This window comes from Papaver somniferum, chromosome 4 (assembly GCF_003573695.1).
Source record: "Papaver somniferum cultivar HN1 chromosome 4, ASM357369v1, whole genome shotgun sequence".
Classification (NCBI taxonomy): Eukaryota; Viridiplantae; Streptophyta; class Magnoliopsida; order Ranunculales; family Papaveraceae; genus Papaver; species Papaver somniferum.
In genome coordinates, this window is record NC_039361.1 from 55,492,091 (window position 1) to 55,564,179 (window position 72,089).

Sequence of the window (72,089 nt, forward strand, 5' to 3'; positions counted from 1 at the left end):
TCTCGTCTCCGAATAGGCGGCTACACCAGTAACAACAACAAAAGAGTAAAACTGTTGTTACGAAGGATTAGTTTGCTAGAAAGGAAAACTTAGAGTATTTATAGACAAGGAAGTTTGGACACCAAGGAATTTCCAAAACCGAAAATATTCTCAAGATTTTCATAAAAGCACAGATTCGGTTTTCATAATTCCTGGAAACGCTCTGTCCAAAAATAATGATCGAAAACTCTCGGAAAATCTAATTAGTAAATGCACATTACTAATTTTGTAATTTCCCTACAAAATGAAATTAATAACCTTAATTAAAAGATTCTTAACTTACTTATGTTTCGATCCTGGGATTCTCTTCCCTTAGCCGTTAAGGAATATCTTTGAACAATTAAAGAAATAAACATTCACATCACATGTTCAAATTTTATCGACATCTTAACTTTGTAAGTTCTCTTTCACACTTACAACCTTGAAACCGATTTGCCACTCTTCTAAACAAGTTTATAATTGGTTCATCTGACTTTCAAGAACTATGTGATTGATCAAACCACCATTCAATCACAATCATGGGTTTACGGTTCTACCAAAACAAGTTTCGGTTCTACCTCCATGTGAGTACTTTGCATAGTCACACTAGCTTTCCAAAAATTCTATTGACTAGGTACTAGGATCGGTTCCCCACATATATATGGTATCTAACATATATGCGTTGCACATGTCCATAGGATCGGTTCCCCTTTGCCTAAAAATGTGTTGCACATGTCCATAGGATCGGTTCCCCTTTCTGCTATAAACCTTGATGCACCCCATACAAGGATCAGTTCCATTTGATGTACTGCACCCCTTACAAGGATCGGTTCCCTTTTCCTTTTAATTGGTCAGACATACAAAATTCGATCATACCACAGGTGATTACTTAAGATCGGTTTTACTAATAAAAGTTATACAATTCATAAGTCAGGCCTTTGTGAATAGTTCTACCAAGAACACAACAAGTTGTGAGCGGTTATACTCTATCACACATATTGGTTGTTCATAAGATATGCAATGAATAACAAAACCAATAACACCTGGCAATTTCCTTTTCGGGTCCACAAACAAGTTTATGAACTTACTTTCTTAGAACACATTTAAACATTGTTCCCTAGGACGAAATCCTCACCTCATACCCATACATAATCACAATAGCATTCAAATGATTATGGTGATGTCTTATCTACAAAGTTTAATGGTTAAGCAATAAACCTCGTATTGTATTCCTTAATACTATGTCTATCTAGAGTTCAAATATGCTTCGCAGTTATGTTTTCAATATGCACGACTTGAAAGATACGTTAGGGAATGAAACAGTTCAAGTCAAATACCACTAACCTCAAGTGGAAGGATGATTGTTTTCGTTGTATCTCCTTGCTTCTTCACATCTTCAAGACTTCGCAATACTTGTAATGTCTCATATCCTAATACTTTCAATCTAACCTATACGAAGTTGAATCTAGTACATAATCAAGCGACTCTTAACATGAGTTTTTATTCACTAAAATATGACAACCAAACTTGACATACCAACGCTTGGTGGGTTCAACCGATCAATGCTCTAACAATCTCCCCCTTTGTCAATTTTAGTGACAAAACTCTTACATCATATGGATAAACAAATTACAAGAATTTATTACAATCCGCTTGATTCCCGATTCAACAGCATAATAAAACTGCTTACATTCGAACATTGAAAATGTCGTTGTTGACGTTATAATAACAAAGCTAATACTCCCCCTAAGGAAGATAGGTAGATATTCAATCCGCACGTCTTTGTTATACCAATTTATATGACATGTTACTTCCCCTTAGTCTGTACTTTCACTCTTTCGTTAGATAAAACATTCAAGCACCAATGTTCTTTTTCTTAGCAATGCCAATCAATAGAAAATCAATGCCATCATCACCTGTTTACTCCATATATTTCTCCCCCTTTTTGTCACAAAAATGACAAAGAAACGAAAAAAAAAAAAGGACAACACGAAAAGAATCTTACAAATCTAATAGACTTGCAAACCCATAGAGTTAGGCACGAGGGTTCCACACGTCACGTTCTGATAACCAATATCAAAACCGAAACTATAAGTAGTCTTATTTTGACGTTACCAAGGAAACAATTGTCCAAAACAATTTTTCCAATTTAGTTTAGTAAACCAAAAACAACTAAGCACATTAGTTCATTTCCTAAACCGATTGTTCAAAAACAACCGCTTAATTCGATAAGACCAAAATAATGATAAACTCAATTTTTCTCATTAGGTTCTAATTATCCATAAACTTAGACCTTTCAATTTTAAACAAGACAAGTACTAGGTTAGTTAACTAGCATTCCTTGTTTAGGTATTCGATTAGACTTGAATAACCGAAACCTCACTTTGATAAGACAAACTAAGATCAGAATTAACTTAGTTTCTTATCCGGAATCGAATTGGACTAAACAACTCATCCCATACACAAATTATTTCGTTAAGCCATAAATAATTCATACAAACCAAAATAAATCAACTTGCATAATTATTCACCTCAACTGGAAGCAATTGAAACAACATAGACATTAAAAGCACCGCAATTGCACCTTAATTTTGTAAGCCTAAACAATTGATACCATACAAAAGCAAGAAAACAATAGTTTTTCTTAACCGAAACCAATTGAATCACACACACATCAATTGTACCGAAATTTTGTAAGCCTAAACAATTGATACCATACAATAAAGCAAGATAACAATAGTTTTTCTTAACCGGAACCAATTGAAACACACATCCATACACACATCATAGAATAAATATCAATTGAACCGAAATTTTGTTAAGCAAAAGCAAAAAATATAGATAATATAAACTCAGGCTTTTCTTAAACAGGAAAACAATTAACTAACAAGATTGTTACCTCAAATTTCGTATCCACTTCTCCAATATAATAGCATCTTCGTCCAGGGAGAATTGATATCGAAATATAACCACGTTGTCATCCTTATGCATAAACAAAAGAATAACAACACACCTCAACCTTTACCAGAGAAAGGTTGAAAACCGGTTTTAACAATTACAAGCAAAAGTTGAAAACCGTCGAAACACATATGCTTTTATGTTAAACCAAAACTGATTCAACATATTGTGACTTTTTCACATGTTGTTCAATCAGAACCCCTCATGGTCCTTTGATAAAGCCTACCTACTAGGGATAGAACTTAATCCCGCTAAATCAAAAAGTCACCCAAACCATAAGGGTTCACAACATATGAGATCGAATATTAAGGTAGTAAAACCGAGATCAAACATCCCATAAATCAATTTGCAATACACCATAAATATTCAACATAAAATCAAGTATTGAAATTACCTCAATCTTTTAGGAAATTTAATTACGAAACCAACGCAAAAATAATGAGGTCATTCCGAGTTCGGACGAAGAAGTTATGCGCAAAACAGTTTTTTACACTTCTTCGTAAGGGGACCTCTCACTAGGATCGGTTCCCTCACCATGACATGGTACTAGGGTCGGTTCCCTCACTATCACAGGGTACTAGGATCGGTTCCCAAGATTTACTTGTGACAGATCACAACACTAAACTGTTTTCGACATAACTTTTGCATACGATATCCGAAATCAGTGATTTTTGGCTCGTTTTAACTGTAAAAACAAGAGCTACATTATATGACCAGTAGATATAAACATCATAAACTCACAATTACCATTTCTTTCAAAACCCAAATATAGATAGAAAAAGTATGAGTATAGAAGAAAAGAAATCTCCTAAAGATGTTAATTAGTCATATAATAATCGAGAGATCATGTGCTCAGTTTCATGTGCTTCCTCACCTTTCAAAATTGAGCACTAAGGTGAGTATGCACATTCTAACACAACTAGGTTGTGTTGAGTTGATCCTTGTCTTGTTCGTCATGAGTGACTAAAACGGAATCAGCATTCTTGACCTCTTGCTTGGTTTGTTTTCTCTTGTTCCATCTCTTGTTTTTCTTCTTTGAATTGTGATGTAGAGTGTCATTATCACAACCTTTACTAGTACAAGAGACTTCAGACATAATGTCTTTCTTTAGCCCTTCAAGAAGACTCTTGTAATTATTGTCACCAATAATTAACAGCTGAGAGTCATTCTTGTGACTAACTTTTGGTCCCTTCTTGGCTATAGAGGACTTCGGGACCCATTTAGAGTTGGGTTTCGCAGGAGCAGCCTTCTCCTTCATACCATTAGGATCATTGTCCTTTTGAATATTTTGCGAAACACTCTTTCTTCAATTTGGAACATCAGATCTTGTTTTTGCATTTAAAATGTCATCTCTCTTTCTATAATTGGGTATTTTATGAGATGACCTTGTCGAGTGATATGCAAAATTTGAACTATCATTATAATAATTATTTTGCCTAAACTTAAGACAATAACGATCTGAGTTCTTATGAGGAGAAAACTTAGCCAATTCGTTTGATACAAAAGAAAGTGCATCTTCCATCTTACGAACTTTGCATCCCCATTGCAAGTGTCCTTTATTACCACAATAATAACAATGCTTAGTATAAATATATGAAGTATGAGTGTTACTGTTACCTTTTGTGGATCCTCTTGCATTGGAGCTCGATGAGTTTTCTTCTTCTTCTTCTTCTTTTCTTTATTCAACGTTGTTGCATTCTTGACATTAGCAGAAATGCCTTCTTTGATTATTGCTGGTTGAACACAATTCTTAGACTTCACATACTTCTATCCTTTACAAGAAAAATGAGCATCTTTATCATCAGTGGAAGCCTCTGATTGAGAAGAATTTGTAGCTTTAACAAATTTTACCTCTTTGCTAATATTTGAAGCATCTGTTCCCTCATAGCCCAATCCTCGTGTATCACGAAGATTTATACTTGCTTCTAACATTGAGGTTAACTTGTTTGAGCTTTCATTGGATTTTTTCAGTTCCAAATTTTCTTCTTCCAGCATCTTGAATTTATCAAGAGCACCGGCTAGATCAGGCTCAAGGTGTTTTTCTCGTGAGATATATACACCTTCTTTCTCTTCAAAACTCTTTTGTTGAGAGTTAATCCTTGCATCAGATTTAACAAGTTTCTCTTCCAACAAGTGAATCTTTTTCAAGAGCAACATTACGCTCTTTCTCTAACAATTTTGTTTGAGAGAGACTAGCACTGGCTTTTTCTTCAAGACCCTGTACTTGTCGAGAATTAAACATTGCTTCCGATTCAACACGTTTCTTTTCCGACAAAAACGGTTCTCTTCGAAGATTTTCACATTCTAATTTCTTAGAATTTAGTTCGTTTGTACGATCTTTAAGAAGATAATCATGGTTTTGGAAACCAATATAATAACCTTGAAAAACCTTCTTCAGTTTCTTGTTCTCACGACAAAGAGGAGTCATAAAACCAAGAAAATACGAAGTTTTCAGCTTTTGATTTTTCAAAGGTTCCAGCAGTTTAGAGTATTCTGAGATATCCTCTTCTACTTCTTGTTCAAAATCTGAGTCATCATCATCGGAATTTTCATCTAGCCCTTCTTGTAGACGTATTTTCCAGTCGTCATCGGTTTCTACTTATTAACAAGATTAACTTGTCTCATAGAATATCTAGAGATGATTTCTTCAGATATTGAATCGTAGATGCCATCATCAAGTGTTAATTCACAACCCTTGATGTCTCGCTTTGCGTTAACTGAATCATTCATTAGATTCAATTCTTATATGTTGGATCACACCAAACACATATTGTTAGATATTTTTTTGTTTGCCCGCTCTGATACCAATTGAAAAGGCGAGGGTACCCAAATATACCTCAAGCTAAATCTTTTCCTACCTATAATTCCTTTCTCCGAAAGTGATTGATTATGTACTGAGTCGAGAAAATACAACTAATCGGTTCACACTTCGTGTGATCGTCTATGGATACGAGATCGAGACAATACAACAACGAAGTATGTTTAATTGATACAAAGGTTCGGACTTAACCAAACACGATAGGATTTCTTATCAAGTAAATAGGAATTAACGTTTGTGTAATTTACTTTAATTATAATAAAACAATTATAATGCGGAATATAAAAGTAAATGACACAGCAAGATTTTGTTAACGAGGAAACCGCAAATGCAGAAAAACCCCGAGACCTAGTCTAGAATTGAATACTCTCAGGATTAAGCAGCTACACAAAATTACATTAACTTCGTATAGTTGAGACCAAGTAACTAACCTTATAGTTCACCTAGTTCCTTCTGTATTCCCACGCCTCCAACTTATAAATAAGTCACGTACTTGGAACAATTCCTTTGGTTCGTATTCCAAATAGTAAAGGAACAACAAATTTGTTTGCTACTGCTGCTGCTACTTTGGCTGCAGATGAAGCAGCTTAAAAGTCTATTGCCACAATTGCAGAATAAAGTAAGAAGGCTGAAGGTAATGAAGGATGGGTAGTTAAAAATTTGAAAAGAGGTAGGATCAGGAATTTCAGTAAGGAGAATATTGCTAGTAATTCAGGTGGTGCTTCAAGTAGTGGGACAAAAAGTGTTATTGAAAATCCTTTATCAGTGAAGAATAAATTTCATCAGCTGGCTGGGGATGCAACAATTGATAATATGGAGGTGAGCTTGTCTTCTGGTAATAAGGATACTGGTAATATCTTTACTCCTAGTAACCTGGAAAATAATGTTGGGGTTATGGAAACCTCTAAAAGTTCAGAAGCCGAGGATGGTAATGGGGTCTCTCAAATGAATATTGAAGAAGGTTCTGGGTTTGTTCAAACTCAGGTTGAAAAATTGGATGTGACTCAAAAAGAGTGTGAGTTGGCAGGTGCTAGAGCTCATTTCTTACGTAAATCATCCATCCACGGGAAGAATGTGTTGAATGTGAACGCTACTGAAAAGAAGCCTGGGAAGATTAAGAAATCTAATCCTCCCCTTGGTTAATATGATTAAAATTGGAGGTTGGAATATAAGGGGATTGAATGACCCCTTAAAACAGGTGGAGGTTAGTAATTTTATTCAAGTTAATAAATTAGCTATGGTAGGTATTGTTGAGACTCATGTCCAGGAAGCAAATAAAAGTAGAATAAGAAATAATATTTGTCATTCTTGGAGTTTAGTTGATAACTATTCTCTTGATCCTTCTGGGAGAATATGGGTTGGACGGAATAAAGAAGTTATGACAGTCAATGTTCTTCATACTTGTTTTCAGGCTATCTTCCTTGAGGTAACTACCTTTCAAAATCAGAATTTCATAGTTACTTTTTTTTATGGTAGTAATGATATTATTCAAAGAAGATTTTTGTGGAGCACAATAAGAGCGTTTGATGGTGCCAATGCAAAGCCTTGGATCCTGTTAGGAGATTTTAATTATATGCTGGAAGGTTGTGATAGAATAACTAAAACTGATGTCACATCTGCTCAATACTCTGATTTTAGAGATTGTGTTCAGGATAGTCATATTTTTTATTTAAGATATAGTGGTTGTTTTTATACTTGGAGTAACAAGCAGGAGGGTGATACAAGAATTGCTTCAAAGATTGATAGATTCATGGTGAATATGGAATGGTTAGATATTTTTGCTGAATCTAGTGCTAAATTTCTAAATCTTGGCATTTCTGATCATAGCCCAGCCATTGTTAGTATTTTTGAAGGTAGATACCATGGTCATCCTCCTTATAAATTTTGCAGTTTTTGGGCTGAGGAACCTGATTTTCTGGAGGTTGTTAAAAACTCATGGAAGGATCCTGTTCATGGGAATCCTATGATGGTCCTTGTCAAAAAATTGAAGAGATTCAAGAAGGTGTTGATTGATTGGAAAAATGAAAGATTCAGAAAGTTTTCTGAACAAGTAGAGACTGCAAAGCATCAAATGTATGAGGTTCAACAACAACTTCAGTCAAACCCTTTTAATAGAGACATTGCTAAGCAAGAGAAGGTAGATGTTCAGTCTTATGTAAATCTCACTAGATATGAAGAATCTATTGTCAATGAGAAGTATAAAGTTAAATGGATGGCAGTGGGGGATTAAAATACTAGATTTTTTCATTCTTCCTCAAAGGAAAGGAGATCAAGAAATAATATCTTAGTCCTTAACTCAAGAGAGAATGTTAAATTGGAAGATGATAAAGATATATGAGCTGAGTGTGTTGATTTCTTTACTTCTTTATTTATTTTGGATACTACTTCAGTTGAGGCAGGTGATATCTTTGAATATATTAAATTTGAAAAGCTATTATCTTCTAATGATGCTATGGAGCTTGATAGACCTGTTTCCAGGGATGAGATTGTAGCTTCTCTCTCTTCTATTCATTCTTCAAAGGCACCTGGTCCTGATGGCTATAACAGTTACTTCTTCAAAAAAGCTTGGAGTGTAGTTGGGGATGATTTTGTAGCAGCCATAAGTAATTTTTTCAAGTCTGGTAAATTGTTGAAAGAGGTAAATAGCACTTTCATCACCTTAATTTCCAAATGTGATAATCCTTCTTATATTTCTGATTTCATACCAATTTCTTGTTGTAACGTCATTTATAAATGCATTACAAAGGTTATATCTTCTATAATGAAGTTTGTCTTGAAAGGGTTACTGAATTCAAATCAATCTGCATTTATTTCTGGGAGGTCTATTCAAGATAATATTCTTCTTGCTCATGAGATTGTTAGGAACTATCACAAAACCAAGGGTTCTCCAAGATGTGCTCTAAAAATAGATCTTCAAAAAGCCTATGATACTGTCAACTGGGAGGCTATTAAAACTGTTATGAAGAAGTTTGTTTTTCCTGAGAAGTTTATTAATTGGATTATGGTTTGCATTTATACTTCTAGATTCTCTATTATGGTGAATGGTTCACCTTATGGATTTTTTGGTGCTCAAAGAGGTACAAGACAAGGTTGTCATATGTCTCCTTGTATATTTGTTATGGTGATGGAGGTCTTCAGTGTACTTCTAAAGCAGTAGGTTGACTCTGGTTTGTTTGGTCTTCACCCAAAATCTAAGATCACTCATCTGACACATTTATGTTATGCTGATGATGTCTTAGTGTTTTTCAAAGGTAATGTGAAGTCAGCTCAGGTTCTTTCTAAAGTGTTATCTGATTTTAGTAAGCTCTCAGGGTTAGTTATTAATAATCAAAAGACTTCCATTTATTCTTCTGCAGTTGATGAGACTACTTTGAATGCTATAACTGATTGCTTAACCTGCTCTAAAGGGAATTTTCCTGTCAGATATTTAGGGGTTCCTTTGATTTCAATAAGACTCTCTTATGTGGATTGTTTCCCCCTCATTGATAAGGTTACTAAGAGGATTAAATCTTGGAAATCTAAGGATCTCACTTTTGCTGGTAGACTTTTGTTAATCAAACATGTTCAAAGTCGAATGGTGTACTTTTGGTTTTCTTGTTTTGTTCTCCCTAACAGAGTTATAAAGGAATTAAATACTCTCTTCAAAAGATTTTTATGGTTTGGTTCTGACTTGGGGAAAACACATAATCCTGTAAGTTGGAATCAAATTTGTTCTGAAGAGCAGTTTGGTGGTCTTGGTGTGAAGAACTTAGAGACAACAAATACTGCTGCAAATTTAAGACATATATAGGATATCACCTCAGGCAAGAAGACAATATGGACTCACTGGATTCAGGTAAATCTTATCAAAGGTAAAGATTTTTGGTCTATGCCTATTCCACAAGATTGCTCATGGAGCTGGAGGAGAATACTGGAATGCAGAAGTGTTGCTTATCAATTCATGGGAGTTTGTATTGGAAATGGAGAAGGTACTAGCTTTCTTTATGGATTTTGGCACCAAAAAGGGAGAATTTGTGATTGGATCCCTACTGAATGTGTGCATGATATGTGTCCAAATATTCATTTGACTCTTGTTGAACCTATGGAAGATGGTTCTTGGTCTTTTCCTTCTTGCACTCATAGTGAAAATTGTTCCAGTTCTTCTTAGTTACAGGGTGAAGATTTTGATGAGAGAGATGTAGACTTACCTATCTGGAAAGCTAGAATTAAAGGTGAATTTTCTATGCATCATACTTACAAAGCCTTGTGTGGTACTACTGATGAGGTAAATTGGCATAAGATAGTTTGTTTAAGAATAGAATTCCTAGGCACTCCTTTATCTCCTGGTTGGCTTTATTAAGAAGGCTCAAGACTAGAGCCAAATTACAGAGATGGGTTTTTTTTATTGTACTTACTCAAAATATATATGGACTGGTCTATTGATTAAAATGGGGTGTGCCAGAGTTCCTGGTGAGAATTGGGATTCTGAACTACAATGGTGCATTGATACTTTCAAAGGAGATGGAGCAGTGACTACTATGAGAAAACTATGTCTTACCAGTTATACTCCCTCCGTCCCACTATTAAGTAACCTATTTGATTTTAGATTTTGTCCCACTAATAAGTGACCTATATCACTAACAAGGATATATTTCTAAAATTATCCTTTTAGTTAATTATAAAAAATATAAGAAATATGCATAATTTGATATGCATGTTTATATTCGTTATGTAGGTGTTTTAATATGCTTTTCAATGGTATAAAGTTTGCGAACATCCGTGGAGTAGTTTGAGCGATAAATCATTTCTAAATTTCACTAGTTATTATCTATAAGGGTATAATTGTAAAAAATGCTTAAAAGTACTATTTTCTTTGCTTGCCTTAAAAATTATGCAAACTTAAACTAGGTCACTTAATACTGGGACGGAGGGAGTATTTACCATATCTGGAAAGAAAGAAATGGGAGAATTTTCTCTTTCCAAAATAACAGTGCTGATAGTGTGAGTTTTATGATAGTAAATGATGTCAGATTGAAGTGCATCTCTGCTAAATTTACTAAGCTGAATAAACCTCAAATTAGAGTGTTGTTAGATGGCCGGGTAATGACTGTGCTTATCATGTCAAGAAAATCATTCCTTGTTATTGGCTTTCTCCTAGTGAAGATGAAGTTATGCTAAATATTGATGGCTCAAGGAATGATGATTCTGGTGGTAGTGGAGCAATTATTAGGGATCATCAAGGTACAACCATTGCAGCTGCTTGTGGTGGTGGTGTTCCTGCTACTGTGATAGCTCATGAACTTCAAGGTGTAGAATTAGGTTTATAATTAGCAAATTTTAAAAGATGCAGAAGACCTCGTATCAGCATTGATTCTATGGTAGTTTACAATCTTCTAACTACTGTGAAGCCTGCCCCTGCTTGGAGTGTTCTTCGTATTTGGAGGAGGATTGTTCACTTGAAAAAACTCTTTGATTCTATTAGATATTTTCATGTGTTTAGGGAGACCAACAGGGCAGCTGATTATCTCGCTAGCTTTCATCCCAGTGATAGGTTTGTCGAAGTGGATCCAAGCAGTTTTGACAGTAAGTTGAGGACAATTATTGAAGAGGATGGTAGTCATAAACTCTACTATAGACAGTAGTTTTCGTTTTGTTTCTTTTATTTTCTTTGTTTTTTGGTTTTGTTTTCTTTGTTTTCTGGTTTTCTTTTGTTAGTTTGTAAGGTTCTGGGTTCTCCTTAAACCCTGTTGATCGTGTTAAAAAAAACAAAAAAAAAAGTGGGAGCTGAAGTATGAGGACAATGTAATGCGAGAGATACTAAAACCACATTATTATCTACATTACATGTAAAACTAAATTTACAAGAAAGAAAAGTCCAATCCTAAAAAGTTGCATTTGTTGGACATGTTAAGGAGCCAGAAAATTTTCACCGTGGGGATAAATTATAGGCTATAAGTCAGTAAACAAGAAGAAAACTAAGTTTAAGTTATATTGGAAAATTTTCAATTAACTTAAATATCTGTTTTAGCTACTCCGAGTATTTGCTTCGACCACCTGAACCTCTGCAGCTTCAATGGACAATCTTTCTTGGAATGACCAATTTGCCTACACCGGTAACAGAATACCTGACCCTCTACTTTCAATGGACAATCTCTCTTGTAATGACCAATTTGCTGACACTGGTAACAGTGTACCTGACCCTCTACTGCTAGAGCTGGCTGAGGCACACTGTAAGGCTGGTGATGTTGTTGGTGATTCTGCCAGCTGGGACTGAGATTGGTCTTTCCCATTTTTCTCTTCTTCTCACTTTCCCAAAAGTCCTCCATATTCACCTCCACATGTGCAACCTCGGGTTGTTGATATTTTTGTTGCCTTCTAAGTTGCCTTCTTTGTTGGCGTTCTCGTTGTAGCTGCAGTTTCCGATCATTTATTGGGTGCAGACTGAGTGGGCCCTGCAGTTGTTGTTGTTGCTGTTGTTGCTTCCACCTGAGTAAACGCTCCAGTCTTTTTTGAGATTTCTGCTCAGGATTTGTATGGGGAGTGGGAGAGTGGCTGTGACTGGAATTGGAATCATGAGTCGGACTCGGATTGGGGTCCGGGTTGGAGTTGGGGTTGGGATTGGGATTGGGATTGGGATTGAGAGTGGAACTGCAACTGGGATCGGCAGTGGAACCAGAAATGGAGAACTTGGTCTCGGGGTCTTGCATCTTTGATGGGCAATTCTTCACCAAATGACCACTCTCCTTACAAGCAAAACAAATCTTTTCTTCGGTAGTGACTATCGGCTCGCTATATAAATTAGCAAGCGGCCATTTCCTTTGTTTCTTCTGTTGTGGGTTCTGAACAGACTTGCCGGCTTTCCTTTTCTCAACTTTGTTCTCCACTCTATCCCAAAACTCCTTTCGAACAAGTCGCATGAGTTCAATCTTTTTCATGTTTCGCTCTGAAAAAGGATAATATCTTTCCAAGAAGGAATCCACAAATTCTCTCCATGTCATTCCTTCACTGACCACAGTGTATTTGTTTATATCCCACCAATGACTTGCCTCTCCCTTAAGCATATCAGTAGCAAGGGTTACTCGCTGCTCATCAGTAGCACTCATTAAAGCTAGTTTCTTCTCAATATCACTAAACCACTCTTCTGCTACAGCTATGTCCGAAGACCCCGTAAACTCTGGTGGATCAAGTAGTTGAAACTCCTTGACCAAAGAGTCATGCACTGTCATATGCATTCCCTCTTGGGAGCATCCCACTTCATTCAACTGTGATTCCTGAGGTTCCTGGACTTCATTTGCTACTGCAAGGCAATCTATATTGCATCCATCGCCAAAAGACATCTTGCAACCAAACTAAACTGATACATGACTAGAAACCATCTAATCATTCATTATCAAACAAACAAGCCACCAAATAGATCGAAATAAAACCAAGCAATGTGACCTATCAACAATTTGTTAAGAGTACGAACACTATCGATCACGTCACAGGAACAAGCAAAAACAAATAAAGAATTTTAACTTGTCAAAGCAGCAAAATACCAAAATACTGATTCACCGAGCAATTACGGCTACTAACACCCATAAAATTTTAAGTAGGGTGAGAGCATTAGCACCCCTTGTAAGTTCAACCTCAACCAAACTCACATCACAAATCCTAAAAGAACAATAAAAACAAACCCTTTAACCATACGATGGCACAAAACACATCCCCTACCAAAAGAATGAATCCTAAAAAGTTCAATTACAGCTACCATGTGTTAAATGAAAACGAACAAAAGAAAACAAGCATATATGTGTTAGTTTACGGGATCTTCCGTGCATTCCACAAAGCACAAGCACACTGCAGCGACTTATTAGTCATCAAGCAACCCAATACCCAATTTAATAGCTCGTGTCAGAACACATCCCCACCACTACTGGTTAGGGTTTGTTTCCGGAGAAGTTCGGAGTCTATTCAAAGGCATCAATCCATCCTTACTCTGACTTCCAAACAACACAATCTCTTTGACACGATACTATCAAAATTATAGCTAATTACCACATCAATATCATCGATTCTATCCATATGATACTGATATTCGGAAAATAAAAATCCCATCTTTTTTTTTCCACAAATTAACTCCAATCTCAAACCAAAAAATCGTTTCTTCCATTCAAAAGTTAATACTGATTATTGAAAAACGAGGAATAGAAACTAATTTCAGGAATCTGAAAGTGGAATAAGAAATGGAGAATCCAACAAGAATCAGACATCAAATACACAAAATCCTTGGACCAATTGACAATATAACTATACTTTGCATTCAAAAATTCTAAAAAATGAGTCGAACTTACTTACAATATTTGTATTGAGGGGTTTCTGATGCGTTATCTGATCATCAAAATTTCGGCAGATATATATGTTAAAATATTTCTTCTGGGAAAAGGGCCGTTAAACATCGAGTCGACGAGAGATTTTAAGGTCTGTGGAAAGTGGAAACAGTTACACGTAGAAAACCTAGTCAAATACGGGTCAGGACCGGTTTATTCGGTTCCGGTTTCAGATCCTTACTTAATAATATCCTTACCGTAGGCGTAGGACCATAAACCGAAGATTTTAGAATCATCAGACGTGTTTAATCAGTCTGTACTTTGCTGGTAGAATAAGAATTAAGGTTTTCCATCTACGAAATCACCTCTGTAGCTATAAAATGGTTACGATGATCTATTCAGGTTTGAATCATGTAAGTTCTCCAACTTCTTCTTCGTCATCTTAAACCCTTGACCAGTAATTTGCTGCTTTCAAATTGTTTGATTAAATACCTAATAGAAATGTTTATCTTATAGAATGCTGTAGAATCAGAAAATATCTGACCCATTGCCCAGATGAGTGGCTTTTGTAGGTTAAGAAAGTGTGTTCATTTCATGTAATTATTGGTTTACCACTTGAAGGTTCTCTTATATGATTTTTGTCATTTTGAAACCAAAACAATGGTGATGAATGTCTAATTTTTATTCTCTACAAATTAATGGAACGGGTGAATGATTTTTGGCAAGTCAGAAGTTTTGAGTTAGTTCTTTGGTCTTTTATCCCTGTTGCTGTTTGCCTCAGTTGGTTATTTACTGTCACTAGTTCACGGTCAGGTCGTTATAGTTTCTAAGCAAATTTTTGGGAGGAATCATTAGCCAATCCTTGCAGCTTTCCGTTACTTTTACTGAGACTGGTAATTGATTTTTAGTGTCAAATTAGATGTCTGGATATGATAATTGTGTTATTGCCCTTGCAGATATATTGACTCTCTCCGAGCCGACGCGACGAAGATCCAACTTACCAGCACCTTTCACTAATGTATGCTTAGTGTGAATGTGACAAAATCCGAAACACAACATCAAGCTAGTTGCAGCGAGCATGCAAAATCACTAGTAATACTAATACGTGGAAAGCAATAAAGTGCAAGTATAGATGGCTGAATCTGAACATCCTCTGCGGCTCATTCTTCATGATTTTCTTTCCCTGAATCTTTGCAAGGTCTTATTTTCTATCTGTCTCCCTCTCTCTCTCTCTCTCTAAATTTCTTAGTTGTGTCGTTTAACTATTTTATCTGAACATTTGATAGGAACTTGAGTTCATACACAAGAGCTGTTGTACCGTTGGTTACAGACCTAATGTTTTCTCCACCACTCTGTCTCATCTCATTGCAACCAATTGTGGTCATCTCCTCATTCCTTTTGTTTCCATCAGAGGTAGTCATTCTACTTCTGCCTTAATCATTTTAATTCATGAATAAAATCCTTACGCTGTTCCTTTACTTTGTTACAAATATCAGAGAGACTGAAAGACAAAGTTGAGGAGTTCTTTGGGTGCGAATATGAGCTCTTCATCGAATTCACTGGTTTGATCAGGTATCTATTATTTCATATTGAACTCCTTGGTATTATTTTAGTTATATTATAACAATAGCTTTATCAAATTTAAAACAAATTTCAACTCCAAAACAATGAATAACTTTCAACAAGTTACCATCTTTGGGTTCCACACTACAGCCATGCCCCCTCTTAAGTACAAAATACAATTCAACAAGTTGACTTAATAGGCCCATCACCCTTCTTGAAATCTAATTTTTGTGCTATTCATACAAAATACAATTCAAATCCCTAGTATATGTAATTATTATGTCTTCAGAGACAACTGTTTAAATCCAAGAAATTCCTTTGTCTAAGTGTATCAGGTCCTATACACAATTTTATTCTGCACTCAGGATTAAAGTCTAACCAAGTAGATTGTCCTAGATACTGGTTAGATTTAGCTGTGAAAGACTTTTTTGCCTTTCATGACGGTGATGAGTATAAGTTAACCGATATTGTCTAGTTATTCTAAGGGGTGAGTGGAGCTTATTTTTAGTGCTGTTGATGAAACAATTAAAGAATGTGTTCCATCAAATTATTTTAAGGGTGATGTCAAGCTTGGAGTTCGGTTTAGTTTGGGCACTAGCAGGAGTGCAATGCTTCTTGCATGATTAGCTTTGGCTAAAATATAATCCATAAAAGACATTGGAGAAGCAGGTGCATGTTTTAGGTTAGGTTTATTTTGGTTAACTGATTTATGCAATGGAATCCTCCACGCAGGTAACTTACTCAACAATCTCAAAACAAATACTTACTACTTACCTGTAGACGTCTGTAACTTACCTTTTAACTACAGTTTACGTAGGAATTATACTTCTCTCAGAATTAAGACTTAACAAACTGGGCCATATTAGATAGTTAGCATTAACAAAGTACGCCTTGTTTAAAGTCTCCCTTCTTAAAGTTGACTGGATGACCACAAAAGTTCCACATCAGTTCTTTGCGGGTGCAAAAATTTTGATGGAAGTCTTAAAGTTGACTACCTACTGAAGTATATGATGGAGAGCCTCATATAGATAATAAATTATTAAGAATAAAAAGAACTACGTTAAACTCATCTGTTAGGATGTGAGATTTTATTTTGACATGTTGGTTCTTGCTAATCCCTCAATACCCTCTGCCTGTAAATGCAGCTGGACAAAGGGAGCAAGTATTGGATGGCATAGTGATGATAACAGATCCTATCTGAAGCAACGAGATTTTGCGGTGCGTATACAACTTCATGGAAGTTTACCTGTTAGTAGTTGCAGATTTAGAATTTTTCATCTAAATTCATAAAGACATACAAATTCATAAATATCAATCCCTTTGCCCAATATTTTGGTTGGGCCGGCATGGAGATATATTTAAGGGTTGATTCTTGACGAGAATTCTCAGGTGGATCGTTCTCACAATATTACATCATATAACTTCTAAACCCCATCAATAGCTGGCTCACAATTAAAACTGGAATGAAGACCTTATATGGTCAACCACCTTATTGGCAGTTTAGGGAGTATGACCTTATAAATTCGTTAATATTACCTCTAACAGTGTTCTATATTATCTGCGTGTTAAGGCAGTCTGCTATCTGAATAATCATGGGAAGGATTTTAAAGGCGGGGTTTTCCACTTCCAGGAAGGGGAACCTACAAGTGTTGTGCCTGTGGCTGGAGTAAGTGCAAACTATTATAGCATAGACACAGAGTAGACATAGAGGTTATGGGTTACACTTACTCAAATAATGCTTTAGCTCAAAGTAAACTAGATTAAAAGGTTATTTATGAAATTGTAAATCTCTGGAGGTTAGAATTCTGAAATATTACTTGAGAAAGTCAATTATTTAGCTTAATCAATTTGTCGCTAGAAGTACTTAATTATCTGAATAACTGAACTCTTTGGTGCACTCTTTCAGGACTTGGTGATCTACACAGCTGACAGTTGTAATATCCATTCTGTAGATGAGGTAGGCATTTCTCATGTAGTCATGTGTTGCTTTACCACATTATATTAGTGCTATCTTTTTTGACTGGGTGTTTCTCATTGCATAACAGATCACTGAGGGTGAAAGGCTAACATTAACATTATGGTTCAGCGGTGATAGTTCCCACGATGAGGATATTAAACTCATTTTGCTATTGTCTCAAACTCTGTTGTCATCTAGTTTAGATAGACCATTTCCCTACCTTCCATTGCCAGCATCAAGTAACATGTACTGGTTTCCTCAAGACCAAGCTTCTCATGATCACCAAGAAGGATTTGACATTCGCTGGGCCAGAATACATGTTCTTCATTATACTTTTAATGTCAGTGATCATAAAATTAATAGTGCAACATCAGATTCATCATTTCATCTCTCGGAGCTACTGATGGAGCCATTAAGGTTAGGTAGGGAAAATGAGTTATTCAAGAATGAATTTGTCAACGGTTTGCACGCTCTTCAGGTATCATTTTCATCAAAAGCTTGACCTTGAACCTTCTCAGTGCACTTAGATGTCTTGCGATAGTTTCAAAGTGAACTTTATGTTATAGGGAAAGTGATAACCTGATTTTCTTTTCACAAGTGAGCCTGTTTCTGCTTTTTGGATAGGTAGTGCAATTTTACTGCTGGAAAGCCACTGAACTACCAGCAGTGAATCTCATCGACGAAGAGTTCAGAAAATTCACGGAATTATCCTGTTCATTGGAAGACTTCAAAAATGACAGCCTAAAAGTGATTTTTCTTGGTGATCAGCAACATGTACAATCAGTTTTTGGCTCTCAATCTTCTGACGAGAAGATACAATCTTCCTTTAATTGGACACACTTCTCTTCTGCAATTGCTGCTTGGGAAGATTACAGCCATCAGTTACATAGGGAATTGATTACGAGCTTACCGCACTGGAGAACGAATCAATCTATTTTCACTATCGTAACCTGATGATACCTTCAAAAAAGTGCATTGTATTACATAATCTCAAGTTCTTGAAAAATACTGACATGTTCCTATAAAACAGTATTAACCGTGTCCATTAACATGCCCTTAAATACAGAAAATTTTCTCAGTTGGCCATTTTTTGCTCTTAGATCAATCTGTAATCTTGCTTGTCTACTTATATGGGAACACTTACATTTTGCATTCTTGCTCTTGGATCAATTTGTAATCTTGCTTATCTATTTATATGGAATACTTACATTTTTCTTTTGTTGGATAGACTAATTAAGACATCTAAAGCAAAACTTTCTGCCATGAAGAAGAGGAGACCAGCAACACCTATGTTGGGACAGTTGACTCCAACTGTTATAGCGTGTCCATTATGTCTCTATTTTCTCTAAGCAAGCAAAATTTTACTTTGGAATTTACCAGGGTAAAATACCACCATGATGGTAGTAATTATGGTGGTAATGTTAAGTCCACAGACTTTCGCATACAAACACCCAATTTGGTTATCGACCAAAAAGCCATGTTGTCTGGAATGCAAGGGGTGCTCTGTATAGCTCCTCTACTGTATAACTGTTCCTTACAAAGATCATTCGGGGGAAGTTCCTAATCTTTTATATCAACCATCTTACAAATAACTTCTTAGTCAATGACATCACAAAATTAGATCTAGTAAATGACAGAAATCGGAATCAGATTTTTTGCTGTCAGAACATTGGTTTCCTAAGACTAAAATGAGAGAAGTTTACTGCAATATCCAATAATAGGCTCATACGATTCAAAAATATAAATATCATGTTAGGTGTAGTTGACCAAAAAAATTGAGTGATAGCTGAATTATGAGGTAAGAAGTAAGAACAAATTAGTTTAGGCAACAAGTATCTCACTTAAATTAAGATTCCCCTCGTATGGTGACCCAATAAAGCATTGTGGCTGCTCATTCAATAGACAGTAAATACCAATTTTGAGGGAAACTTTCCACCCCTCTACTAATTTGGACTTACTTCCCACGACCTCTACCGCGGTGCTTGTTGAGGCTGAGTGTATGGATGCCGATGACTATGTTGTTCCTCTGCTGTTTGGACTTGCTTTACATTTTTTTTTTGCCTTTTTCCTATTTCGCTCATTAGCCCAGAACTCCTCCATGTTAACTGCACAAGGTCAACCTCTGCATTATGATGTTTTCTTTTTTTGCCTTGCTTTCTTTCATTTTGGGGTGTTTGATGATCTTGTTTTTGTTGCTGTTGCTGTTGGTGTAGTTGCTGCTGCTGTTGTTTTTGTTGTTTGTGTAGATGCTGCTGCACCATCTGTTGCTGTGGCTCTTGTTGTTGTTGCTGCTGAAGCTGCAGCTGTTGTTGCTTCTGTGGTTGCTGCTGCTGTTGTTGTTGCTGATGCCGCTGCATATGTTGATGTAGCTCTTTTTGTTTTTGTATCAGCTGCTGCCAATGCTGCAGCTGTTGCTGATGCTCTGGCTGCAGCGGTTGATGTTGCTCTGGCAGCTGTAGCTGCTGGTGTTTTCTCCGAAGTAGTTGCTGAACCATCTGCAACAATACTCGGTGCATATAACGCTTCGTCTGTAGCTGCACCTCTTTTACTCGTTCCACTATATTACTTCCCACGTGCGCAACCTCTGGCTGTTGTTGTGTTCCTATCATATTGGCGCTCGCCTCCACAAGTGCAACCTCTGGCCGTTGTTGTATCTGCTGTCCCTTCTGTTCCTTTATACTAGACTCCACAAGTGCAAGTGGCTGCTGTTGTTTTTCTTGATGTAGTTGCTGCACCTGCTGTGACACAAGTTGGTGCACATATTGCTTCATATTTTCCTGCAACTGTTTTTGATGTTCCTCTAGATTAATCACTGTATGTGCAGCCTCAGACTGTTGTCTTGAGTCCTTCATATCACCAGTAACCTCCACAACTGCAACCTCTGGCTTTTGTTGTTTTCTCTGCTGTTGGAGACCGTTCAAGGAGTCAGTTTCAGAATTAAGATTGGAGGGCTTTATCCTGCCTTGCTCTCCATTCACCTTTGAATTCCGTACCTCAATGGCACCATCTTGCACCGCTTGTTGTTCTTGCACCTCCCTTAAGGGGCTGCACATTCTCACATCATCAATCTCTTCAGGCTCCAATTTCACCATTTCCACTGCATTACTAATATCCGAGGACTTCGATTTCCCTTTGTCTCTTTTCTTCTCTACACTATCCAGATACTCCATACGAGCAAGTCTCATAAGTTCAATCTTCTTCAAATTCCGATCGGAAAACGGATAATACCTTTCTAAGAATGAATCCTCAAATTGTCTCCAAGTCATACCTTCATCAACAATGGTGTATCTGTTGATATCCCACCAATGACTTGCCTCACCTTTAAGCATTGAAGTAGAAAGAATTATACGTTCTTCATCAGTAAGTCTCATTAAACCTAATTTCTTCTCAATCTCACGAAACCATTCTTCAGCAACAGATATATCTGAAGAACCTCTAAATACTGGTGGATCAAGTGATTGGAATTCCTTTATCAGAAATTCATGCTTATTATCCATTGCTGTAACTATTGCTGTATCTGTTCTCTCAAAGGGATAGAATCATACCATCAACGTACCTCGGATGTGGTTGTGGTTCCGGAGATCGGAGCCTATCTTCTTCTCCTTTGGATTGAACCCCTTTCTTCTTCTCCTTTAAATTGGACCCTTTCTTCTTCTTTCTCTCCTTTAGAGATTTGATGAAAGTCAGAATTCCCATTTAGGGTTTTCCGCCTGTAATTTGTTAGAACTGGAAAAGTAGAAGACTAGTGAATGCCCGGTTAAGGACAAATAACATAATCGACCCTTGAATCTTAGGGTACCCCCGAGATGCAATTTTGGTTCAAGGGGGAATGTTTGTTGCCCCGTCGGTTTTCAGTCTGCTAGTACATTAGTAGTTCCGGCTTTTTCGAGATGATGGGATTCGTCCCAAATAAGACCTCACCGACTACCTAAGCCAAATATCTATGAGCATGAAACCACTCATGGATGGCTACACCCTTAGCCAAAACATAAAATCATCATTAAGAAAGTAACACTGGTTATCCCTGTTCTCTAAAGGTTTTCATGTGTTCCAATAAGTCCCAGGTTCGAGTCCCCATGACGTAATAATGAGTCAAAAGATGATTATGTGAAAAATCGCCTGGTAACATCTTACATGATTTGCGTGAGACAGTCAGAATGTTTCGTATTGATCATTCGATCACTTGAAAATTACTTATAAGCTAATAGTTTGTGTGAGACAGCTATTATCATCTTCTGGATATAGCACAGTATGCATACTCGTATGCTAACTGTTGTAATATGATTCAGGTCCGGGAACCAAGTATGCATACCAGTATGTGAACGGTTTTAACTGTTAAAGTCTGGGAACTAAGTCTGTGTACCCGTTTGCAAACTGTTTCACCTGAGTTGTTCCGGAACGACAGTATGTGTACCCGTTTGCGAACTGCCGGACATGACCAAAGTCTGGAACTCAAGTTTGCGTACCCGTTGCCCGTCGGTTTTCAGTTTGCTAATACATTAGTAGTTCCGGCTTTTTTGAGATGATGGGATTCGTCCCAAACAAGACCGACTACCTAAGACAAGTTCTATAAGCATGAAATCACTCATGGATGGTTACACCCTAGCCAACACATAAAATCATCATTAAGAAAGTAACGGGTAGCTAGCTCAACTGGTTATCCGTGTTCTCTAAAGGCTTCATGCGCTCCAGGGGGTACCAGGTTCGAGTCCCGATGACGTAATATGTCATAATTTGACGTGGAAGCTAGAGTTAGCTTTTCCCCCTTGCGACATAATCAACCCCCTATCCGCTTCGGCTCTCTTGGATGGTTCCTCATAAGGCTCTCCGATAGGCTAGCACAGCAACCTGTTCAACTAATGTAATAGTACGTTGTTGGAGCTTAGTTTTCTTATGCTTCCAACTAGTTTCTTGTAATAATACTCTTTAAGAAAAATAAAACAATATTTAGTTTTCTTATAAATTGAGCCAAGGTCAATTGGGATCATTAATACAATGATGGTAAACACGTGAACCAATGATAGAAGACTCGAACAGGAAATGCAGTTGTGATAGATAACGACCCTGACAGCCATTATAGAAACAAATAATAACAGATGAGGTGTTATTAGAGTGTAAGACATAAAATAAAAGATATTCCTATGTTATATATATGTTACTACCCTCCCCTAAAACTGAAGAGGAGACAAAATCTTCAGTTTGTTTTTGAGAAATTCAAAACTTGGAGCAGCCAACCGTTTGGTGAAAATATCAACAACTTTCTCTAAAGTAGACAGATAAAGCACCTGCAAGGACTTAGACTGCACTAACTCTCTAACAAAGTGAAAATCCGGAGCAAGATGTTTCATGCTTCTATCAAAAACTAGATGTTTCTTGCTCTAAAGTAGACAGATAAAGCTCCTGCACAGACTTAGACTGTACTAACTCTCTAACAAAGTGAAAATCCAGAGCAAGATGTTTCATGCTGCTATGAAAAACTGGATTTGAAGCGAGAGAAATGGACCTTTTATTTTCACTGTTAGAGCATTGCTCGGTCGAACTCGCATGCGTTGCTATCTCAAGCATGTTTGTCAATGTTAGTAATCAAAACTATAAGTCTTGATTTCTAGTCTACTATAGCTAAGATCTCGGACTAGGATAGAAAGTGTAGTTCGCAATCATCATACAAGACGAAGGACTACTCAAAGAACTGGTGGATCTTCATCGACTAAAAGGTATGTGGAGACTTGAACTTATCTATCACTCAAAAGTTTATTTATCTCCTATCTTGAGACAAAAGTCGTTTTGCTATATACACTTAGGTTATACACATTTGGTATTTCGAGCCGAGATTATCTCGTCTATCTATTTATCGAAATATGTGTTGGTAAGATTTCGCTTTAGCCAAGTTCATCTTTACCTACTGACGAAAGTCATGTTATGTTTCAATCATTTTGAAATTTGCTCTGACGAAAAATGGTTTGTGAATAACAACTATATAACGTCCTCTGAGAATGTTTCAATGATTGAAATGACAGTTTAGATTATATAATCATTGGAGGATATAAGCATTGTTGTGGAAACACATATATGTATAAGTCCTTATTCCTTGAACCGAAGTTTGCGAACTTTGTTGATCAAGTGAACCGGAGTAGTGCGTGATCTAAGTCCGCGAACCTAGTCCGCGAACTGGCGAATTCTCAAACCCGGGAATTTCAGCTGGAGTTTGTAAACTCCACCCGGGAACTTAAGTCCGCGAACTTGAGTAGGTTATATCTAAAAATGATGTTTGTGAACTTATTCATATTAACTAAGGAATGCGATTGCAAACCTTGGATATATAGTTCATGAACCGATTCAAGTGAATCAAATCGTTTTTGCTTCAATTGTGTCTTGTGTAGTACATAAGATTTCCTTGCAATTGAACAACTCTCTAACTAGTTCAATTGAGTCATTTGAACTAGTTATGGTGAAGAAGAAGAATATGGTTGATATGAAAGTGATCATATTGCTAACCATTTGGTTAGCTATTGTTGAACCAACTAATGCACAAGTTTGGGTACGGTTACACAATCCTAGAAACGTGCATTTCATTTGTGTATAACAAGCTATGTTTTCGATCTAACGGTTGATAAATATTAGCTTGAATCTAATCAGGTTTTCATCTAATGGTGAATATTGAATGCTTTGTTACCAAGCTAACATTGATTGCGAACCCTGATTTGAAAGACTATATAAGGGAGAACTCTAGCAACTGGGAAACTTAATCCCCACACATTCTGTGTGATACTAGTTGTGCTAAGCTAGAGTCGATTCTCCTTTAACCTTTGGTTTCTTCTTCTAAACCAGGTTAACGACTTAAAGACTTCATTGGGATTGTGAAGCCAGACCGATACTACTTTATCATAGTTGTATGATATGTTCTTGTTGTTTCTATCGTACGAGTACAATTTTAATAATTAGCTTGAGATTTTTATCTCCGATAGGAAAGATAAAAAGTAATCACAAACATCTTCGACTCATCGTTTGTGATTCCACAAGATCTTTTTTCGCTACGTCGATTAAGACTATTGTGAGGTGATTGATAATACTAGGATGTTCTTCGGGAATATAAATACGGTTTATCAATTGGTTCCTATTCACCTTGATTTATCAAAAGACGGAACAAAACTCGTGGGTATATTCGTGGGAGACGGATTTATCTATTACCATAGACTTTTCTGTGTGTTACAGATTTGTTTATTAAAGTCTTCGACTTTGGGTCATAGCAACTCTTAGTTGTGGGTGAGATCATCTAAGGGAATCAAGTTCGTAGTATCCTGCTGGGATCAGAGACGTATGAGAATAATTGTACCTTGGATCAGTGTGAGATTGGTTGGGGTTCAACTACAGTCCAAACCGGAGTTAGTTTGGAGTAGGCTAGTGTCTGTAGCGGCTTAATACAGTGTATGTTCAATCTGGACTAGGTCCCAGGGTTTTTCTGCATTTGCGGTGTCCTCGTTAACAAAATTCTGGTGTCTGTGTTGTTTCTTTTTCGCATTATATTTTGTTATATAATTGAAATATCACAGGTTGTGCTTTGTTCAATCAATTAGAATATCCGACCTTTTGGTTGTTGATTTAAATTGATTGACACTTGGATATTGGTCTTTGGTACCATCCAAGTTATCTCTCTAGTATTTGATAAAGACTCGCATATTTCTATTTGTTTGAGTATATATCAAATCGAGAGATTGAGATATAAACTCTTTGATATACTTTTTATCTTGATTGAGTCTGACTGTATAGTTGATTCTCTAGAAAGTATATTGGAGTTTGTCCATACAGATTGCTAAGAGAAATATTGGGTGTGGTTGTTAGACCCCCGCTTTTTCAATTGCTATCAGAGCAGGCAAACACGTTTAAGACCTTACAAGTCTGTGTTTGTAGCGGTCTGACTCTATGGACAGAGGTGTTATCTCTATAAACGTACCACCAGCCTTCGATGGCTCAAACTACCCATTATGGAAAATTGTTATGTGTGCTTTCCTTCAAGCACGTGATTTTAGAACCTGGGTACGTGTTGTTAATGGCTATGATCCTCCGGTTAATACAGAAGGCGATGTATCTCTACCTAAGTATGTTGGTAGTGACAGTCCTGAAGAATCCCTTGCAGCGATGCAAAACTCTGACAGATTAAATGCTATCAGACAGGCCATTTCCCCAGACTTTCAGCACTATGTGTCTACTTGCACTAAGTCTAAAGATGCCTGGTATATCTTAGAAACTGTATTTGAAGAAAATAGATACATTTCTAAGGAGCACGTCATCGATGGAGGAAATAACCTCAACTCCCTCTCAAAAAATGCTCCTCTTGGGAAGGTAAAAGTTCTTGATCAAATTTCTAAAACCTTTGCATTCAATGATGTTTCCGACACAAGTGAAAGATCTAACTTGTCTTGGGCAAATGAGTGTTTCTCAAATGGTGATTGGTTTGATAAACCATTAATAACAGAAAGGATCAATGAATTTGTAAAAAGGAGCATTAGATGTGATAAATATCCACTGAGAGTTTTTGCTGCTAATGATTCTAAGAAAGAAAAGTCCTTATGTGTCAACGTTTTGAATACGTCTGATGGATATGATGAACCTTCAGCTTATGCAGCGGAAACATCCATATGCTCAAAATCTGATTCAGAAGTTGAGCCTGACACAGAGATTTTTGAATTCTTGAATAAAGAGGTTCTTCAAGAAAATCTTCAATTAAAAGCTTCATTGAATAGACTAGAATCATTAATCCAGGTGAAGGATCTTGAGATAGACTGTCTTAATGATAAACTCACCAGAACCATTGCTCTGAAGGAAAAAGAGATTACTACTCTCAAGGATGATCTACAAAGATTATCAGGAAGCCATGACAAAATCTCAGCAATGTTATTTGGTCAGAAATCCTTTGGAAATACAAATGGTTTAGGATTTAAAAGCAAGACTGCAGACATTGTCAACCCCGTTGTTTCTACTTGTCTTGGAAAAATAAAGGTTGGCAATTGTGATAAATAGAAGGCACTTCAACAAGACAGAGGATCCTTGATTTGTTCGTTTTGTGGAAATGAAAATCATGCTCAAAGCACGCGTTGGAGATTCAAGGGGAACAACAAAAGAATTTCCAAACTGCAAAGAAACATGCAAAAGATGAATCTGGAAAATCAACATGGGTCTCATAAAACCAATGCTTCCATAATCATAAGAGGTATGATGTCTGTTTATACTACAAACCTTGGTAAATCACCATGTGATAAACAAAGGGAGCGTTTGGCTCACAACGTCACTGTCTAGTTTCAGAGACGTTCGCATCCTCATTGTTTAGCTTGGGAAAAATGAGGTTTGCACTAAAAATGGGCCAAGTCATTTTTGTAAGTCTTTTTCTTATGTTTGTTAAGAAAATATTCTCCTAAAAAGATGGAAGGCGGATAACAAATCCTGAAAATATTAGCCAAGTTCATCTTTACCTAGTGACGAAAGTCGTGTTATGTTTCAATCACTTTGAAAATTGCCCTGACGAAAAATGGTTTGTGAATAACAACTATATAACGTCCTCTGAGAATGTTTCAACAATTGAAATGAGAGTTTAGATTATATAACCATTGGAGGATATAAGCATTGTTGTGGAAACACATATATGTATAAGTCTTTATTCCTTGAACCGAAGTTTGCGAACTTTGTTGATCAAGTGAACCGGAGTAGTGCGTGAGCTAAGTCCACGAACCCAGTCCATGAACTAGCGAAGTTCTCAAATCCGAGAATTTCTGCTGGAGTTTGTGAACTCCATCCGGGAACTTAAGTCCGCGAACTTGAGTAGGTTATATCTAAAAACGATGTTTGTGAACTTATTCATATTAACTAAGGAATGCGATTGCAAACCGTGGCTATATAGTTCGTGAACCGATTCAAGTGAATCAAATCGTTTTTGCTTCAATTTGTCTTGTGTAGTACATAAGATTTCCTTGCAATTAAACAACTCTCTAACTAGTTCATTTGAGTCATTTGAACTAGTTATGGTGAAGAAGAATATGGTTGATATGAAAGTGATCATATGGATAACCATTTAGTTAACTATTGTTGAACCAACTAATGTACAAGTTTGGGTACGGTTACACAAGCCTAGAAACGTGCATTTCATTTGTGTATAACAATCTGTGTTTTCGATCTAAAGGTTGATAAATATCAGCTTGAATCTAATCAGGTTTTCATCTAACGGTGAATATTGAATGCTTTGTTACCAAGTTAACATTGATTGCAAACCCTGATTTGAAAGACTATATAAGGGAGAACTCTAGCAACTGGGAAACCTAATCCCCACACATTCTGTGTGATACTAGTTGTGCTAATCTTGAGTCGATTATCCTTTAACCTTTGGTTTATTCTGCTAAACCAGGTTAACGACTTAAAGACTTCATTGGGATTGTGAAGACAGACCGATACTACTTTATTGTAGTTGTATGATCTGATCTTGATATTTCTATCGTACGAGTACAACTGTAGTAATTGGCTTGAGATTTCTATCTCCGATAGGCAAGATAAAAAGTAATCACAAACATCTTCATCTCATCGTTTGTGATTCCACAATATCTTTTTTCACCGCGTCGATTAAGATTACTGTGAGGTGATTGATAATACTAGGCTGTTTTTCGGGAATATAAGTCCGGTTTATCAATTGGTTCCTGTTCACCTTGATTTATCAAAAGACAGAACAAAACTGGTAGGTATATTCGTGGGAGACGGATTTATCTATTACCATAGATTTTATGTGTGATACATATTTGTTTATTAAAGTCTTCGACTTTGGGTCGTAGCAACTCTTAGTTGTGGGTGAAATCAGCTAAGGGAATCAAGTTCGTAGTATCCTGCTGGGATCAATGACGTGGGAGCATAACTGTACCTTGGATTAGTGTGAGATTGGTTGGGGTTCAACTACAGTCCAAACCGGAGTTAGTTTGGAGTAGGCTAGTGTCTGTAGCGGCTTAATACAGTGTATGTTCAATCTGGACTAGGTCCCAGGGTTTTTCTGCATTTGCGGTGTCCTCGTTAACAAAATTATGGTGTCTGTGTTGTTTCTTTTTCGCATTATATTTTGTTATATAATTGAAATATCACAGGTTGTGCGTTGTTCAATCAATTAGAATATCCAACCTTTTGGTTGTTGATTTAAATTGATTGACACTTGGATATTGGTCTTTGGTACCATCCAAGTTATCTCTCTAGTATTTGATAAAGACTCGCAGATTTCTATTTGCTTGAGTATATATCAAATCGAGAGATTGAGATATAAACTCTTTAATATACTTTTTTATCTTGATTGAGTCTGACTGTCTAGTTGCTTCTCTAGAAAATATATTGGAGTTTGTCCATACAGACTGCTAAGCGAAATATTGGGTGTGGTTGTTAGACCCCCGCTTTTTCAGTCATGGGATATAGTAGGAGAAAAAGAAAGGAAAGCACGCTAATCTTTGAGAGTTGATGTTAGAGCAATGCTCGGTCGAACTCGCAAGCGTTGTTATCTTAAGCTTGTTTGTCAAGTTTAGGTGATCAAAACTATAAGTCTTGATTCCTGGTCTACTTATAGCTATCTCTCAGGTTATGATAGAATGTCTAGTTGAGTTTTAGACTTCACAGCGTTCATCGATTGAAGACGAAGATCTACTGAGGAGATCTTGGAAGAACTTCATCAACAAAAGGTATATGGAGACTTAAACTCATATATCACTCAGAAGTCTATTCTATTCTATCTTCTAATGAGACTAAGTCGTATAGCTATATAGAATTTAATATTATACACATTTGATATTTCGATCTGAGTTTAACTCGCTTATATTTTTCTCGAAATATGTGTTGGAAAGATTTTTGCTTTAACTATGTTCATCATTATTCTTGAGGAGTTTAGTTGAAACAATTTATTTTTTAGGAACCTAAATAGTGAGTCAAAAGATGATCATGTGAAAATCGCCTTGTAACATCTTACATGATTTATGTGAGACAGTCATTTGATGTAAACTCAGAATGTTTCGTATTGATCATTCAATCACTTGAAAATTACTTATAAGCTAATAGTTTGTGTGAGACATCTATTGTCGTTTTCTAAGGATGTTTCAATGATTGAAATGGGAGTTTAGAACAAATAATCATTTGTCTGGATATAACATAGTATGCATACCCGTATGTAAACTCTTGTAATATGATCAGGTCCGGGAACCAAGTATGCATACCCGTGTGCAAACGGTTTTAACTGTTAATATCTGGGAGCTAAGTTTGCGTACCCGTTTTCAAACTGTTTCACCTGAGTTGGTACGGAACGACAGTATGAGTACGCGTTTGTAAACTGTCGGACATGTCCAAAGTCCGGAACTCAAATTTGCGTACCCTTTTGCAAACTGAGTTGGTTTAAGTTCTAAAATCGGTTAATTTATGAACAAATACATTTATATATTAATGAATGCAATCTTTGCAAACCGTAGCTAAATGCTCATGAATTGATTCTCTTGAATCAAATCCGATTTTGCTTCAATTGTGTCTTGTATACTTCTATGAGAATATAGACAATTGAACAACTCTATGAGTAACACAATTAGATTCATTTGATTATCATTTGATCTAGAAGTGTTAGATGAATATGGTTAATACAAAAGCGTTCATATGGCTAACTTTGGTTAACTATTATTGAGCCAAATCAATATACACGTTTAGGTACGGTTACCCATATCGAAATGAAGGTATATTTCATCTGTGTGTAACAAGCTAGGACCATCTAACGGTGGAGAGATATTTCTTTGGTTTTAAGCAAACTTAGCTTGAATCTTAAATCAGGATTTCATCTAACGATGAATATTGATTGCTTTGTTTCAAAGATATCAAACCCTGATTTGAAGATTATATAAGGGAAAACTCTAGCAACTGGAAAACCTAATCCCCACACCTCATTATAGGTTAACGACTTAAGGACTTCATTGGGATTCTGAAGCCAAACCCAACAATTTTCTCTGTAGTTGCGTGTTCTGATCTTACTTGTTCTATCATATTGAGTACTATCTTCTTTAAGATTTGATCGAGATTTATCTTCGATAGGTAAGATATAAAAAGTAATCACAAATCTCTTCGTCTCATTCTTTGGGATTCCACAATAACTTGTTATACTACCATATAGTTAAGTTATTGTGAGATGATTAATATTTCTAGGCTGTTCTTCGAGAATATAAGACCGAATTATCAATTGGTTCCTGTTCACCTTGATTTATCAAAAGACAGAACAAAAACTTAATAGGTATTTCTGTGGGGGACAGATTTATCTATCATAATAGACTTTCCTGTGGGAGACATATATGTTTATAAAATCTTCGGCTTTGAATCGTAGCAACTCTTAGTTGTGAGTGAGATCAGCTAAGGGAATCAAGTGCATAGAGTCCTGCGTCGGTGTAAGGAACGTGACTGTAACTTAATCGGTGTGAGACTTGGTTAGGGCTAAACTACATTCCAATCCGATGTTAACCTGTATTAGGTTAGTGACTGTATCGGCTTAATACAGTGTGTTGTTCAAAGCTGGACTAGGTATCAGGGTTTTTCTGCATTTGCGGTTTCCTCGTCAACAAAACTTCTGGTGTCCGTGTTATTTCTTTTCCGCATTATATTTGTTTATATAATTGAAGTATCACAGGTTGTCCGTAGTTCAATCAATTGGTAAATCCAACCTTTGGTTGTTGATTGAAATTGATTGACACTTGAACATAGGTCTTTGGTACCGTTCAAGTTGTTTCTCATAATAATCAGGCTCACGGATTCTATATGTTTGATTTGTTGATTATATTGAGAAACAAAGAGATAACCCTTGGATATATTTCCGTGATTGAGTCTGATTGTCTAGTTGATTCACTTGGAATTATATTGGAGTTAGTCCGTACAGATTCCCGAATGAAATATTGGGTGTGGTTGTTAGACTCCACTTTTTCAGTTGACACAACCAAATTACCTCAATTGTAGAAGTTCATGATTTGTGTTATTCCTCAATACGAAAGTTAAAGACTGTAGCTTGTTTCTTGGAAGACGCAACTAATATGGTTTGCACAAAAAAAAATACATCATAGACATTAGTAGATATCTTATCATTAGGATTTCCAGACCAATTTGCATCAGAATAGCCTTGTAATGCAGTGAAACCTTTAGTAAAAATAAATCCATGATCAGGAGTACCTTTCACATATCTTAACATTATTTTAAAAGCATTCAAATGAGACGTTGTAAGTGAACGTAGGAACTGCCGAATCTGATTGACTGCAAAACAAAGCTCAGGTCTTGTCCATGTTAAGTACTGAAGATAATCTACAATGGATTCGTACCTGGTGGGATTAGACAAAAGTTTACCAACACTTGCACTGAGCTTGAAAAAAGCAGGACAAGAAGTTGAACATGGTCTATTACCAACCAAATTAGTCTTCTTTAGATATCCCAAAACATACTTGGTATTAGATAGAAAAAGACTATCTTTATTTCTCTTAACCTCCAAACCTAAGAAGTAATGAAAATCAAATCTTTGACATAAAATTGGGTGCATAAGTGAGCAATAACAAAGTTACAATTAGCTGAACTATTACTAGTGATTATGATATCATCAACATAAATCAAAATTATGGTCAATTGAGATCCAATTTTTTGAACAAACAGACAAAAGTCTACAAGAGAAGGAACAAAGTCAATGTCAACAACAACATCCATCATTGTTTCATATCATGCTCTTGGTGCCTGCTTCAGGCCATACAAGGATTTGTTCAACTTGCAGACATAGTTAGGGTGTTCTTTATCTTGATATCCAGGAGGTGGTGACATATATATCTCACTCTTCTAATCTCCATGTAAGAAGACATTACTGATGTATAGTTGTTTTCATTGCCAATCAAAATTAGAAACAAGAGATAAGACTAACCTTATTGTGGCAGGCTTTACAACAAGAGATAAGACTATTATATGCAAGTGGTTATTAACTTCGACGTTAAGTTTGATTCTCATTTCTTCTCTGATTCCTTCTATAGAGTAAGAAAAAAGAATCTGTCAAAGGATGATGGTTTACAGTTTCCGTACCACTAAAAGAAACTACAATCACCAAAAATTGATGCCATCCTGAACTTCATTACCCTTTAGGTAACTGATCACATGCATGGTTTGTAAACTTAAGGCCAATTAAGTTTGTTATCTTTATTCATTGGATGAAGATCATGAAATATATATATGATTTCTACTTATTTACAAGAAACCATCCGTTAACCACAAAATGGATTTTCAATATGTGATGATTAAAACGAGTTATTTATGGTCGATTGATTTTAGTAAATTATCCAAACCATTGATATTGGTTTTTCTCCATCGTTTCTACAAGACCGGAGAAAATAAATTGGCATATCCTCTAATATCAATATGATGTGATTCATTGATCGTTTAAAATAAAGTAACCTTTCTCATTACATATGGTTTTTTCAATGGTTGGTCACATTTCTTATAAGAAACCATTGAAAACGAACCATCGGTTTCTATTCCTTACAAAAATCGATGAGATGAACTTTATAGATTTCTTGAAGAGTCCTTAAATACACTAAAATCCACGTTTAAGCAACATAAATTTTTATTTGTTGTATTGGTTTGCAGTTCCAAAATTATGCTTGTATAGAAGTTCTCTATTAAATAGACTACACATTTTATTTTGATGTTGTTTTTTTGTGATACTCATATAGTTGAGTTAGCAATACGTCAAAAGTTGTACTCATTTTTCTTCATTTTAGGTTTTACCCCTTATGGTTTTCTTGACAAGTTTTTAACGAGGAAATAACTCACTGGCATTGAATTTTCATTTAAAATGTTGATATTGTGTTTTTTTTTCCTTCGTCCAAATTTGTTCTATTGGTTTTTGTTGTCAAGGTTTTAGTGAGGTAATTTATTGAACCTGACAGTCATCAAATATTATATAAATTCGATTATTTAATAGATGTCCACATTTGATTAGACAAAATTAACATAAACATCTTTTTAGGAATTGGAACGTCCTTCTGAACTACTAAGGTCTAATCACAAATACGTTTTTTATTCACGTACGCAAATGTACTTGTAACTTGGATCTTTGTTGAAGAAACTACATCAACTACCTCAGCAAATCAGCTCCGAGAAGTTAGCAATTCATGGCATAGTTCCTCAATGTGTTTAAAGAAGTACGAAGGCATGAGAACACTATTATTCGAACACAATACCTCTTATGAAACACTAAAGAAGACTATAAGCACTATAAAAAAAAATCACGAAAGCATCACTATCTTTAGCATTCAAGAATTTTTTTCATCAAAATTGGAAAGTCTCAACTCAAAGATTTGTAAGTCAATATTTAATTGTAGTACTCATCAGGGGGGGGGGGGGGGCGCCATCATCAAAAGTGTACTCATTGGACTTATTGTGGTGTACTCTTTTTCCTTCATTAACGTTCTTCCCAATGGATTTTATGTGTCAAACGTTTTAACTAGACAACTAAGTTAAGTCTTTACATGCTTACGTAATTTAAGGTTTTTTCTCTTTTGAGTTTTCCCTGTATATCGTAATGACTTATAAACATTAATGATCATCAAGGAGATTGTTATAAACTTAATTTTATTAACTAAGATGTCTTTTTGTCTAAAATTAGAAATAACCCGTGTCGTAACGGCACGGCATGAGGTTAACAGAAAGGTCCAATAAATATCCAGAGATAGCTCATGCCGTAACGACACTGCTTTAATATGATATTTGACTGGTGTAATTTTTCTTTTTTCCGGACTTTAAATCGTGTTCCTTTGCAAGATAGTTTTCTATTTTGTTTTAAACGAAAATAATGTCTATAAGTACATTGTAAAATTATTCATATTCATTATCCAAAAACGAACACAAAATCATTTAAGTAATAGCGTGTATGCATATCTCACTTATGAGTTATGAGTAAAAATAACCAAATAAATCCCATTTCCCATTAGATTCATCATGCCAGTGTTTCTTTGAATATCTTGAGTTAAGAGGTGATGCAATGATTAAAGATTAATAAATATTGATTCATAATGAGAGGGGTTACAGAAACGATGACCGTCGGATGTCTTTCGCTAGAATGAGACTGGATGGTCGAATGGAACGTGTGTCTTTCAAAATGTTATCCGACCGTCCCAGCTCAAAAACCCATTCTGTTTTGTATTATAGATTAGGCTTTTCATATACTTGGGTACTAAGTCTTATATCCATAAATACGAGCTTAAAACTATATAATTACACACACATTAATAGAATTTTTCCTTCTTCTTTCTCTACTTTTGACTTTTCTTATTATATAACAAAATGAATAATGTTTACCAGTTACTTTACAGTTAGACAGGGATTGAACTTTTAATGTTCTACTTCTTAACAACATGAATTAATTGAATTGAAAAGACACACAAAATACTGCTCGAGTTAAGCATCTTCGGCACAAGTTCTCCCACATTCAATATAGGGATCTAAAATCTAGTGTTATCCAATATATTTGATAAAAATGAGCTCATAAACATTTTGTACTATATTTCTTGATTAATATAATTCTTTTTTGCATCAAAAAAGAAAGAAAATACACAAAATACTATGTAAGACATGCACTATATTTGCTCCTTATCTTGGGCTTAGTGGAGTTATTTAATGTTAGCCCACGATTATAACTAGGGGTGTGCAACGGACGGACGGTTGCGGATTAGGGGTCACCCGCAACCAAATCGTCAAAGTTGCGGATTTGGAAAATTGAACCGTGACAGGCCCAATTATCCGCGGATTTGACCTTTGCGGATCAGGATTGTACGGACCGGTTGCGGATTAACCGCGGATTATGGGTAAAAAAAAAAACCACTGCCAAAATGCCAAGTGCCAATACCTCACTGTCCACTGCTTGAGTCACTAATCAATAATCATGGCTATCACCGATGCAACAGCAGCTTCTTGGTCTACAGATCTATTCGAGGTCCAGAAGGAATAGCCCATGTTAAGGCTATACACGTTATAGGTCCACTGTGACTATTTGAGCCCTCCAAAGTCCAAATAGCTACATTCAAACAATGCTGGGCTTAGTGATCCAAATGCGGTGCGGTTGAATCCGCAACTTTGACGATTTGGTTTTCAATATTCAACCGCACCCAAACCGCTAAAACGTGCGGATTTGAGAATCCCATCCGTGTCCGTCCCATACGTCTTGCGGTTTGGGTGAAATCCGCAATTTTACGGACGAATACGGGTCAAATCCGCGGTTCCGGTTTTTATGCTCACCCCTAATTATAACCATTTAACAAATAATAGCCTTCAAGATAGTTTTTCTTTTTTGCTACCCTGGGCTGGATTCTGTAGTCGAGGTTGCCAGCTTCATATCCGGGCCTGGGGGTGGGGGTGGGGTTGGGTTCGTGGGGAGAGCTTCTGTAAAAACGGATTTTTGTTAGAAGGGAAGTCAAAATGGATATAAGGAGAGAGAAAACCGTCGTCGACCAGCTGATGACACAGACCGTACAAAAGTTACACCCATCTTTCCAGGTCCAAGTTCCAACAATTCCATCACTAGTAGCAACTTATCACTGAGTTCTTATACCATCATATACTTCCTCTTTGTTTCACTTGTTTGTATGCATACTTGAATACATGCTCGCTATGGAATATCTTCTCTCTTTTTTTTTTTTCTGTAAAGGAACAACACTTCTCTGATTATGAAACCGATCACGACCTAAAAAGTAAAATCAATCAATTTCTTTGTAAGCATATATTAAAAATACGGAATTCATCAAAAAAGTGTATACGTATACAAGATGAACAAGTTATTAAGTTAAACTAAATCATAATCCCCGAACGTAAACAAAATATAATCATCTCTCTTTTTCTAGAATTAGAGACGAAATTAAAGTATAAAAGAAATGATTAAGTCTTTTAACATTTACTTACAATATACACGATCTTCATAGTTCACAGTATTTAATTTAATATCAAAAAACCTGGTAGCAATTTTAGCTCCCCGTCACCTCAATTTTGTTGAAACAAGGATTTATTGCTGCTTCAAAATATCCCCAATTTCCCCCCATAAAATTTTCAACACATCGTTAACCAGAAGTTTTAATGGCCTGGTGGATGTATGGCTTATGTTAGGGCAATGAGCATATTTAGATAATTTGGTTCCGAAAAATATATCATCTCTTCTTCTTTCCCTATACTTAAAATATTTACCAGATTAGCTTGCAATTAGTCAAAGGATTGAATTTTTAATGTTACACTTCTTAACATGAATTAAATTAATTGAGTTGCAAAGAAAAACGCCATGTAAGACGTACACTATAGGCTCCTAATCTTGGCTTACAAATGTTGTTTATCCACAATACAAATTTTAGCCTTCAAGATGGTCATTCTTTTTTTCTTTTCCTACCTGCCAGGCCAACTAACCTCTAAGATGATTTCCTAATCTCATTTTTCACACAATCTTCCCTTTCTAGGGAACAGTTTCCCTTTTCATATGTCGGATAAAGAGTACTGTATGAAACGACCCGTGACAGAATTTCAAAACCATGTGTATGAGAATTAAATTGGTGCAACTGGTAAATCATTATTGTTATTCGGTTGAGGAATGGCTAAATCTCCAGCTGCAGCAACAGCGTGCCTTCGTTGTCTCTCACGTAGGTAAAGAACAGTTAATAGGCAGACAAAGAGAGTGAGGATTGTTGCATTGCCTTCATCCATTATCACTTTATCAACCCAAACCTCCACTTTCGGAAACAAACCAGGCAATGCATCAATCATATCAACCTGAAACAAGACAGCAAAATGTATCAGCAACATACAGGCCTTACAAATCAGCATAGAGACCTGTAAACAAGCTACTTATGAACTAAATATATAAACAAGCTACTTATGAACTAAATATATAAAAAAATGTCTACAGTTTTTTGTTTTTTTGTTTTTGTTCGCAGTTGCACAGTTCTTACAAACTAATCATATTTCCTATATTCCATGCACTTATGCACAGAAGAGTAATATTTGTAGCTTTTCTTCATCCGGTCAATTATTTGCAAAATTACATCTCTTGATTACGAAATTGCCTACGAAAAAAAAATTTAAGCATTACTTTTAAGAAAAAAGGTAGCAAGACAATCTATAACCAAACTTACCAGGATAGTGTTCGCATAGTTTTTCCTTACATACAAGCTCATAAGGGCCAGTGTGACTGGTAATTTTGCTGCAGGATCAATTTCTAGGGCCTGGTCATAATATCGTTTGGCGAGATGAAGATCAAGCGGACGCCCTTGGCCATGCTCATGCATGTACCCGAGGTTGAATATAGCTTGGGCATTCGATTGTGACTTGGCATGCAAGTAAGCCTCGGCAGCACGGTCATAGTCTCTCTCAGTGCCCTACAAATACAAATTGTTTATCGAGTAAAATAAGCCGATTGATGATGATAAGAAATTAGCTGTAGTAAACAAGCACAGTACCAACACAGAAATCACTTAATGGAATAGAATTCTAACACCCCAGCTACTAAAACATACCCTTCCGTAGTAATATGCATCACCAATAAGTAGGGCTGCATGTTCATTACCCTGCTCAGAAGCTTGCCACCACAAAGAATGTGCACGTTGGTGCCTTTCAGAATCTGTACAAAATCCAGATTCTCCCATACACATACTCCGCTCGCCAAATTTGTCAAGAATCCATGCAGCATTACTTTGTGCAATCTCATATCCTAGCTCTGCCAATCTTGAGTACAATAAGAATGCCTTCCCTATATCACCTTTCATGTATGACTCTAATGCCCATCTTGACAAGGAACTCCAAGGTCCCCTCTCAGCAACTAATTTGTATAACGTGGTAGCCTGTGAACAAAGGAGCACTCAGTTCAGAAAGGTGTAAGAAAAAAGATAACAATGAATGAATGAGGTAGAAGGAAAAAGAGATGAGTTCCAAGATATCTAATTTTGACCAAAACTGTGAAAATACTAACTGCTAGTGATGTAAAATATGATTTATATTCCTAAGCTTTTCATGCAACAGAAAATGAAAAATAACTTAGCTATAACGCCACATCTCTTATGATTTATCATTAGTCTTTCACCCGGACAACCATTAGACGGAATTTGGTGGCACTAACAACCAGAGAATACTAAACATCTACGAATTCGTAAATCCCAGTTTCTATCGGCAGCTATTGCTACTTGTTCTCTACAGAACCATCAGACAGCCTCTGAAACATATCCTTCAATTATGTCAGAAATCACTTCTAGCATCAGAGTGCTCGATGGTCGATGCAACGAGTTATCTAGTGCATAAATAGTCTATAAAACTGACACTTAAGACTCCATATTTTGTCTCTTTTTTGTCAAAATTAGTTACAGCTGAGTTTGATCGGTTATCTACTTCACCACCCTATTAAGAGGCATCTACATACCAGCTTTGTATCCAGTTCATAGTTCCTTAATTCCCCTACATGCTTGGACTAACATAACCTATCAAATAGCCAACTCTTATAAAATGTAAAATGTCATGTTCCAACGAGACTTAATATGTTTCACCAAAATGTCATGATTTATCTTTCACCCACACAATCATTAGATGGAATTTGGTGGCACTGACAACCAGAGAAAACTAAACATCAACGAATTCGTAAATTCCAGCTTCTAGGCAGCTATTGCTACTTGTTCCCTACAGAACCATCAGACAGCCTCCGAAACATAACCTTGCATTATGTCAAAAATCACTTCTAGCATCAGAGTGCTCGATGGTCGATGCAACGAGTTAACGGGTTATCTAGTGCACAAATAGTCTATAAAACTGACATTTAAAACTCCATATTATGTCATCCTACTCGACTCTTTTTTGTCAAAATTAGTAATAGCTGAGTTTGATCCCAGCTCATGGGTATCAAAACCAAACTACTTCACCACCCTATTAAGAGGCATCTAAATACTCGGACTAACATAACCTATCAAGTAGCCAACTCTTATAGAATGCAAAATGTCATGGTCCAAGGAGACTTAATATGTTTCACCATAAATTCCCCACATTCTTCTCCGAGTCCTTTGAAGCATCTCAATAATTTGGTGGAATGTCTGCTTGAAATTATCAACAACTTATGCTTCAGGACTTTTCTTGAAGAATACACTTGTCAGATGTTTTTAAAATGAGAAACATGCATATATATCATATTGGCCTTTTAGTGGCAAGTAGTAATCAGATTGAATAGGTTGCTTTAAGAGCATAGAAGAAAAGAAAAAAAAACAGGTAACTCACCATTGGGAGATTCTGCTTAAGCCCTTTCCCATACTGGAACATTCTTGCCAATTGGTAATATGCCTTCGGCTGACCCGCATTGGCTGCTGTAATGAAATACTTCAATGCTAGGTTTATATTTTCTTCTACACCTATCCCTTTAAGATACAGCACCCCAAGGTTATAATGACCACCAGCCTCATCATTGTCAGCAGCTTTTTCAAAATACTTTTTTGCCTGTAATGAAATGGTTTAGGTCCAATTAGATATCCAGAAAACGCAGCGATGGATATTTACAAAAATGAAACACTATATACGCATTCTCTGAGAAAACAAGAATAAATTAGAAGTAGCATAACAGCTAGACAAGCAAACGTAATCCTTTAATCATGAAGGCGACATGGATAAAGATATATTTAGCCGCTAAGGACATATTTTTCCAACTTTACTACTTAGCCATTCCGTTAGGCTGCCTTAAAGCAATGGGTATAAATTCCAAACTGGTTGAGTACAACAGGTAAGTACTTGACTGCCAGAAAAGCCTAGGATGTGCAGACTTGGTGAGCTACAATGTTTTCATTCATTCTATGATTGACAGCTGAAGAAATAATCTATTTTGTATTACCCCACATTTTTTGCCAACAGTTATCATTGTGTTGATCCAAGTGTGCCTATTGGAAGTATATCCTCTTAGGAGCGAAACTTCATCGAGCACGAGATTGGTTCATTAGAAAGGAAAAACTAATCTTTTTCTAGACTATTATAAAATATATGATACTAATCCAAATGTAAAGAGCAGAATATTACTTTTACCATGTCTAAATTCTTATTCAAGCATGTCGATAAACAGTATAAGGAATTAATGGACGAACTGGACGCAGTAAATATTCGTTTTATCGTGTGCATAAAGGATTGACCAAGGAACCAAATACCAAAGAAAAAATGAAGCAGATACGCAAATTAAAGAAATACAGGAAGAGAACCTAGAGCGACTTACTTTGGTGTAGTTCTTTTCCTCTACTCCAAAGCCTTTCACATACAGATAACCCATTCCATTATAAGCCGAAAAATGTTGTTGTTTAGATGCAAGAGTAAGCCATTCAAGTGCCTTTGTATAATTTCTCTCAACACCAGCACCTCTTGCATATATCTCCCCAAGTAATTCCATTGATCTTGGCTCTCCCTTTTCAACAGCCTTCAAAAACCAACTTAAAGCCTTGACATGATCACGCCTTACACCTCTTAATCCGAAATAATAATAAATCCCAATCTTATACATTGCTCCTGCACTCCCTTTTTGTGCCTGGTATTCACTAATCTGAAAATCTTCATCATCTTCTCCTCTTGATTTCCTCAATGCCTCTTTATTCTCCTCAGCTCCAGTATGAATTCTCACTGGTTCAATCACTGGATCCTTTGAAATCAAAAAACTCGATACCGCTGCTTCTGCTAGCTCTGCATATAGCTTCACTGCTTCTTTGTGCATCTGTAATCAATCAACCCAAACCAAATTTGAACAAAAAAGAAATACGCCAAAATTTGTCGAATAAACCCAAAGTTAGGTTTGAAATTACCTGTTGGCGATAGTAAGTATAAGCAAGAGCCATTTTAGACTGCATATTCCCAGCTTGAGAAGCAAATTGATGATATAAAAAAGCTTTAGCACCATTTTTCTCTCTCAATTGACCAGTACCATACAGAAACCCTACAGTAGATTGAGCATGAGGATACCCGTTAACAGCACTAGCTTCAATCTCTGCTGTAGCTTCTTCCATTAATCTATAATCACCATTACTAACAGCTTTAACCATTTTCTTAAGACCAGAGTAATAAAGAACATCATTCTCTGATTTAGATGGTATTGAAATAGAATCAGGTTCAAAGATCTGACGCCATGAACCTGGATCAAGTTCATCTTCTGATTTATTATCTGAATCATCAAATTCATCCCATTCAGCTGTTGACGATGACGAAGATTTATCACCACCGTCGATAAATGATGGCGGTGATGATGATTTATCACCAGCATCGACAAGATCGTCTTTACTGATTACTAGAAGGAATGGAGGAGATGCAGCATTTGCTGTGATGAAGAGAAGTGTGATTGTGAAGATTATTATGGAGAATTTGTATGCAGAATTATGAGTTTTTCGATTCATCTCTGTAAATTTTGGGTAGTTTAGAGAGAGGTGGGAGTTTTATTGGAGAGTTGAAAAGAGGAGGAAGACGATGAGTGCGTTTTGTTGATGGTGACCCGTCCGGGAACATCTAATATTGCCACGTCTATAAGTGATGAGAACTATTGACATCTGTCAGTTTCTGTCAGGTCAGACTGTTGAACCGGATTTGTGCGCTGAATCGGGACCCATCGACTCAATGTTGAAGCCAATATGCTAAAATGAAGATGGTGGGATGGACTGGTGGGATGAGAGACTAGGAGAATCTAAGCTTTTGGATGCTACGTTATTGAAATCGATGTTGGGGCTGCTGTAAAGTTGCAAGGTCGGGTTGTTTATGAGATTCATGGATTCTCTGTGAAGGAAAGTCGGATGAAGAATCTGTGAGGAAACAAAAATTAAGAAGTGAAACAGAGGTTGCAGAGCCGGAGGTGAGATAGATGATGATAGTGCAACATGTTTTGAACTGCGTCGAAATATTAACGTGGCTAGTGTTAACTCGGAATGCAAACTTAATCACTTGGTCATGCATAGATGAGTAGAGTAAGAAGTTGAGTAACTCTTCATGTGACAGATTACTTGCGAGTTCATACGTAGCAGAAAGACATGTTTAAAGGCTTTTCCATCTCTTTCAAGTGGCACGTAGGACTGCCTAACCAAGATGGTGTTTTCTCCTCTGAGTTTAGAGATCTGATGGCACAACGTACACAAAAGAATTTGGTTCCCTGTTGATAGGACATTTCTTAAACAGCATTAAATTTTCTTAACCCATTAGAGACCTGGATTGTGAAAGAAAAATCTTCCCCTTCTTGGGAGGGTTACTGAAACTCTAATAGAAGAAACAAGTTTGGTTTCAGACTTTCAGGTACTGCAAAAATCACAGAATCTCTAAATAACAAACACAACAAATATCTCAGTATAGGAAAAAGAACGCTAACATACTCTAAACATCTATCCGTCGTTCCAACAAAAATAAAATACTAAAATGAGAACTTCAAAATTCTTCAGAACATGACTGTAATTTATCGTTATCAAATTAAACTTGGGCAGCAACTACAATGCGTCCAGCAACTTGATCAAGATCCCTTCGGCCACTGGATGTGATAATCCTCCCTCTGCAGCAAAATTAAATTTCAAAATTATATAACCACCAACACATTGAAAGTTGACATGTTCATAACGCTTATTAGTTGTTATTTATACAGGTACCTTCCAGTATAGATGTGCAAATACAGTTCATTCATGAATAAGAACCATAAAATATGTGAGAACAGATAACTACAAACTCACCCTTTTGGGTCAACATCAACGATGTTCATGGCCTGTAGTTGTTGAAGAATATGACGAGCAATTGAACCACTGCTCTTGCAGAAATGGGGTGGACGATTTCCATTCCTCTTGCGCCCACCATAGATTTTCTTGAAACCACCAACTCCAAGTCCTTGCCTCAAGTAGATCTTCCTGGCCATAGAAGCTACAACAGGAAAAACTAATTACAACCCAAGCTTTGAATACAAAGAACAAAAGTCATGCTGTTTCCAAGACATTATAATACTGCTTACCAGCTCTGATGTAGTACCAGTCTGCATCATATGGAGCAAGCTCCTTGAATTTTGCAGTCTTGACAATGTCAGTCCAGTGGGGAAGCTCCATCTACTCAAATGGAAAGACATGTATGTGAAAATCAACACAAAAGATATAACATGAAACAAAAAAAATTATAAACAAACATTTTGTTCAAGTTATCACTAATCGCACCTATCTGCCATAAATATTTTGCTAAACATAGATTATCATCTTACGTTATGATAAAAACCCCTTATTACAGAATCAATTTGTATCCAATCAGTTTAAGTTTTGAAACCCTAATTGCCCCCTCAGATCAAGCAAATGAAACATACCTTCTACAAACAGTTTTAACATTTCATACATATAAATCAGTGATTAAAACAACACTTTTTCTAAAATAGGGCAAAATTGATGAATCTCTAAAGCTATTGAACGGGAAACATACACAGAGTTAACAAATATGAATCAATCAAACTGGAAAAACACCAAAATAACTAAAATACGATGTGAAGAGATGGAAATATACCTTTCCAGATCGCTTAAGATGAGCTGAATAATGCTTGACGAAGTCATGTGGGGAAACATCCTTGACAGTTCTAGCAGCCTCCATGGTTGGTACTTCTTTAGGGTTTACAGAGAGAAGACCTGCTTGGAAGTGTTTAAAGCGATATCACGTTTCCTTTTCTTCTAGGGTTTTTCTTCTACTGAAACAACTTGTAATATATACGTAAATACCCATCGCGTGAAAATGTTAGAAGTTATAGGCTTGGGCTTCTATAACAGGTTTTTCTAGGTCGGAAGAAAAGTATGGCTTGGTCCAATTAGGCAATTATGGCTGCAAGAAATAGAAATCCATACTCAAATGTCTTGGGAGCATACTAGATGGTATCAATCAACGGTATGCTTATAAGGGGTGTCCTAGCCGTGATGAAATTATTAGGTTAATCTTTAATTAGATTAAATTACTTAAATACCCTTTAATCTAAACTAAAATAAAAAATAAAAGTCAGTTTTAAATTTCTACATCTTCTATTCTTTTTCAGATTTAAAATAAAAAATCAAAGTCGACATCTTTTTCCATTGCCAAAATTAAACATTAATTCATGAAAATTTGATCGTCGATTAAACATAGCTATAAAATTCAACCGAGTGAGAAGATACTTTTTTACAAACCAGCTTCTTATTTAGTTATTTTTGACTGATATAATAGGTTTAATCATTAAAAAAAAAACTTAGTTTTTGCCGATTACAGAGTGAAATTCGGCTTATAATTTAGACTAATTATCAGCCGAACTTCACTTTGTTCGTCACCCTGAAGGTTCTTAAGAATAGTTCGGATGCTATGTTTATCTTAATTATCAGCCGAACTTAGTTTGATATATTCAGCGAACCACTACACCATTTTTCCCGATTAACAACTAAATTTTGCAACAGCTCTTACGAAGTTGCGAATTTTTGAGCCGTGTTGCAATTCGCAACGACTGACCGTATCACTTGTGCTGCCTGCTTGTGTGCAAAGTAACACCAGGATTGCACGTGTGTGACGAGTTTGAGTGGATGGAAACACTATTTTTGATGGTTTGGATTTTCTCTGAAAAATATAGATGGTTAGAGATCTAATGTATCCCCCAAACCTATCATTTATTCCCGAACGAGAGAGAACATATTATTCTCTCCGCCTTTATTACTTTTCTATCTTTCTGCTTCTCCCTCACCATTTTACTCTCTGCTTCACAAAGAAATTCCGTCTCACTTCTTCTATAACCAAAATACCACCACCATGAGCTAAGATTGAGAGAACAATATCAACACATACCATTTTCTCTTCCATCATTCGCTGAAAACCAGCTGCAATTTCAAAGTTAGGTTTGCAAAAAGCTTGCTTTTTGACCTAATTCGAGATTTGGGTTCTTAGATCGATGCAGTATGACACAACTGACATCAGTATATTCTTCCTTCTCTTATTCTTATGGTAGTTTTATTGGTGGTTTGGCGTTGGTTGGTTGTAGGAGAGAAGAAAGCGGTGGTGGTGGAGGAGGTGGATGTGGGAATTCAAGAGTCGAGGTTAGTAATATTCTTGATTGATCTGTTTATTGATTCCTCCGATGAAATCTTCCTTTGATTTATCAATTATTTTTTGAATTTTAGGATTTTTATTGCTCTTGGACTGTCTGGCAGGTGGTGGTGGAGGAGATCGGGGATGGGGTCTTGGTGGAGAAGGTCATTGAGGTGTTGTTAGCAGAAGGGATGGTGATTTTCTGCAGAATACTATGCTCGGCTGCTCTCAGGAACATATGGGGTTGTTTCATCTTCAGCCTTTACGGAGATCGGTTTACTCTATGGATAGCTAACTCCCTCTCTCTATTTTTGTAATGAACATATGGTGTTTGATGAAATGACTTGTACTGTATGTAGAACAGTAGAAGTATGATGTCTGGTATCAAATGGAAGCTATGACGCCATCATCAGCTTCACTTGATGAGGGTGCTTAGCGATTGAGTTTCATATACCTCCATTTTTTTCGCCAACCTAGTCTACCTGCTAAGGAAGCACCTATCTTTGCTAAAAAATAATTGTTTGATGATTTTTTAAGATACATTGAATGACTCTGTTACTGTTAAGCTACATATTTCATACCTTAGAATCCGTAATCAATAAATCCAGTGTTTGTTTCTCAACTTCTTAATTCCTCTCCCAAGTAAGTTTGTTTTATCTCTTTCTTGGAAACCCCAATTTTGAATTTTTAGACCGATTTGAATGGGTTGTGTTCTAATGAAGATTTTTGGAAAAAGGGAGAAAGGGTCAGTCACTTAGAACAAACGCTACTGAAGTAAGAGCAAAAAGCAGGTTGATATCTCACTTAGCCCGAGGGTCAGTTCTGTGATGCCTTCAAAAACTGTGACTATAACTGATCAAGCTGGTGTTCCTGTTATAAAATCAGCTGCTGGTGAATCTGATTTTGATACCCCAGCTGTTATTACCTACGTTGTTTATTCATTCTTGTTTGCTTGTGCAATTTTAGTATGAATTATTTTCTTGGCATTTTTTAGTGCAATCTTTAGACAGATATACAATTTGACATGGCTTTGAATATTTAGGCTGGGATAAAAGCTATTAGCGGAGAATGGCCTCACATATATTCCTGATCAGGTTGTTGTTAGTAATGGTGCCAAGTAGTGTATTTTGCAAGCTTTGGTTTTAGTTTGTTCGCCAGGCGATGAGGTGCTCCTTATAGACTGTTTTGTAGTCCTTCATTTAGTCTTAGATATATTTTTTAAAATTTGTAGTATGCTTTTTTACTCATTTCTCCTTAGCTTTGCAACCTTCATTTGTTAGAGTATTAGAGACCGTACTATTAGAATTGTGACTTTCCACTTGTTAAATTCCGTAGCTTATGTTTTTATTGACTTACTGTCATTACGTTTGCAGGTACGTACTTTTCTTTATGCTTATGCTTTCATGTTTACATGGTTGAATACTAACCTTCAGTATATTTTTTTGCGAGGTAATGATCACTACTGCTAGGTGACAATAAAGTCGATAGACATAAACTAATATGTTCTAATCAAGTTGTCATATGTTTACAAAGACTAGGATATGACCCGTGCCGTAACGCACGGGATTGGATTTGTTGTTGGAAACAGAGATTTATCATTCTCCTCATTGTACACGACCTAAGTTTACTTATTGACCTAACCTCTAATTTACGTCTATTGTTTTGCATCGTGATGCAGTTCTAAAATTGTTACTTTTTGTGTTCTTCGAATAACATTAACCCGCAACTTATTAGTAGATAAATTTCTTAGTGGATCAATGATGACTGTTATGTAATTTTAATTTGAAGATCCCATGTCTCCCAAGAGGGTTTAGTGAGTGACATCTTATCTTTATATAGTTCTTTGTGGTGGTCTGTCATGTATATAGAGAAAACAATTTTTGGCGAAAAAATCTGCTAATTAACTAATCTTCAAATGTTACAACAATATAAATTTTCTCTCCTTCCTTTGCTTGATTTTCCAGTAATTATGTGTATTTGTCCTTAAACTTATCATACTATACGGACCATAGCGTTATTTATATGCCATTTGGAACTTTTTTTTATTTTTCTTAGTTATCTTCTATAACGTGACATCACCATGCATACACTATCAAGGGCAAGGGTTTTAGCTTTTTCTTGTATATATTCGCCAAATGTCAACATGTTAACGTATTTCATGTATGTCTTAGTAAGTGTGAGCGAGGAGGAACCCAAAATAGGATCATTGGTTTGCAAAGTCTCTTCTTTTGGAAGTGTTTCAAATGGACAATCTCAAGACTGGCCTTAATTTGTTGCTCATTGGATCAGTAACTTCACTAATTCAGGACACTATAAACTTGGCCACCGGACTTATGCCAATCCACCGGATTAGTTTGTTCGTACTTGTAATTTTGGGTTTAGTGGATTAATTTCTCTATACATGCAATTTTTGGGTTTAGCCAAAATGATCTGGATTAATTTCTTTGTACCCGGAATTTTTTGCGTTTAGTTAAAGGAATCCTGTTGTTAGCAGCAAAATACTTCTACGACGTTATTAGATAGAAGCAGAGATTATAGTCCTTCATGAAATTATCCCTCCAAATATAGGGCCTAAACATACAGTGGCATTCGAGTGGCAGTAGCCACGAAACACTATGCCCGAACGTTGTAATTTTATCTACATCTTGATTGTAAACGGAATAATAATTTTTCATTTGGTGATGGGCTTTTCACAGTAATGTTAAATTTTCAAAATCCGATCTGGAAAATATGAATCCATGGCTTCACATGTCTGCCTAAAAAAAATTATAATTAAGGTTACATATGCAAGTGATGATGACAAACTTTTTCATAAGTTGCCTGTGGAAGGAGGGATTTTATGCCGGTAGTGCATGCGATTTCACTATAAGTTGCTGCAGATTGCCGGTTCTTAACAGAAATAATGTGTTAAGATGCCTGATATCTTCCCCTTAAGTTACATATGTTAAATATTGCAGGTTATACCCCTACCGCCACTAAATAATCTCATTGCTTCAGTTCCTCTGGCCACCACACCATCATCTAGTTCAGAAGATAATATATTAACAATGACAATAAATGGCTATCCGAAATAGTCAAGAGACCACCACTTCTTCCATATACCCAACTCAGCTCTATAAGAATCATCTCAAGTAGTTTGCGGGTATATATATGTATATATGGTGATCCAATGCATAACGGACGTGGTTTACGATGATTACCTGCTCCAAGGCCTCCTCCAGAGGAAACTCGATGTGGTTGGTTAATTCCTTCATCTTATCAACCTGTACATAAAACACATTTCCGATCCTTAGTTGAAAAGGTTAAAAACAGGAAGCTATAATTTTATGCATAGACGTCGCGTACACTACAATTTCCATACTTTAAATTTCATATAATCTTCTATATACAATGATACTTACACTCGGTCTTATTAATAACTGTAAATTAGAACAATATGTAAAGCGAATACCTATGTCGCTAATATAACCATGTACAATTGTATATAACTCACCCAATGAAAGACTTGCATAGGAACAAATGATATCAGTTGATATAGAAGACATATGGTTATATCATGAATCTTTACAATTACAATGACACAAACTAATCGACATCGTGCATATATAGGCCGAGGCCACTTTGTCAGAGTGTTCCATAACATAAGCTTGATGTAGTGGCGAAAAGACTCACCCAACAGAAAGTATCCCAAGTTAAAAAGAAAAGTGTATATGACATCAAACCAAATAGGTGGGCGATAGTATTCTAATAATTGAATTGTTTTTAATCAGCCATACATTTAGGAAGTCCACCCATGCATCTTTCACAATTACAGGAATCATCTTGGCAAAAAGAAACTTTATTTCAATTAAAACAAAAATAGCAATCAAACATGTAAACAATTACACAAATGAGTTTAACCTATAGACATTCAAGCATGCTATTTACTTAACAGTTGACACAAAAAGAAGTAATTCTTTCGCATCAAGCAGACTAATTTTTACTTTCATGGTTGGAAGGTCGATTTTAAAATTTCGTAGGGCTTATACGGTGGCCGTATATAGTGGGTTAGAACTTAGAAATGTACAATCAGTGGTGGAAACCCTTACGTCCAGTACTTGAATATGTATATCATCCTCGATCTGCTGTAAGATACGTGTTAAACAAAAACACAACTATATCAATGACAAAAAGCAGTATCTCTTGACTGATAGAAATACCAAATTCAAAAACCAAAATTATCACATATGGACTAATACACGAAAAGGTTACCTGACTTTCAACATGGGCTGCCACAAAATATGAACACAACTGTGTTTAACTTTGTACGACATAAAGCAATAGGCACACAATTTTTCAAATGCCGCAAAAGATAAATTTTGATTCAAAAAACGACTCAAATCCTTCAAATGTATAAACAATTCAAAATATGCAGAAAGGCCTCCCATACACCAAACATTATGCTTCTTTGTTTGAACAAAAACGTGTAGGGAAGTAACAAACTGCAGCATACAAACACTACTTTTGACATACATAATTTGGAAGATAAACTTTAGATGACATTCGTGCTGAAACTATTAAAGTAAATGTATCAATAGCTACATCTCGAATTTTCTTATAAGCAGTCATAGTATTTATTTTAGTAGTGATACTATGAAGGGAGTCTCCTCACTGTGAGTCCTTTTTTAGTGAGACACACCCATAGAACTAAAATGAAATTATTTTCTGTCGGGTATTTTGTCAAGCATGTGAAGTTCAACTGCAACATTGCAAAGCTTTGCCGTAACAAAAATTATTCATTAGAAGGCCAGAACCAAACAACAACGAAAACATCAAACACGCATCAAGAGATTTAATGTTGTACCCAGCATAAATGATAAAAAGTTACCGATTTGAAATTTCGAAGGAAGGTTTGATTTTTAACTTTGAACTGCAACCCCATTTTGGGGACGAAGACCAGATAAACTTAGACGGATTTTCGATTTACAGGAAAACACTTGGCTTAAAATCAACTTAGACGGAAGTTGCACCTTAATCTCTACTATCTACTTCGAAACTCTTAATTTTTAGCTGTAGAGAGTGATTTTGATGCTTTTACAGGACTCGCCAACAAATAATCGCTGCAAATTTGAGAAAAGCAACAAACCAATTAGCTATAACTCATTGGCATCAAAGAAGCATAAACCCTATTCGACTTCTTATGCTCATCTAAAGGAGAATCAAAAAGTTCAACTAAACAATAACGAAATGAGAAAAATAAAAATTATCGAAAGAAATAAGAAACCTAATCTGAGATAACCCAGATGAGAGAGGAAGTCATACATGAAATTGAAGAATTCTTTCATTTCTGTGTATCCTTTATAACTGAGATTCAATTCTATTGATCGTCAAAAAGAAGAAACGGTCTGTGAGGTGGTCAATTCCATTGATTTCCAAGAATAAGAAACGGCTGTGACATTGATTTGGTTCGTTTCTTGTGCTGGTGCGAATAAGAGAATACCCTCAATCACGACCGTCCTTTATATACCCAAACTGTAGATCTCCGTTGAACGTGTAAAACCTAAGAAGAGAGTATAAACACACATTGGCAGCACAATCGTGTACGTCCTTTATATATTCGAAATGTTGATGACCGTCCATATAGGAAAACACCATTGTCCCTTATAATATAGATCTTAAATTTTCTCTATTGTGTAGATGCTTAAGAGTTTCAGAAAACTAATTATGTTTGTCAACTTACTCATGACACAAGACATTAATATGAAAATTCTGAGATTACAATGTGCGGAACTTGTTTAAATAAACTTTGGTAGCCATACTTGGTTGGTATTCTTATAAATGATTTTGGTTTGTTTTTGTGTAGTCTAGGTTGGGAATTATGAACTTAAAGCCAGGGATTATGGAGAACAAGATGAAGAATGCTGCAAGGATAGCTTAGGAGATGATTTGTGCTTGGTGACTAGTGTTTGGGGATGGTACTCTCAATCGAAATTCATCCTCCGCGAAAGCATTCTTGTGCGGTAAGATCCCTTCTCGTACTTCCTTCTAGTAACTTCATACCTTTTCCCCTCTTGTCTTGCAAGATTAAATGGTATGCTTAATGCTGGCTAATTTAGTTTTTCAGGCAATGCATCAGGTTTATTATGTTGTCGTGCAGAAAAAGCGCATTGGGGTAAGTCTTTATTTACTGATCCTTAGTCGATCAGAATTGGACTAATGACACATATTATCTCTACTTTAACCCCTACATAGCAATTCAATGAAGTTTACATAACTCAAGTTCATTATTGTTTAGGTGGAGATAAGCTCCAATGCTGCTTCTCTAGGTACTTGGAGAGCTTAAAACTCTGTCAAGACTTTATGAAATCTTTGCTGGTAAGTTAGCAATATTGCGAAAAAAATTGAGCTTTTCTCCATGACTAACTCTGGGAAGTGAATAGATTGTTGTGTTATTGATCAATTGCAATTTTTCAATCTTTTCTGATGTAGCTTTGAGGAATTAGGAATTGGAGGTGTAAATTGAGAGTTTTCGGTGTTTGCAAGTATTTGTTTAGTTTTGCTTCATGTATTTCTATGTCTGTTCATTCTTTATCGAAAGCTTATGAGTCTTACTTGATTTTCTTTCGTCAGCAGCATCGTTCGAGAAACAATAGGTGCTTCGTATGCAACACTCCAACTCTTGGCATGTTCAAGGCTGCAAGCGATATATCGTTCTCCTCATCCTTCTCATCGAAGTAAGTAATCCAACCTTGACTAATGCACAAATACATAAAATGAACTATTTTAAGTCGCAATTGTAGTGGTGTGTAACTTCTTATGGTTCTTAACTCTGTTCACCGCGTGGGATTAGTATATCAGATTTGCTTTATATTACTATACGATGGTGCTTAAAATTGATTTAGTGGTTTAAAAATTTGAATCTCATGTATAAAAATAGATCTGTGAGGTTTAGCCATTCATTGAAAACCCATGAATATTACTCAATTTAATCGTTTCTTGATTTTTGAATTGATCTGTGTTTATTTGAATCTCACCTACGTTCTGAAATATTAGTCAATTTAATTTTATGTGTTTTTTATAACAAGGACCTCTCCTCTTCAAGATGATGTGATCCCATGGTGTCTGTTATGAAGGTGTAGAAGGCACCGCTAGAATCATATGCAGACATTGGTAGACTAGATGCTCAAATTCAAGAAATTAAAGAGGCAGTTGAACGTCCACTAACTCATCCTTGTGCTGGTAACCGGTGAGGCAATTAGAGCTTGCTTTAGTAAGTTATATCCTTTGACATATATTTCCTAGGTCTACCAGGTAGAAGTTAATAATAATTTTTTTTGGTACAACTACTCGGGGAAGAATGTTCAAATACCTGCGTTGTGTTGCTGAGTCAATAATTTTAGTGTTTTTTCGTACTAACCTCCACTGAACTTATTCGAAGCCGTGTGATTTGAATTTCAGACATTTAGGTTGTTTTATTTCAATGAACGACTCTCTTAGCTACTTATGTTTATACGTTTTGTCCTGGATTTGGCCTGAAAATGTTACATGGAACTCTTGACTAGGTCAACGATAAGTTGACTTGACTCTTTTTTTCATGTTGCAAAAATTTAGCAACGGCCATAAACAGTTGCTAAATTTAGAACCAGAATAATAAATTCCGGTCCGGCTAAGTTTAGTTGTTCTAAGTTTTTTTGGTTCTAAATTTCGCAACTGCTTCAAGCTGTTGCGACAATAATGTAGCAACAGCAGCCAGCAGTTGCTAAACCTTTTCGCAACAGCCAAAACCGTTGCAAAACCAGGAAAAAAAACACTTGGATGAACCGAAAACCGTTGCGAATTTTTTTTTGCAACGGCTTGTTGCTGTTGCAAGTCCCTTTTTCAACTGCACGCAGCTGTTGCTATTCCGGAAAAATGGTGTAGTGAACTGCAAGTTTGGCTAATTAGATATTATGAAGATAGAGCCGAACAAGTATTTTCTTTGATAAACAAAGTTTGGTTCGGCTAATAACTCGATTTTTGAATCAACAAAACCATGCAATAAGGTAAAAGCTATATTTTTTCCATGTTCGGCTGATTCGATAATTGATTTATTAGCCAAACCTTATGACTAATTTTACAGGACGTCTGTGTATGTCAGGTTCGGCTGATTATATACTTAGTTTATGAGATGAATTTGTTATTTAAAATGGTTGTCTGATTCGTTATTTAGTTTATATGTCGAACCTTTAACTTGAGTTTTTCTCAAAATAAAAGTTCGGCAAACAAGTATTATATTTCAAATGAGCCGAACTGTTCATCTTTGTATCATACCAGTTAGGTTCGGCTAGTAACTAATAACCAAATTGTTCATCACAAGTAGGTTCGACTGATAATTATAAGCCAAACATCTCTCTGTTTCGCCGAACTTGCATGTTAAAATTCATTTTTTTTTAGGAATTCAACCTATAAAAACGGCATTAAACACTATTTAGAAGTATAACTGTGCATTATATTTTGTTTACAAGATAAAGATTCTCCTTCGTCATTTGAATCACCTACCTTAAATTACAATGTATAATCTCAAAATCTAGGTTTTTTCTCAGTTATTCTTCCTCTCAAAAACCCCAACTCTCTCACGAAAATCTGATTTTTCAACTAATATAAAAACTAACAACTTAACTTAATAAATCACTAATATTAATCATTATCATTAAATATAATCATAATCGTTAATACTAATTATGTAAGAGTAGTTGTGTAACTATTAGAATAGGGTGGACAATGGGTGATGGGTTTTTTTTTACCTAGTGACCATATTTTGACACCATTACGTATGCGTCAAAACATTTGGGTATGCTTCAAAACAGGATTCAAGAAATAAGAATCGCGAGATTATGGCGAGCAACGGATGAAAACTAGAGGATTTTGTTTCACCCACAGTTGAGCCTATGAATGAACAGTCCATATCTGCTATCCTTACCAAAAATTTATGGTATCATCCGAAGTTATTAAAACGGATACCGAATATAGATTTCTTATTGGACAATAGTCTTTTAATGGAATGGATACAGAATAACATGTATCTAAACGAATAATAATATATTCCTATAAGGCAAGGGTAATTTTACAATTTCACTTATGTTATGATAAAGTAATCCTAAAATTTACTAACAAATAGCTTATAATAATAATAATTATCAAATTAGATGACAAATTTATTTGATTTTTTGCTCTAGTTTTCAAGAGTTTTTCATAATTTATCAAGCTAGATTTTTCGCTTTAATTTGTTTTTCCTCTAATAGTTAGTGAACCTGCTAACATTTCAAATACAGTAGCAACTAGCAAGCATATTATACTTGTCGTGAACATAAAAAAATGAGATGATGACCAACTTGAAATTTTTTATTCGATTTTTTGTTGGTCATGTAAACTATAGAATAATGGAAGGGATAATTGAAATTTGATATTTTTGGAAAGATAGAGTTTTCTCTGTTTCAAGTGTTTATCACTTATGTTCTACAGATTCGGAACAACATCTTGCGGATTGAATACTTTCTTTTACAATCAATGGCATTTTATGGATTCAAGACTCAATTCCATGTGGATTCAAGATTTATTGTTATTGCTGATTTTAGTTCCTTGCGCCTATTCCGTGTCCTTGCGCCTATTCTGTGTCCTTGCTGATTTTCATGAAAGTTAAGCTGGTCAGTTGCATATTTTGGAGAACTCAGAGGTCATGGCACATCAATATGCATCTGCAACAAGCTATGATAACCAAGGATCTCCTCATCCAGGTAGTATACTTTATGTTGTGGTTGTCAAGTCGCCAAAACCAATTTCCAAGCATTGCAACAACATTATTTGACGCCCTTAAGACGCAACCATCGTGTGCTAGTCTAATTTGTGTACCTAGTTTTCATTCTTTTAATATCTAAATTGTTACTCGAAGATTTTGTTGATATTTTGTTTTGTTTACCGGTTATTAAAGATCCATTCACCCGTTAACACTATGAAACAATGTACTTTTTACTTGTAGCGCTAGTTATGAATATTTTGTATTATTTTTCCAATGTGGTGTTGTCTTCTCTAATGGTTGTGATTGACAACTACCTTGTAAGGTGTTGGATCAAGTCATAGGATACGCTATCAGTATGAACTGTACAGACAAATTTAAAGCTGCAAACTGCTATATCTAGGGTTATTTTAACTGCGAGTCATCGTTAATTGTACCATACTAGTTTTGTATTTTGGGTCTCCAGAATGTCCATTCCAGCAAAAGTGTCATACCCAGCGGAGCTTAGAGGACGAAAAAATGGATATAAAGAATTGGATATTGTTCAGGTCCTGGAGTTTTTGACGTCGTTCCATTACTTAGCTGGACGCATATATATACAACTAACCCTAGTCGAGATTCAAAAAAAGCCAAATACCGCGGATGGCTGTCTCGGTCACGAGATGTGTCTATAATTAACCCAACCCTTTGGACACAAATAAATCAAAGTGGGTTAATCATATTCCTTTCCATCACGAGTTAATAGGCGTGTCTAAAGTCAACCCATAAAATCGACACATACATAATTGCTTAATGCGGCCATATTCTCACCTATGGTTACAGGTGATGGGTTTTGGCTTAAACCCAAGACTAAAAGGTGCATATGGCTACAGTTAATGGGTTTAGGTTTAAACCCATGACCAAATGGTACACTATGGATGCAAGGTAACACAAAACGTGGACATAGTTACACATATGACCAATAGCCACGCAAATAACCCGAAACATGGATAGGCTGTAAACCAAAAAACGTGGCATATGTGAAGGTTTGTACGAGTGAAAACATTTTTAATAATACGTATTTTTCAATAGAATTGAACTATACTTTTCATGTCTCTCATTCCTAAAGAAAATGAACGAACTTTAATTCACCCGTTGTCCATGAGTAGTACTGGTTACAAGATGATTTCAAAATTTCTTGTAAATAGAATGAAGTCTTTTCCTATTATAGTAAGCTTATTTCATATTTTTCAAGCAAGTATTTATGTATCAAATATGCAGATTTCTGATAATGTTATAACTGTACATCAAATAATGTATACCATATAAGGAGGATAAAGGATAAAACTGTTGTCATGGGCCTTAAACTTGATATGTCTAAGGCCTTTGCATGAAATATATTCCATGTATAGAAGCATATAATCCATTATGAAAATGTTAATCTAATTCATGGAGCTAGAGTTACTAAGAATGCACCTAGCATATCTCATCTATTTTTTGTAGCTGATTGTTTGTTGTTTATCAAAACCTCTAACCATTAAACTAAAAATCTGAGGTTCATTGCAAAAGATTTTATCTTTGCTTCTGGTCAATTTACCAATTTTGAGAAATCAGGTTGTCTTTTTAGTAAAAGTGTGTATCCAGATAAATGTGTGTCTTTTATTAGATCCCTTAATGGCAAAAAGATGATATTGGTTGATAAGTATCTACAAATTCTTTTTTCATTAATAGGAACAAAAGTGAGTCTTTTGGTCATTTATCTGGTCAATTTGATTAAAAACAAATGCTAAGTAGGGTAAAGTAAACAACTCACTCAGTCTAGAAGGTTTGTAATGGTGTAACATGTTCTCAAAACCTCACCTATATATCAAATGAATATTTTCTTAATCCCAGAGGGTATCATTTAGAGTTGCAAGAAATCTTGATTTATGGTGAGATAAGGATGGTCACAAAATAGCAGTAGAGTAAATCTACTCTCACAAACATCTTGGTAGTTAGAGCTTCAGATACTTGAAAAAGTTCAACTCAGCCCTAAAGTTCGACTTACCCCAATGATTTGTTGGTTACTATTCTCGGTGCAAACATAAAAAGAATATATTGCATGTGAAGATTTCTTTTGGAAAGTTAGAATATTAGTGCATTCACTGGAAAGTAGATCCCCGAATCTTCTAGTCCTATGTGTCCGCAATATTCCAGTCCTAACCTTAAGTTGGTTATTTTATAGACCATTACATTAAAAAATGGAAATTTGAACTTGTTAGAGCTTATTTAAGTGTTATTTACAGATAATACCCGTCAAATGGCCAACACCTTAATTAATTTGGTACCCAATATTTTAAATATTAATGGATGGTAGATGCACTAAAGGTTGATTGTTTGATTCTTCCTTTTAACCAATATATATTTTTTATTTTCTCTACTTCTCATTAATGAAACTATCCGATTTACAAACTTTCATACCTCAACCCTTAATAAAACTCGTTTTTTGTTTTTACCTTTTTTCCTTGCTTCCTTCTTGTTATGTTTTATTTATTTATTTATTTAATTTTTAAAAAGCAATTAAAAGAAGAAATAATCAATTTTTAATCAGGGAATTGAGGTGTAAAGAAGAAGACAGGGTTTTTTATTCAAGGTAAGTTTTTAAAATTAAATAATTTTGTTAACGAATTACAGAGAAAATAAAAGATATATTGGTCAAACGATGACTCCGCTAGGCGATAGTTAACCGTTAATTCGGGTACCACCCATTAATATTTAAAATGGCTTTTTCCAATGGTTATTAACATTGAAAATTTTAACTGAGTACTAAATTAAGGTGTCGATAATTTGACGTGTAACATCCATTAAATATCCATCTAATATCTGAAACGGAACGAAAGTATCATTTTTTCTAAAACAGGGGAAAAGTATCACGTTTTCTGAAACGGAGTGAAAGTATCATTTTTCTTGAAACGGGGTGAAAGTATCACTTTTTCTGAAACAAGACGAAAGTATCACTTTTTCTAAAATGGGACAAAAGTAGTCGCAGACAAACCCCATCTTCAGATTCTCTTTCGGTCAGCCCTCCCATCGTGGCAACGGTTGTACTAGTATAAATATAAGGCTAAAGTTTAATGGTGTTAATTAAACAGAAGTTGGAAATCTTTCTACATTATTAATTTTATATTATTATTTGTTTAAATAACTCTTGTTCCTTGAAAAAACAAATATTATAGTTGACCGATTTTAAGGAATTAACTTTTAATTTACTGGTAATTGAACTGAATATATTCAAAATTACATACCCAGTCCTATTTGATGTCTAGAAAAATATAATGACTTTGTATATTTTTCATTGGTATACATGACGATGTTTCGAGAATTTTTTTTGATTTAGTTTATTTTTTTTTTTACTATTAATTAAATTTGTGTCACCGAAATATAACATTAACAAACTACAGTAGAACTTCGATAAATTAATTACTTCGCTAAAATAATAAAATTTTCTGGTCCCAACTAGGCTTGTACAGGCTAAATTTTAACTCGATATATTAATAACTTTGCTAACATAATAATTTTCTTCAGTCCTAAGGCTATTAATTTATCGAAGTTTTACTGCATGTAAAATAGTTCCCGTCATTAACAAAACAAAACCGATAAATCTGGTCGGTTTTCGGCTGCCTAGTCAGATTTAGGTACCAACCTTGTATACAATGATTAATTCCCCCTCTAAAAAAAAAACATTTTAAATCATTTGAAGAAAAAAAATGTGATAAAGATAGTGAAACTACACTGCAATGCATAATTTTTTTTAATGGAGGCGAAAAATTCCTAGGCACGTTCATGTCACATGTGAAGGAGAAATGGTTCAATTTTCAAATTGGGGGTCAGATCGGTGCTCAACGACTCGGGGATTATATCGTTCCTAACTCGTTCTTCAAATTTCTTCAATTATGTCCTCATGTTAATCTAATCTCCAAATCTTTTCTCGATTTTCTCATCCTGGTGTTGGTGGTGGTGCTGCTACTTTCCTCATCTTCATGATCATCTCCAAGGTTGTGATCTCCATAAATATTATCGGCTATGCCGACCTTTTTTGGGAGCTTTTATGCTTTGGGCTGCTTGGCTCTTCGAACTGAATTTGTAAAACAAACAAAACCCCAATTAGTATAATTTTACATGATATAAAAAAGTAGATCTACAAGAATTATCAGTGAGTAGTTTCTTAGAATTTGGGTTTCTATGTGTGCTAGGTATCACAGACCTACCATATCCACTGCTATCAAATGTTATATTCCTAATAGTTTGATTCTCTGAAGATATTTTGATTTTTGAAGGGAGAGTTGGGTTTGGAGCAGAGTGGGTGTGTGCTTCTTTCAGGGGAGAGATAGGAGGTGAACAATTAGAGTTTAGTATTTATAGGGGAAAAAGAACTAGGGTTTTTGTACGGAAATGATAGGAAAACTAGTGCTTTGTTTTCAACCGTTGGATAGTTATTTTCAGTCGTTAATTCACGTTGGATTGTAATTATGGTTGTCTATTGTGAAGGAGGTGTTGGTGCTCACTAATGTCTTTCATAGAGATCATTTAAAGACGTAATTTTTAATTTTCAAACGTTGTGGTTGTGGACGGAGTTCATGTTTAAATTTCCTTTGATGTGGTTGTGGATCTAATCATTCTTGGTCTATGATCTGTCGTGTATTTTTCTTTCTCAAGTTACTTCAAAAATTAGGTTGTTTGAATTTTGTGTATATACTGCTTAGAATACAATAATTCTTTTAGGTGTCCTCTGTATATTTTGAAACAAATATGGAAACAAAAAATATAAACAAGATATTGGGAAGATCTTTTCTAAACTCGGTGATTATTTCCATTAATTTATGAGCCTTTATATAGGCATTACATAAGAATTAACTGCTGATCCCACTAACATAAAATACCAAAATTGTTGTCATTAATTGACAAGCCTTTTATATAGGCATTACATAAGAATTAACTACTGATTTCACTAACATAAAATACCTAAATTGTAGGATTGAACTCCCCACTTTTTAAAACAGTCAAGCAATTCCTAAACTATAGGATTACATCCCACGTTTCCTAATACAAAAATAAACATACACCCTAACAGAAACTATGCTAACGTTAAAAGAATATGTTGACACATTCAAACTCCAACGCGCTCCCTGAATGTGTTAACCATCAAAAAAAAAATCATCATCACATCATTCATCATACTACCATTATCATCATCATCATTGTTAGAGCACTGCTCAGTCGAACTCGCAAGCGTTGCTATCTCAAGCTTGTTTGTCAAGTTTAGTTGCCAAAACCATAAGTCTTGATTTCTAATCTACTTATAGCTAAGTCTCGGACTAGGTTAGAAAGTGTAGTTGAGTTCTAGACTCCACGACGTTCATCATACAAAAACGAAGAACTACTCAAGGAACTTGTGGAACTTCATCGACTAAAAGGTATGTGGAGACTTGAACTTATCTATCACTAAAAAGTCTATCTACTCTATCTCCTATCTTGAGACAAAAGTCGTATTGCTATATAGACTTCGATTATACACATTTCCTATTTCGATCTGAGTTTATCTCGCTTATCTAATTCTCAAAATATGTGTTTAAGCTTTCGCTTTGGCCAAGTTCATCTTTACAAGTGACGAAAGTCGTGTTGATTGTTTCAATCTTTTGAAAATCGCTTTGATGAAAAATGGAGTGTGAATAACCTCTATATAACATCCTCTAATAATGTTTCAATGATTGAGATGAGAGTTTAGAATATGTAATCATCCTTGGATATAAGCATATAGTGTGTTCGCACATTAGTGTATAAGTCCAAAACCGGGAACCAAAAATGTATGCATACTTGTGTGTATACTAAATGGTTGATGGAGAGTGGGTAAGTATGCGTACCCATACGCATACTGGCGGAAGTTCACGACCGTGAATTTCTGCTGAGTTTGGAAATCAAAATCAACTCAATCTGTTTACCTAAGTATGCGTACCCGTACGCATACTAGTGGAAAGTTCACGTCCGTGAATTTTTGCTGAGTTTGAAAACCAAAACAAACTCAAATCCGATTACTTAAGTATGCATACCCGTAGGCATACTTAAGTGTGTTACTTTCTAAAATTGGTTTTTTCATGAACTAAAACATTTATATAATAAGGAATGCAATTTGCAAACCGTGGCTATAATTTTCATGAATCGATTCAAGTGAATCAAAACTGATTTTGCTTCGATTGTGTCTTGTATACTTCTATAAGATCTAAGCAATTGGACAAATCTCTAACTAGTTCTTTTGAGTCATTTGAACTAGTTATGGTGAAGATGAATATGGTTGATATGAAAGTGCTCATATGGCTAACTACTGTTGAACCAACTAGGTGTACACGTTTATGTACGGTTACACAAACCTAAATGAACGTGCATTTCATTTGTGTATAACAAGCTAAGATTCGATCTAACGGTTGTGAGATATTAGCTTGAATCTAATCAGGTTTTCATCCAACGGTGAATATTGAATGCTTTGTTACCAAGGTAGCATTGATTGCAAACCCTGATTTGAAGACTATATAAAGGAGAACTCTAACAACTGGGAAACCTAATCCCCACACCTCCTGTGTGATACTAGTTGTATAATCTAAAGTCGATTCTCCTTTAACTTAGGTTTCTATCGAGACCCTGTAGGTTAACGACTTGAAGACTTCATTGGGATTGTAAAGCCATACCTAACTATTTTCTCCGTAGTTGCGTGATCTGATCTTGTTGTTTCTATCGTATTGAGTATAATTGTAAAACTGACTCGAGATTAATTTCTCCGATAGGCAAGATAGAAAAGTAGTCACAAACATCTTCGTCTCATCGTTTCTAATTCCGCAATATCTTGTTTCTCTAGTCGATTAATATTATTGTGAGGTGATTGATAATTTTATGGTTTTTGGGAATATAAGTCCGGGTTATCGATTGGTTCTTGTTCACCTTGATTTATAAAAAGACGGAAGAAAACTTGTAGGTATTTCTGTGGGAGACAGATTTATCTATTCTTGTATACTTTTCTGTGTGATACAGATTTGTTTATTAAAGTTTTAGACTTTGGGTCGTAGCAACTCTTAGTTGTGGGTGAGATCAGCTAAGGAAAACAAGTGCATAATATCTTGCTGGTATCAGAGACGTAAGGAGCGCAACTGTACCTTGTATCAGTGTGAGATTGATTAGGGTTCAACTACAGTCCAGACCGAAGTTAGTTTGTAGTAGGATAGTGTCTGTAGCAGCTTAATACAATGTGTGTTCAATCTGGACTAGGTCCCAGGGTTTTTCTGCATTTGTGGTTTCCTCGTTAACAAAACTTCTGGTGTATGTGTTATTTCTTTTACGCATTATATTTTGTTATATAATTGAAATATCACAGGTTGTGCGTTGAATCGATTAATTGGTAAATCCAACCTTTGGTTGTTGATTGAAACTGATTGATACTTGAACATTGGTCTTTGGTAGCGTTCAAGTTAATTTCTCTTGTATTCAATTAGACTCGCGGATTTCTATTTTCTTGAGTAAGTATTGAATCGAGAAATTGAGATATAACCCCCTTGATATACTTTTATTAAGATTGAGTCTGACTGTCTAGTTGATTCTCTTAAAATTATATTGGAGTTAGTCCATACAGATTGCTAAGAGAATTATAGGGTGAGGTTATTAGACCCCCACTTTTTCAATCATCAGCATCATCATACCATCATCGTCATGTTTTGTTTCCACAACAAAACTAACTCATCATTATCATCATTGTTAACCGATCAGCATTCCGCATAACTTGGACTAACCCAAATTATTTGTGAACAAAATTTTAGACTTCCTCTACATGTTTTGAACAAAAATAATTTTACACCAAAAATGTTTTCATTACAATTTCTCACATCAAAAAAAACCGTAATAAAAAAAAAAAATTATCCGGAAAAAAAAATAATCTCAATTTTTTTCAATGGAAACCCTGTTTTCCAAAGACCTAATTAGTAAGGTTTTTTTCTTCATCACATTTTTTCATCTCATAGGTAGAATCCCATGTTTTCTAACCTAAAAAAGATATTTTGTTTTTCAATGGAAACTCTTGTTTTCCAAAACACAAAAATCTATTTTTTTTTTCTTCCTCAAAAACAATTTTTCCAACATCAATTTTCTCACCAAATAAATCAATACTATTTGAAAACAAAATTTTCAAAACAATTTTTTAAACCGTCTCTCAATATTTTTAAAAGTTCTTTTAAAACTTTGAACTTTTTTTTTTAACTCTTCTAAAACATTTTTTTTCTATATATAACCCTCTCTCAACTCAACTCTCAACCCCAGCTCTGATACCAAATGTAGATTTTAAAACAGATATGAAAACAAAAGATATAAAGAAGATATTAGGAAGATCTTTTCTAAACTCGGTGAAATTTTCATTAATTGATAAGTCTTTTATATAGGCATTACATAAGAATTAACTATTGATTCCACTAACATAAAATACCTAAATTATAGGATCGAACTCCCCACTTTTTAAAACAGTCAAGCAATTCCTAAACTATAGGATTACATCCCACGTTTCCTAATACAAAATCAAACATAAACCCTAACAGAAAATATGCTAACATTAAAAGAACGTGTTGACACATTCAAACTCCAACATCTTCTTGTTTTATTGCCTCTGTCAATTTATTTACAAGGACGTTTCTAAAACTTAGAAGAAGGAACCATTATCTTCTGTTTACTCTCAATCGCTCCACAAATGATATTGGATATTCAATATATGTTATGCAATTGAATGTAAAAGGGAGTTAGTATCTATAGATTTTAATCCCAAGATTTGATATAACTTTCATACTTTTATTGTTGTTTGTGTTTAATCTATTGAAGTTATAAATTTATGATTTGTTTTCATTTTTTCTTGTGTGCTCTTATCCAAGGTTTTAGACTCATCTGCATCTTATTATTGCATGGAAAATGGCATAATGTGTCTTAAAATCTAATTCGACTACAAAATTCCAACTTATGCTGCTATTGTTCAACCACTTCTAGTGAGACAGAGAGAGTATGCGCTTTGGTTTCATTCACTGAATGAATGTACACGTTATTCCATGGTTTGGTATCAAGTCGGGTCTGGTGAAAAGCTATTATTTATCTGGGGTATATGTGTGGCTTAGTAATAATTGGTAAGTATGTTCTATGTTTTTAAAGTACGGTTTGGCTCTGGATAGGTATAAAAAAAGTGGATCTACAAGAAGACACATCTAAAAGAAAAATGAAAAATGGCCCTTTTATGGGTAAATTAGTAAACTAATAACATTTGACTTTCCAAATAAGGAAACAAGCTTATTTTTTTGAAACATTCAAATAAGGAAACAAACCTATTTTTTAGAAAGAGAGGGAGTAGTAATTAAAAGTCTGAACATGATAGCTGATGAGTGCTAAAAAGTGCATATATTTATCCCTTTTTGTTGGCATTTTAACTCATCTTTTGTGCATTAATTCTACATTTTATCCCATATTCTGTATTTTCATTGTTTTCAAGAATAAATATTTTTATTAATTAATTTTGAATTTTTAGGTAATAAATAAAGTTCGGATGAGTCGCGGAGCGAAAAGAGCAGAAAAGTAGTGAAAAGCCGGGAGAAATTACGCAAGGAAACCGCGAAGAATGGTGCGCACAACCTCATTTTCTACACACAAAAGCGCCTCCGTTCTCAGCCATCAGATCAGTTCTCAGAAACATCCGACGGTCGCTCCTTCATAGAGCATCAAAATCGGAAGTCTCTGCCAAGCACCACAGCGCTGAAATTCCAAGCCTTCAGATTAGATGGTAGTTGAATCCAGCGGTCACCTCATCACTGTGCATCAAATCCCGATGATTCCGCCCAACACTACAGCACCTAACCTAATCTAGCACCGTTGACTTCGTTGTGTTCCACATCCAACGGTCGCTACAAACTGCTTCTCTCTTAGCCGTCCGATCTACCTACCATCTTCCCATCCATCGCTCCTTGTCGCAGATCATCGAACCTCGCTGAACCCGCCTAACACCTAAGTATCGAACACCCTATACCCCTAGCCAAACGCCCCCTAACCCAAAATCACTCGACCTCTTCTCCTCCATACCCTGTTGCAGAGAGCTGCTCTGCAACTCCATCACCTCCACCATGTCCTGCCACCACCAGAACACCACCTCTGCCACTGCCGCTTCATCACCAAACACCATAGCCACCCTACATCAAAGACATCGAAACCCATCCATCCTATTAGCCTATTTCGCTAGTTTCACAAACCCTCTCAAATTTAGGGTTTTGAAATTAGGGAAATAGAGTTATAGGCATGACAGAGATGTAAGAAGAAGCAATAGAAGCATGGGAAGAGCAGGAGGAACAAGAAGAGAGCATGGGTCGTCGACGTGGGTGAAGAATTTTAGGTAAACCCTAACCCTAGTTTTCTCGGTTTTGGGAATTAGGGTTCGTCATTCCTTTTTTGTATAAATTGAGGGCTGGGTATTACTGTTGAGGGGTTCTTGGGTCATCCGAGATACCCCCTAATTGGGTTAATTTCACTGTTTAATTTTAAATCCAATTTCAATTTAGGGTTAGTATCATGTTCTAATTTAGTTTCCGAGGCAGAGATGAAACCCCTGATGAATGAAATTCCCTTGTGTGTTACTTCTCCTCAATGAAAGTTTAATGATAAGCATGCCTTAATTTCTGAATTTTGCCAATTTGCTTTCACCTTGTATGTCAAGCATCCTAGGTAGTTTGGTTAACTCTTTGTCAAAATTCAAAGCTCTGTGTAAACTGTTATAGCTCAATCTGTGATTACTTGTGCCTTAGACAGACAAGTAATGCTAGGGAATTGACATGTTAGCTGAAATTGAGTCATCACAGTGGTTAGTGATTGTTTCACACATTCAAAGTGTTTTGAGGCTAGAACCTCTATAGCCATTTGATGAAAAAGAGGATAAGTTTATCAAACTAGGGAATTAGATGCATCTAGGTGGTGGAATTGAAGCCTTAGTTTCTGTCACTCATCCACAACTGTCCATTGTTTCTTTTGTTGTATTGTTTTTGTTTACTATCTTTGCTTCTTTACTTCTTTACTGTTTTCATGATCAATTCACTCCATTTTGTTGTTTCCTTAACTTATGTTGCTCCTTCACTCACTGTTTAGTAGTGCTCAAAACACACAAACAACTCTCACAGCCCACTGTTCACTTTCACAACCTCAGTCCATAACCCACAAATCATCTCATCCATTGTCCAAGATCCCACAGCTCATTATTTTTGTGTTCATTAAGACCACTGCTACTTACAAACCCAACAAAGCCCAGTTATATAGCAAGATTAAGAAGAAAAAAAATAGCAAATTTGCCCACCTTGTCCCTGCGGATCGACCCGTATTTGCACCACACTACTTTCCGACACCGTGCACTTGCGGTTATTTCCGTGACTCTTTTAGAGAGCCACCAAGTTTTTGGCGCCGCTGCCGGGGACTCGGTTGCGGCGCAATTGCTCTTCTTTCTTTGGGTTGTTACTGAACTCTGCTTGCTGTAACTCCTATGCTTGCTTGCTGATTTTGCTTGCTGTAACTCCTGTTGAGTTGTTGCTAAGTCTGCCACTGAAGCTGCTGTGAAGCTGCTGCTGTGAAGCTGCAGTTGCTACTGGTGCTGCTGCTGTTGCTGATGCTCTTGTGCTGCTGTGGTGCTCCTGCTGGTGCCAGGCCAAGAACCCTGTGAGCTGTTGCACCTGTTGCTGAACCAAAGCTGCTCCTCCTGGTGCCAGGCCAACTGACCCTGTGCACTTGCAGCTTTGCTGATCCAAAGCCCAACTGGGCTGTAAACTGCAGAGGTGAACCAAAGCCCAACTGGGCCTCAGAAAAGCCAAAGCTTAGGATGATCCAAAGCCCAACTGGGCTTTTGCAACCAAACTGAGCAGCTGGGCTGTGCTTAAGCAAGTAAGCCTAAACCCATTAAGAGAACCCAACCTGTGGGCTTCCATTTTTAATTTGTGGGCTTGTAATAATTTTTTCCATTTTTTCTGTTGGGCTTGTAATCTTAATTACTTGTGGGCTTGTTTGTTTAATTGCTTGTGGGCTTGTGATGTTAGACTGATTTGGGCCTGTAGTTTTAAATTAGAAAAACTGAACTTTTGAAAGCCCAACTGGGCCTCCGACCAAACAAGCAACAGTTAGGCTATTTCAAAAGCTACATTGGGCTTCAGTTTGCATACACATTGTAGGCTTAGTTCACCTTCCCTTGACAAAGCAATTTCTCCCACCACAGTGGGCTTATCCCCATAAAAACCAAATGTTTCCCAAAAAACCAAATGTTTTTCATTCCCATAAAAACCAAATTTTTCCCAAAAATCCAAACCCATTAAAAACCAAATTTTGGGCTTTGTAACATAGTTACTTAGCTTTTGAGCCCAATCATGTATAGATCTTTTTCTACAGTTGGGGAATACAACAAATCCCTTAGAGAACTTGCGTGTGGACAAACTTCACGTTATGAACCTCCCACAGACCATGATGTCAATAGTTATAGGAATTATTATGGACATTTTCAAAGTCCCGAGCCTCAATACATGAATCCTAATGACTATTCACACATGCATCATTCGCCACAACGTGAAAATGAACATTTTGCTAGTGCCTCACTCACACAATCATCTCTTGTGGATCAATTAGAAGCTCGAATCGCAGCTTTAGAAATGCAATCACATGAGGAATCTGTCACATCTAATTTTCTTAGGCAACCTAAAATCTATGCATGTCCTGCATGTGGTAGTTTAGACCACCCTGTTGAGAATTGTCATATTTTGCATAATTTTAGGCAATCTAGAGAAAATCCAAGGTATGAAATGCCCATAAATTGTGAGAATGGTAGTCATTGGGACCGTAATCAATCCTTTGAGGGTTGCGATCAATCATTTATAGACCCTAATGACCATGCATACATGTACCATTCACCACAATTTGAACATGAAGAATTTTGTACTCCCATGAATTTAGACTCCACCACAGAAGCTTTAAGACTTAGTGAGCAAAACTTCGATAGATCTACATCACGAATTCAGGCATATTTAGATCAGATTTTGCTTCACCTACAAAAGGAGGAAATTCATGAGGAAATGTATGTTGTCCCTAATGAAGTGTCTAGTCCCATTCATGTAAATGATGTTGAATATGAACCTAATTTAGAGGAACATGAATCGACTAACGACACCACCACTTTTAATGAGGACCAATATGCATGCTACCATGATGATGATTATGATGATTATAATGATGTGTTAGAAGAACATGAAAATATTGTGGAACCTGTTGGTTCAATAACATATGGCTTCTCGCCCTCGACCTTCATGAATGTTGTTTTTTCTAATACTCATTGTAATTCATATGATTTTGATATTGACATGGGATTCGTACAATTATTCTGTGAAGATGAGCATGACATAGGAATAGTTGAATCTTCTGTAGACACTAATATGCATGAAAATATATTTGATGTGTCTGATTCTCTACCTAGGTCACATTGTGATATTTCTCCTGATTTGCCAATGCATAAGAATAAATTTGTTGATGATGTTGATGATTCTGAGTGTGAACTTGCTAATTCGATTGATGATTGTGAGCATGATGTGACATGTGTAGATGATTTAGGAGATTTTGATTTGATTAATAATGATGTGCCTATCGTCCTACATAAGTCACAATCTGATGGCCTTCCACCCAACCTAGATTTGGTTTGTACCCATATTGACAAACCGACTTTTCTGAGAGTCCCCAACCTAGGTTTGGAACTGTGTGCTTCCCAAGTCCTCTTGGACTATTTTGCTTCTAAGTATAATACATCTGAGGAACCACAGTTGGAAATTGCATGTTTGCCCGTCCATAGCACAGTTCACTTTGAGTTAGATCTTGTGCATGATGAACCCCCAAAACTGCGCGATTTTGTTTTCAAAATTGTATCTTCTGTAAAATCCAGGTTTGGGGGTAGCTCATTTGGTTTCACAGCTTCACGTGCTTTTCTTTCATGTGTGAAGTTGTTGAAACCGCTACACTTTGTCTTTTGGGTTGATCCTCAACTCTTTAGACTTTTGGTGTATGGTGAATTTTTTGTATATAATCCAGTAGATAAATTTTAAAACTTTTTGGTTTCTTTTGTATATATTTTTGCTAATCCAATATAATCTAAGTTGAAAATGTTGGATTCTAGCCGGTGAATAATGGAGTTCGGTTCGTGTTTTCGACGAATCGGGTATTCTCTCTCCTTTTACTCTACTTAGCATGTTCCTCTTCATATGTTGCATTATAATTTTGTTATCTTTTGAAACATTGAGGACAATGTTTAGTTTAGGTTTGGGGGTATGGAATGGATACCATGATAATATGCTATAATTGAAAACGAACTCCTTCTTCTTTTGAAAAAATCGAAAAAAATTCAAAAAAAAAAAAAAAAAAAAAAAAAAAAAAATCATAAAAATGGAGCTCATTTACCTTGAAATGTTGACTCTTGTGCAAATATGTATTTTTATTAGGAGTCTTAGTCTAGATATTTAGGCACCCTGATTCTAGCACAATTCACATAGTGATAAGAAATTTGCACGCGCACGATCTACCAATACATGTATGGCCTCGATCTTCAAGGTGTTTGATAGGAAGTTACGATTGCCAATCACTTTAGAATACTGAACGAAACTTGACTAGCTTGTTCTTTGGTTGGTTGGGATAGAAGGTGGAGGTTACATTAAGAAAGACAACCATCGAATTTAACTGGGTGCATCAAAAAGGGCTACCTCTTGCAAAGTGTCATGTAATTTTTGTTTCTTTTTGTTCTGTATCAAAAGTGTTTCCTTGTTCTAAAAAAAAAAAAAAAAAAAAAAAAAAAAAAAAAAAAAAAAAAAAAAAAAAAAAGAAAAAAATATCAAAAAAAAAAAAAAAAAAAAAGAAAAAAAGAAAAAAATATTCAGAAAAAAAAAAAAAAAAAAAAAAATATATCAAGTATTTATCAATTCCATCATCTCTTGTTCCAAAAATAAAAAGAGAATTGTCAATGTAAATAAGAGTCATGTAAATAGTCATCTTTTGTTGTTTCGTTGTAATAAGCAAGGAGGGTGTATGCCATTGATGTACAACGCGAGTAATTGTGAAATACCTCCAACTCATTCACAATTCTCGTAAAGTCCGGACAGCTAGCTAGATTTCGACCTCAGTTCTTAGCCTGAGAAACTATCTCTTGGTGATTAGTAGTCATAACTTCAGATCTTTCTTTACACATGTGTAGATACACTTTACACTCTTATCACATGTATTTTTTTGTTATCAGTGCTAGGATTGTGCCTTCGATAGCTAGATTGACATCTCCATTTTGCTGTGAGCTTAACTGTTTTGCACATGTCACATTTGATGGAATCTGAGCTTATATTTTGACCTAGGTTTTGTAGGTACACCTCTGGTAAACCTTCACGAGACTTCAACTCGTCCACTAGGGACACTTAGTGGTTTAAAAGGCTTAGTGCATACGCTAAATGCATTCGAGAGACCAGCGACAGTGGTATAGTTAGGATTTCCTTAGTTTTGTTTTACTTGAGGACAAGTAAAATTCAGGTTTGGGGGTATTTGATGAGTGCCAAATATTGTATATATTTATTCCTTTTTGTTGGCATTTTAACTCATCTTTTATGCATTAATTCTACATTTTATCCCATATTCTGTATTTTCATTGTTTTCAAGAATAAATATTTTTATTAATTAATTTTGCATTTTTAGGTAATAAATAAAGTTCGGATGAGTCGCGGAGCGAAAAGAGCAGAAAAGTAGTGAAAAGCCGGGAGAAATTACGCAAGGAAACCGCGAAGAATGGTGCGCACAACCTCATTTTCTACACACAAAAGCGCCTCCGTTCTCAGCCATCAGATCAGTTCTCAGAAACATCCGACGGTCGCTCCTTCATAGAGCATCAAAATCGGAAGTCTCTGCCAAGCACCACAGCGCTGAAATTCCAAGCCTTCAGATTAGATGGTAGTTGAATCCAGCGGTCACCTCATCACTGTGCATCAAATCCCGATGATTCCGCCCAACACTACAGCACCTAACCTAATCTAGCACCGTTGACTTCGTTGTGTTCCACATCCAACGGTCGCTACAAACTGCTTCTCTCTTAGCCGTCCGATCTACCTACCATCTTCCCATCCATCGCTCCTTGTCGCAGATCATCGAACCTCGCTGAACCCGCCTAACACCTAAGTATCGAACACCCTATACCCCTAGCCAAACGCCCCCTAACCCAAAATCACTCGACCTCTTCTCCTCCATACCCTGTTGCAGAGAGCTGCTCTGCAACTCCATCACCTCCACCATGTCCTGCCACCACCAGAACACCACCTCTGCCACTGCCGCTTCATCACCAAACACCATAGCCACCCTACATCAAAGACATCGAAACCCATCCATCCTATTAGCCTATTTCGCTAGTTTCACAAACCCTCTCAAATGTAGGGTTTTGAAATTAGGGAAATAGAGTTATAGGCATGACAGAGATGGAAGAAGAAGCAATAGAAGCATGGGAAGAGCAGGAGGAACAAGAAGAGAGCATGGGTCGTCGACGTGGGTGAAGAATTTTAGGTAAACCCTAACCCTAGTTTTCTCGGTTTTGGGAATTAGGGTTCGTCATTCCTTTTTTGTATA

General features: G+C 35.9%; 5 protein-coding genes and 1 long non-coding RNA gene across 6 annotated transcripts; 3 read left to right on the plus strand and 3 right to left on the minus strand.

The window, feature by feature from the left end:
• Positions 1-6,938: 6,938 nt before the first annotated feature.
• Positions 6,939-8,024, plus strand: LOC113272552. The gene has a single exon (XM_026522373.1). The coding sequence runs from the start codon at positions 6,939-6,941 to the stop codon at positions 8,022-8,024; it is 1,086 nt and encodes a 361-aa protein (XP_026378158.1).
• Positions 8,025-14,348: 6,324 nt separating this feature from the next.
• LOC113275560 lies at positions 14,349-18,827 on the plus strand. The gene is made up of 9 exons (XM_026525096.1): positions 14,349-14,495; positions 15,039-15,280; positions 15,369-15,495; positions 15,579-15,654; positions 16,791-16,863; positions 17,216-17,311; positions 17,552-17,602; positions 17,691-18,080; positions 18,227-18,827. Exons 2-9 carry the CDS (start codon positions 15,215-15,217, stop codon positions 18,554-18,556), a joined length of 1,209 nt encoding a protein of 402 aa, XP_026380881.1. The 5' UTR covers positions 14,349-14,495; positions 15,039-15,214; the 3' UTR covers positions 18,557-18,827.
• Positions 18,828-36,836: 18,009 nt separating this feature from the next.
• On the minus strand, positions 36,837-42,123 carry LOC113275561 (ERAD-associated E3 ubiquitin-protein ligase component HRD3A-like). Its single transcript, XM_026525097.1, has 6 exons — positions 41,440-42,123; positions 40,863-41,351; positions 39,887-40,102; positions 38,149-38,472; positions 37,768-38,010; positions 36,837-37,405 (listed from the first exon to the last, which is right to left on the minus strand). Exons 1-6 carry the CDS (start codon positions 42,022-42,024, stop codon positions 37,181-37,183), a joined length of 2,082 nt encoding a protein of 693 aa, XP_026380882.1. The 5' UTR covers positions 42,025-42,123; the 3' UTR covers positions 36,837-37,180.
• A 703-nt stretch (positions 42,124-42,826) lies between these two features.
• On the minus strand, positions 42,827-44,321 carry LOC113275562 (40S ribosomal protein S19-3-like). The gene is made up of 4 exons (XM_026525098.1): positions 44,138-44,321; positions 43,605-43,695; positions 43,333-43,516; positions 42,827-43,157 (listed from the first exon to the last, which is right to left on the minus strand). Exons 1-4 carry the CDS (start codon positions 44,219-44,221, stop codon positions 43,079-43,081), a joined length of 438 nt encoding a protein of 145 aa, XP_026380883.1. The 5' UTR covers positions 44,222-44,321; the 3' UTR covers positions 42,827-43,078.
• A 934-nt stretch (positions 44,322-45,255) lies between these two features.
• Positions 45,256-46,289, plus strand: LOC113275563. Its single transcript, XM_026525099.1, has 2 exons — positions 45,256-45,675; positions 45,790-46,289. Exons 1-2 carry the CDS (start codon positions 45,538-45,540, stop codon positions 45,982-45,984), a joined length of 333 nt encoding a protein of 110 aa, XP_026380884.1. The 5' UTR covers positions 45,256-45,537; the 3' UTR covers positions 45,985-46,289.
• Positions 46,290-48,316: 2,027 nt separating this feature from the next.
• LOC113275564 lies at positions 48,317-51,146 on the minus strand. Its single transcript, XR_003323668.1, has 4 exons — positions 50,969-51,146; positions 50,535-50,766; positions 48,868-48,930; positions 48,317-48,688 (listed from the first exon to the last, which is right to left on the minus strand). It is a non-coding gene; the product is annotated as an uncharacterized LOC113275564 (long non-coding RNA).
• Between the last annotated feature and the right edge of the window lie 20,943 nt (positions 51,147-72,089).

What these genes read in the sequence shown, in the direction of transcription:
- LOC113272552 (XM_026522373.1), top strand. Translation starts at nt 6,939, where the DNA reads ATGATTAAAATTGGAGGTTGGAATATAAGGGGATTGAATGACCCCTTA.
- LOC113275560 (XM_026525096.1), top strand. Translation starts at nt 15,215, where the DNA reads ATGGCTGAATCTGAACATCCTCTGCGGCTCATTCTTCATGATTTTCTT. An exon ending in TGAAGCAACGAGATTTTGCG is followed by an intron (nt 16,864 to 17,215) that starts GTGCGTATACAA and finishes CTGCGTGTTAAG; the next exon opens with GCAGTCTGCTATCTGAATAA. An exon ending in GTGTTGTGCCTGTGGCTGGA is followed by an intron (nt 17,312 to 17,551) that starts GTAAGTGCAAAC and finishes GCACTCTTTCAG; the next exon opens with GACTTGGTGATCTACACAGC.
- LOC113275561 (XM_026525097.1), bottom strand. Translation starts at nt 42,024, where the DNA reads ATGAATCGAAAAACTCATAATTCTGCATACAAATTCTCCATAATAATC. An exon ending in TTAAGCAGAATCTCCCAATG is followed by an intron (nt 38,473 to 39,886) that starts GTGAGTTACCTG and finishes CTTTGTTCACAG; the next exon opens with GCTACCACGTTATACAAATT. An exon ending in ATGCATATTACTACGGAAGG is followed by an intron (nt 38,011 to 38,148) that starts GTATGTTTTAGT and finishes TTGTATTTGTAG; the next exon opens with GGCACTGAGAGAGACTATGA.
- LOC113275562 (XM_026525098.1), bottom strand. Translation starts at nt 44,221, where the DNA reads ATGGAGGCTGCTAGAACTGTCAAGGATGTTTCCCCACATGACTTCGTC. An exon ending in ATCTTAAGCGATCTGGAAAG is followed by an intron (nt 43,696 to 44,137) that starts GTATATTTCCAT and finishes CCATTTGAGTAG; the next exon opens with ATGGAGCTTCCCCACTGGAC. An exon ending in CTGGTACTACATCAGAGCTG is followed by an intron (nt 43,517 to 43,604) that starts GTAAGCAGTATT and finishes TTCCTGTTGTAG; the next exon opens with CTTCTATGGCCAGGAAGATC.
- LOC113275563 (XM_026525099.1), top strand. Translation starts at nt 45,538, where the DNA reads ATGACACAACTGACATCAGTATATTCTTCCTTCTCTTATTCTTATGGT. An exon ending in GTGGGAATTCAAGAGTCGAG is followed by an intron (nt 45,676 to 45,789) that starts GTTAGTAATATT and finishes ACTGTCTGGCAG; the next exon opens with GTGGTGGTGGAGGAGATCGG.